General features: G+C 41.0%; 3 protein-coding genes across 3 annotated transcripts in view; 1 reads left to right on the top strand and 2 right to left on the bottom strand.

Moving 5' to 3' along the window:
• Positions 1-3,920, bottom strand: part of LOC103352955 (glypican-6-like) — a 59,758-nt gene extending 55,838 nt beyond the window's left edge. Inside the window, exon 1 of the mRNA XM_008275672.1 lies at positions 3,695-3,920. Coding sequence (XP_008273894.1) covers positions 3,695-3,845 — 151 coding nt within the window. The 5' untranslated portion in view covers positions 3,846-3,920. The remainder of the gene's footprint in view (positions 1-3,694) is intronic.
• Positions 3,921-35,948: 32,028 nt separating this feature from the next.
• fastkd5 (FAST kinase domains 5) lies at positions 35,949-39,447 on the top strand. Its single transcript, XM_008275663.1, has 2 exons — positions 35,949-36,027; positions 36,735-39,447. Exon 2 carries the CDS (start codon positions 36,747-36,749, stop codon positions 39,156-39,158), a length of 2,412 nt encoding a protein of 803 aa, XP_008273885.1. The 5' UTR covers positions 35,949-36,027; positions 36,735-36,746; the 3' UTR covers positions 39,159-39,447.
• Positions 39,448-64,035: 24,588 nt separating this feature from the next.
• On the bottom strand, positions 64,036-66,639 carry slitrk5b (SLIT and NTRK-like family, member 5b). The gene is made up of 2 exons (XM_008275671.1): positions 65,805-66,639; positions 64,036-65,714 (listed from the first exon to the last, which is right to left on the bottom strand). The coding sequence occupies exons 1-2, from the start codon at positions 66,637-66,639 to the stop codon at positions 64,036-64,038; spliced, it is 2,514 nt and encodes an 837-aa protein (XP_008273893.1).
• Positions 66,640-72,089: the final 5,450 nt, after the last annotated feature.

Genomic DNA, 72,089 nt, shown 5'->3' with positions numbered 1-72,089 from the left:
CCGTACGCAAACACAAAATATATAACTCAATCCCCGAAGTCCAATTATCTGCAATTTTATCACAGATATTTTCATGTTGGCTGAGTGGAATGTAAAAGGCGGTAAACACACTGTAAAACCCTACAGAAAGCTTTGATCCCTCTCGGGACTTTGCTCCCAGATCTATTTCCACACGTGTGACTGACAGGAAGGTCACAATAATCTCACAATACATCACAGCAATAGGGAAGTATGCTGCAGGGGCTAACAAAGTCACTTGGCCATTCCTGCTGCAGGCACTCCCATTTTGCCCTTTTTAATCCTCTCCATCCCATTACATGACAGTGGAGAACCTGTGCACATTACACGCTTCAGCAGAGATCATTTGCCTCGTTGTGCTGGCAGCCAAAGATCACATAAAATATCAGCACCGTTATTTGTGTCCCACCTCCATCTCCTGACTGGCAGTAAACAGAGCTGGACGTCAAGTGATAGCACAGAATATGACATGCTAAGAAGTTCCATTGAATCCAGCAGTCTGCTGCATGAGTCACTTTCCATATCTTGTCTCAGACGTTGGGTAATCCACCGAGTGGAAACTGAGACAGCAGGGGCAAGACCGAGTGCAGCTCTGATCCTTAACAAGAGCAATGAGGACGTGGATTTAAGAGGCAAAAAAAATATAATGAATTTGTTTCTCGTCGCATAACTAAAGTCTACTGTGGGGAGGGGAGATTGGCATTTTTAGATGAGGAGACACTCAAGGGACTTTTAGAGCGATCCACAAGTTCATCCTCCTGCGGTTTAAAAATGCCTTCACCATGTAGCTGCTGACAGCTCCCAGCCCGGTCCGGTCAGCAGGCAAGAAGCCTCGCCTAAGTCTTGTGGAATTACTGTTCCACCTGAGCCTTTAGGCTTTGGATCATAACAACATTTCTGTCAATAACACCGACTCCAATGCTGTCATTCCACCTGACCTGATTCCTCTGTTTCTCCAAACACAACAGCAGAAATCTGGGATACTAAGCTTTTCATTTTAAGCTACATATAAAAAAATAAAAACATTTTGTAGCTGTGGTTGAGCATTTTAAGTAGAGCTGAGCACAGTACTGTCACAATAGTAGATGATGAGTTACTCATACTGCGGCTAAAAATCTTGCAAAAAGTTTTCTTTTTATAAACTGCTAAATCACAAAAATGTAAATATCTGAGTTCAATGACGATATAAAGCAGATTGTCTTCTGTGGTAAACTTTACCTTCCAGTCAAAACAACGTGGCGCACATGCAGCTTGATACGTGAAATCAAATGCATTCTGACTAATCTGACGTCTTGCATAGTCTCTAATAGCGTCTTACATCAAAAGCAGCAGGACCACACATTCATCTGTCACCGCAATTTGATGTTCAACGCTCTCTCTATCAGACAATGACAAGACATTTCAAGGGGACTTAACAAGAATTCACAGTATGCAGAAGCAATGAAAGCAGCATTTGTCGAGGTGGACCAGTAACATGAAGGTTGACAGTTCTTCCCAAATCGTGGCTGAGTTAATAGAGTGTGATGGCAGCTGCGAGGCTGACAGAAACACTAAGCTATACGGGAAAGCTTTTGGAGCTACTCAACACCGAGTCCCACAAGGATCCACTAATCTACAAGTGCTGCAATATTAACTCCAAAATGTTGTCGTCACTTAAGACGCTCTCCATCTGCCACTTGGACTCTCCTGTGCCTCCTCCTAAACAGCTTCTAAACATATTAGAAAGCACGACACATGAAAATAATGAACGTGAAATTGACACTAATCTGTGTGCGCGGGGTTCATGTTGTTGGTAGTCTGTCGGTTAAATCCCAAAATCATAAACAAGAATGCCATGTTCCTCATTGACTGAGCAGTAATTCTGCTTCATTTGGGTTTTAGGAAGCAAAAGTTTTCTGTGATGATTCAAAGCAACTGTCAGATTTATCCCCAAATTCAACTATTTAACCAAAGAAACTACTCTATGTATAACTGGTTCAGTGGAAAAAGCACAAAAAAGTAATGCAACCATGAGTCAAACTTCCATGAGTATCTAGTACAGATGGGAAGATTTGTACCTCTGCTTCTGATACTTGACACAACATTCAGCGGATACACTTTTAAGTGCTAAAACAGCTTCAAAAGAGAAGGAGTTCCCCCTTTTCACTCAAAGATTTTTTTTTGCCTTAGTTTAAATGTTGTTTGCTCGAGTGAGAGGCGATAAGTCGCGAGCCTGAAGGGCATGTCCATCACCGTGTGAATTTGCTGAGTTGTTGATAACGCGTCGTCTCTCCGGAGGACACGTAAGGTTATGACTCATCCAAAGACCAGATCAAAAGACGTTTATTTGGGGTGACATCGATCAGAGATGAGAGAGAGATTGAATTTTTTTTCGCTCATTTGGGGGATTAGTCGTGATGTCAGAGACGCCGATCCGAACCGATTTCGTCACTTAGTTATTCAACCTGTCTGCGAACAGGTGTGCCTGTTATCAAATATGCGGCCTTTTACGCGTGCCAGATTTGCTGCTTCATGAATGGAATCGTTGGCTCTGAACAATGGCGACCTGGAGAGAACTCAACAGGGGGTGATTTAAAAAAACAAAAAAACCAAAACAAACACACCGCTTATCCTGAATTACTTTAATAAGCTTGAAAACGACTCCTTTAATTGCTTTTTGTATGTCTAAAACAGTGTTGTGACACTTTAACTTGTGATTTGATGATGATAAATGAGCATCTATCTGCATCCACATACAGAAAACGATGCTTTTTATTTAAATGCAATCCTGCAGTCGAGTTCAACTAAACCTAATTAAATCAGTAGTTTGTATGCATGTGGAGGTGCACTTGGTCTTACCTTACTCTGTGAGGTGTTTAAGATAATTGCTCACTAGGGTTGTGACTGAAAACATGTGTGCCTCCTGGACATGGACTACTGCTGCTGTTGCTGCTGCTGCTGAACTGAAGCATTGCAAAGGAGCCAGCAGCTGCACTTTATCTTATCACCTAATTTTCGCAGGACAGGAGCTAATCTGCAGAGCTGACCACTCATTATCTCTGCTTGGTTAACACAGTCGGAGACCTCTACTGGACACACACACAGCAGCAGCAGCAGCAGCAGCAGATCTCGCCACAGCTGTCTGGGAGACACTGTTCACATTCAGCGTCGATGCCGGCTGATGGGATATCATCACCACAGCATGAATACATATAAAAATATCAAAGGTTTAAACTGATAGGGTGCTTCAGGCTTTTGGAATTTGTGCTCCAGCAGGCCTCAGTGGTGCAAGACTGTGTGGATGCAGGGCTCCAGTTATTGATCACTGTTAATTATGTTTAAAACAAACCCAAAAAATAATGTTAACTTTGGTGAGTCACTGCAACTCCATGAGTGACAGGTGGTTGAGGTTGCCATAACCGGTTAATATGATGGGGTTTTTGGTGTGCAGTTGCAGACTGGTGTCCCTCTGCAGCATTAAAAAAAAAAAAAAACCTACAGTAATGTGAATGACTTTGCATTATAAATGAGTTGCAGAAAAAAAGGACAGATTTGGATTTTTAACTTTTTTTTTTTCTACAACGTTTTATACTGATGCCACAAAAGTGAGTGCATACCCCAACCATCAACCCACCATGTATTCGTGTGTTTGGCAGGTCGTGATCCTGCTGACACTCAGTCCAAAAAAAACCCTTACCTGGGATCTCCTGGTGAGGAACATGTGCGAAGCTGAAGCCTTTCCCGACGCAAGCCTCCCTCACCTCGCTGCAATTCCGAGCCTTGAAATCTGCTCTGGCGGCCACAGACAGCACGGAAAAAGTGCAAAGGATGGTCTCTAGTCTGAGCATTGTTCACTTCTGTAAAGATCCTTATTGTTTCTCTGCAGTATCCCGCTTGCTGGCACCAAAAAAAACGGGAAGGAAAAAAAATAATAATAAAAAAAAAAAAGAAAAGAAGAAAGAAAAAAAAAATAAAGAAAAACTCCCCCCTGCAGCAGATCCGCAGGTACTTAATGACTGCTGCTTTAATGGTTGCAAGTCAACTATTAATGTCAAGCCGATCGGGGTTTATATCGCAGCCGAAAACAGTGGAAAGTCCCCCCGGCGGCGCAGAGAAGAGGGCTGCTGCGCGTATGGAGGTGCCACATGAATCCACCAGGCAGCGCGTTTTTTCTGTTTTTTTCTAAACCGGCGTGCGTTGACTCAACTTCGCTCAGCACACGAAGCCCACGGTGAGCTGTGTTGGAGTGTGGAAATGCTCTGTGGAAGAGGGGAAAGCGCTCCGTGTTTCAGATCAGATGCACCGGCAAGGGGCGAAGCGGGAGACAAAATATGGAGTGGAATCCAAAGCAGCCTCATCCATTCCAAGCAAGACGGGGGGTGCTCGCAGGTCGGGCACCTCCCCCGGAGATGTGGTGCAAATAAATATATAAGAGGATGCATAAGAGGAGGAGGCAGATGCTATAGGATAGAGTAATAAAAAGAGCTGCCAGTGTTGGAAAGGAGCAACTCTACTCGCGGTGCGCAGAACGTTGCTGCTTTACGCGGAGCTCCTCAACTGTTACGATTCATCTCCTTGTAGGAACATTTGGAGAGAATAGTAAGTGTAAAAATGTGTCACACAGCCAACAAGATATATATTTTAAAATTCTAAAATATGCTCTGTTCCACTTTGATTGTATATTTCTATATTTGGATCATTTATTGGTACCCTTCCATTAAGGCTGATGCTTTTAAATGAAGAGAAATCCAACACGCTGACACATTTTCACCACATTCATGCCACAGAAAAAGCAAAATAGCAGTAGTGCAGTGTCAAGCTGTTTAATTCGGGGATGTAAAGGATGTGATGAAGACCAGAAGGCAAGCTTTCACAGCTTTATTGATTTTGGAACAGCTTGATCCCTGGGTAGATCAACAGTGGATTAACATGGCTGCCATCACTGTGCAAAGGATTCCTATTGGTATGGGTTACTACATTTTCAAAGTACTTTATAGTGACATTGTTGCAGCGGCTAACACGCCACTGAAAGATTTTGGATCAAATACCCAAATCTGGGTTTTAGGGGCTGTGGTGGTGCATGTTCTCCTTGTCTGTGTTGCACCTTTTATGTGCTCATATTGCACTGACTGTATTCATTTGTATTCATGCTAGTTGGTTTGATGTTTAGTTGTGTCTCCCTCAGAGGTCACCGTCACATTAAAATCCCTGTTGGTTACAGGATGGGGGGGACTGCAATTTGAGAAAACACATTCCACCGAGCTCTACTGTATATAAGTCAGGTGTGTCAGATGATTGCAGCATGTCTTGTACATGACGTGCTTGCAAACAGCGGTCACTCTCCACTGTTCTCTTCATGAATTCTCCGCTCTTTCTTTTACACGGAGACTTTTTGACCCGGACGTGTCACTTTTAATTAACGTATCCAACTTTGAAACCCAGGGGAGGGTTTCATCCAAATGAAATTTTTCAATACAATGAAAAATTAATTTCACGGGAAATTCTCAGCTAAGACAGCTGTCAGGTTTCCTAACTAGAGTGTAAAAAAAAAAAAAACCTGCACTGAAACGTGCTTTTGTTCTGCAACTTACTCCAGTTTTTTTTTCTTTCTGGGGATCCCAGAGATTCCCAGACATACCAGTGATGCACTACAGTCCTTCCTGTGTGTTCTGTGTATAACGGGGTCTTGTTCCAGTTGATCATTCTGAGCACAACTCCGAAGGAAAACGTTAAAAACAAACTTTAAAAAAAATACTGCAGTTTAAAGACAGGCAGATTGAAGATGCACTAACATTTGAGTTTTATTATCTTGGCAAACCCACAGACATTACTTGTCAAAACAGTAAACACTGAATGCACCAAGGTGGCAAAAATGTGACTTTGGCACGCTGTCACACTCGCAGTACCGAGAGCGGCAAATAGAACTTAATAGAAGAAAAATACTCTGAGCTGTGAAACTGTCAGTACTTAAAATGAAAACATTATTAGGTGAAGGCACCTTAAGAACAGCCACTCATGTCTCTGCAAATAAAAGAAACAGCACGTACAACGACGCAATCCTGGCGATTAAATAGTTCAAACATTCTTTCAGAACTTCATTCTGGCCGGTAACCTTTACGCCTGGCACAAATACGAATGAATTCCTCAGACAGTGACTGTGCAAGCGACAGCTGCCCGAGCAGCACCTTGGAGAGCGCCAAATTCCTTCCCAATGTACCTGGACGGTCGCTTCTGGTTTTCTTTCGACGTGGAAAAGCAATCACACGGCCTTATAGCAGAACTTCTCAGAGAGTGAACAACCACCTGCGCAGACTCCCTCTTTGGCAGTTTGTATTTGAAGACTTGTTCTTTTGGTCGTCAGCCAAAGCTTGAGATTTTTAGGTGGCGCTCATAACCAAAATAAACGACTAAATGAAGCGGGTTTGTGGCTGTTTCAACCTGGTCCAGGGTGCATTAATGCAGCGGGTAAATGCTCACTGTGAGTCAGCTGATGATCGGTTTTCAAGTTAATGTTGGTGGGTACTAAACACAAGTTATACGCTATTGAACAAAATTAGGAAGCAATATTTTTTTGGACACATCATAACGTAAGAGACCCTGGATATTGTCACATCTGGAACAATTAATTGGAAGAGAGGACGAGGTAGACAGAGAATGAAAATGATAGACAGACTGACATCATGGCTACACATGGAACGGGCAACAGTCACAATTCAGAGAGCAAAAGATCGGATGGATTAGGATTAGATGGAGCGAAATGATCACCTACGCTGAATGGCATGGCACTTGATTGATTGATTGAATAAAGGAGAGGTTGGTTTAAGCACTGATGACTGGGTGGGATCATCTGTTCATGTGCATTGGATTTTAGCCTACGCTTTACAGACTTCTGTGTTGTATTTCATCAATTTTATAGTTTTATTTTCAATCAAGGCTTTCTGTGTTGCACCTATTTCCATTTTTACCCCAACACGTACCAGCCAAGATCAGCTACAATAAATATATTTCAATCATGTGTGTATTCGTGGTGTGTAGGTTTGTGAACTGACTTTCTTATTTTTGCTACAGTTGTTAGTCCGTTTTATCCCGTTTCTGTGTTTGTGCCGTTGGTTAGATGAGAAGAGCAACATAAATCATGATCAAGAATGTGGTCAGCTAAGGTAAGACTGGAACAAAACAGCTCTGACTGTGTAATAAGAGTTGAGAAATAGACAAGTGATTTTTCCTCAGAGGGCCTCAGAGGGATTTATGTTTTCAGATGGAAAATGAAAATTGATATGGAGACTGTGGATAAACTGTCAAACTCAGGTGAAATAATTTCTGACTGACCTGACCTGCATCCTAATGGGTTTTGATTTTTCCTCTACACCTACACAAAGTCTGTTCTCGCTCCTCATACGGATGAAAAATAGAAAGTCTGTGTTTATTCCAGGTCAGAACCAAGGTGTCAGAATCAGAGCGATGACGTCATGACCTAATGACACCAGAAGGATGATGTCATCTGCACAAAAACAAACTGGCTAGACGCTGTGTCCGCAAATATCACCGACGGGAAAAGAAGGGTGAAGCACAGCTTGTATGGATTTCGTATCAAATATGCGGCAAGCGTGGGACATGCTTGAATTAATCTCAAAAATATGAATGCAGATATCCCCCAGTGTACGGGACTAAATGGCTCATAGCAACTACCACAACAAACAACGAGTTGTTCTGTACCTGAAGTCGTATCCCCACGATGAAAACACTTTATTCAAACAACACAAACCTTTGCACTTCTTTACATTTGCCAGAAAAGGCAGAAACAACTTACCTGCTACAACCCCCACATTCCTTATTGTCAGTATTTTGTGTCATATATGAGTGTCATGGAACAAATGACACCAGATGAGGCCGCACAACAGCGAGAAGTCTCACGCCAAGAATGTAAACAGGAGTTATTAAAGGCATGCACAGTGCTACAAATCTCCCTGTGAGGACAGTCTCATCATTACACGTTTGAGCATGTCAGATCTGTTTACCGGCCCCCTTTTGCAATATGATTCAGCTCGCCATCGGAGCAGCTGATAGCTCAGTTTCCCCACTACAGAAGGTCTAATAATATGGTCTCAGATCTGATCAAAGAAAAATACACATGTAGATAAATGACAAACTGCCCACGGTGCTCTGCTAACGTGCACGCTTTGGACGGTTTTAACGTTCTGTTTTTATGAGTCACGCAATCACTTCTTTGCAATCCCACCCACCTGGGTGACGCAGTTGTGTGATTATTGCTGATTGTCTGATGTGATTATGGGGTTGGTTGGACTGTAAATAAATATGGAAAAAGCCTTAAGTAGGTGTGTGCAGATATAGTGGCTATGTGAGTGTCGAATAGGGTTTGGCTCAAGCCACTGGCGCACTAATAAACCGGGGAAATTGTGCTGTTTTTTACCATTTTGCATTAGCCAGTAATACAATTATGAACAGCAATCAGGGCCAAGTCAAAATCAAAACATTTACATGGGCTACATACAGGAATGTTCCACTGGTAATCCTGGATACATGCTATGGTTGGTTGACAACCTCTATTTGCATTTTAAATGCTGCCATAGCAGTATATAATCCCGTGGCTATTATTTTGCAAATATTGAGATAAATGACTTCTATCAGCTATTTATTTCAGCCAAAAGAAACAAACATAGATGGTTTCCCAGAGAAATATATGCAGTTTGGTAGCCGAGCCGGAACAGAAAGTTTGCCTGGAGTCTATTGGAGGTGGGACAAAAAAAACATCCGTATCATAATTTTTTTTTTGGTGACATGGTTTTATGCGATAGGTGACACCAGCGCTGTAATATATTCTGCTGCGATGCTAAGGCCGAGGTGTACCTTTCTTCCCTGCTGATATTCAAGCCAGTTTATCACTGTATCACAATGACATTTAAATGAACAAATTGCTTTAAACATTTTTTTTGGATTGATGCATCACAATGACATTCATTCATTCATTCATTCCGCCGTTTCATTTCGGATGTTGAAAATGTGTTAACTAAAATCCCTCAGAGGAGGCTTCTGGGTAAACTTACCGCATACTTCTTGTAATACGTTCTCTCCTATTCCTGCCAGTCGTCACACCAGACCATTATTGTCCACAGTCTATTCTGAACTCAGAAAAAAAACAGCCTTTTCATTCATCGCACCCTAACCTGAGAATATTTTTTTGCATTTGGAAATGCTGCCATCACATCAGGCACTCAAGCAACACATTAAAAAAAAAAAAAGTCACATGTAATTGTTTTAAATAGACGAATTCTTTTATGGCAGGTTTCTGTGGAGATGAACATAAAATGCGTCTCAGGAGCCATTCTGGTAACCTGGAGACAGTTCTTTAGTAATAAAACGAATGCCGAGAAAAAGACAGAGCTAAGCGATAACAACCGTAGCCATGAACAAACCATATGCATTAATAATTCCGTGTGTCACAATGAACGGGCGCACACCTCCTAAACACAACAAACAAACAACAAACAGCAAATCTGAAATGAAAATGCTTTTTGAAAATAAAAATCAATTTGTTTATTTCCACTCTGAAGTGAAAAAAAAAAAAGCTCACTAACTTACTTCAAACTGAGAGTCTCTGAAGAGTCAGATATAAACCACCTTCTTTCAACGATTTTCCGCGGCGAACTTCTCAACCTGCCAAACCACTCCACTTCTCACCGGGAGACCCTTAACTTTAATAAACAGGGGAATAAGTACATATGAAACAGTTTTGGTGTTGGTATTTTTTGTACTTTTCCCCCCCGTCGGCCTCTTAAAAATGCATGCGGCCTATCTGATGTCTGTTTCTTAGTTGTATTTTTTAGCACTTACAATCTTAAAGTGTTTCCCGCAAATAAACAGGACGCATCACTTTATGTCTGCGCAAACTGTGTCTCCATTCAGATATCTCGGCGATGTGAATGCAGACTCTTGCATAAGTTTTTCTGGAGCTGTGGGGAGACATAACATCTCCTGCTGCACCGAACAGATGCTCAGAGGACAGGGACTTTTAATCCACTCTCAGTTAAACAAGCTGCTGTGTTTCGGCAGAGCGGGGAGGCAGGGGACCCACTGGGAGAAGAATAAACAAATACTGGCTTCTCCAATGCTAAATTAGCAATCAAAATAATTAGACCGTTCTTATCTAGTCACCAAAAACCCTCGAGTGCACCCACTCCTCCGATTCAGCACCGGAAGTGGGCACCACTCCAGGTGAGATTAACTCCGTTTTTTTATCAAATCACTTGTACGCCTCTTTCTAAATTGCTTTTGCACGGACCTCCACCTGCGTCCACTTCAGTCGCGACGTTCTTACCGAAACACAAGGCTTGTGGTTTACTGAGACGTCGGAGGCTCCACGGTAATAAGATGACGATTTCAAGTGGAATACACAACTCAAATCAATCTCTTTTACTCACTTTTACAGTTTAAACATTAGAAACAGATGAAATCCTATAACTGGTAAAACCGCAGTCAGTATACAAAAGCTGTTATAAAGGATATGTAGAGATAAGTTTCTGTGTAAGCACTGAATGTCAGGGAAATGTTAATTTAACTCTAAGTGCTAAGTGAATCATTTTCTGGTGTTATTTATGGGATAAGACAGGAAAGCAGAGAAAATGTGAAATGACACTGAAGTGATAAAAGCAGAATAACAACCAGGTTGCAGTTGACATGTAGGAAGCGAGAGCAGCTGAAGTGTAGCAGAGATGTGACTTTAATTTTTTAATTTAATTGTAAGTTATAAAAACTCTTCAAGTGTCACAGAAGATTTGATACGAAACTGATCAAATTAATTGCTCCTTTATAAATTCCCGTGTATTTATAACTCCTCTGGTTTCTACTTAAACACGTGTATATCTTGTCATTCTCAATTTGAAGTTCTTACTGAAATAAAGTAACTTAATGAGACACTATGCAGCATATCACATTATATTATATTATATTATATTATATTATATTAGGGGCTGCAGGGTGGTGCGGTTGGTAGCACTGTTGCCTCGCAGCAAGAAGGTCGCTGGTTCGCGTCCCGGTGGGGACACCAGAATCTTTCTGCGTGGAGTCTCCATGTTCTCCCCGTGCAGCGTGGGTTCTCTCCGGGTTCTCCGGCTTCCTCCCACACAGTCCAAAAACATGTTAAGGTTAATTGGAGATTCTAAATTGTCTGTAGGTGTGAATGTGAGTGTGCTTGGTTGTCTGTCTCTAAGTGTAGCCCTGTGATAGACTGGTGACCTGTCCAGGGTGTCCCCTGCCTTCACCCTAAGTCAGCTGGGATAGACTCCAGCCCCCCACGACCCTAGTGGTAGATATAGATGGATGGATACTTTTCAACACCAGATGCAACACTCATCGCATCACTTGAAATGAAATCAACCAATTCTAATTGAAACAGTACAAATTACATGAAGTTGTCTCTGTTGCTTATTTGGCCGTGCAGGCTCGAGCAAGAGTGATAATTTGCTCTTCTAGTGCATCATGTTTATTTTCTGCTTTCAGAAAAGATTCAGATATCATATACGGGCTTTAATTATATCTGAAAGAATAAACCCAAATTAAATGGAGGGAAATCAGAACAAGATCCCCGATCATTTAAGGCTGGAAGACTGTAAAAGTCATCATCAAGAGTGGTGAAAAAAACAGTCTTAAAAATACTCAGGGATACAGTCCATGTATGATCTTAACTTTGTGGGCTTTGTGGAACCTTTGGTCTTGTCATAATTATGTAAGAAGACAGCCTTCTAAAGTCTTGTTTTTTAAAAGAGGCACGAAGCCAACGCAGCTCAGCTCCAGTAACTACTGTAGGCCATGATTTTATTGTGTAATAGGTCTGTTTCTCCTCGCTGAGTACACACTCTGCTTCTAAAAAAAAAAAAAAAATGAAAGGCAAAAATTAAACGATGGGTGAAAGTGTCGGAGGTCACGCTGTCCTCGTTCGTGATTCAGCCGGTGGTACATGAAAGAGACATCCGAGACGGTTCTAATTAATAACCAAAAGATATATATTTTAATCAAAGTCTATAGAAGTTCATTCATCTCTTTTAACCTTTAACTGCCTTCACGGTTGGAATGAAATGTTGTAAGATCTTCCTCTTGTTCCTTTATATTACTTGGAATGCATAATCCTGTGAAGAATTCGATTAATCCCCACAGAGTCAATTATTTAAATTTCTTTTGACACTAATTAAATGTCATATTTGTACCTTCAACATCTCACAGATACAAACAAAAGTGTGAAAACAGTGTCCTGATGGGCTCCCGCCATGAAGCCTCTGTAAAGTATGGCCAGAGAGGTCCCACACATTCTCCAACAAGCCCAGGGCAAAGAAGACTCTGAATATATTTTCATTACTCATTCTTCATCACCTCAGCAATTGTTCATTGCACTAGAAACAAACATGTCTTTGGGCCATGTCTTGGCCCGGCTATGAGAAATGAATCCATTATATAAAGAAGAATGATCAACAGTAACAATAGAAAGTACAGCAAACAACAAAACAAATTCCCTCTGATAAATCAGCTGTCTGCTGTAACTGACTGGAGCCCATTCGTGCACCTTCTGAACCAAAATGTGCAATAAAAGCAAAAAATAAAAAATGAAAACGCTGTAAATCAACAGATTACAAAATCAGGAACTTTAAATCAATCTTGTTGAAAAGCAGTGACCGAGCTCCTTTCTCTCTGGGGGCCCCGCTGACTTAGAAAATTAATTAGCATTCTTGTAACATTGGATTGCGGTCTAATCTTTATGTGGACCACCGTGAGGGGAAGAATTCCCCCCGACAGAACCTGCAAACACTAGCAGACAGCCTGAGTAAAGCAATAAAGCTGGGTAGTTTAGCACATAAAGATAAGTGTGGTGTCATTAGACCTGACCATTTCAATGATTTATCTTCAGCCTGATCGCCTTGGCTGCCCCAGTCAAGTCTGGGCTCTTTTATGGTTGCGGTGTTTAAGGACTGGTTTTTATTCCAGCAAAAAAAAAAACACTCAGCCGGCCATACTTAAGAGCTTCCCATTTCGCTGCTGTAGATTTGACAAATATCAGAACATTAATTGCCAAAACATGTGCTCATAATTAAATTTAATGATGAGTAAATAACTTAATGATCCTCTAATTGTCTTCACAAGACATTGACTCAGTATCATGGCTTGTATCCTCCTGAGACTGCAGGCAGACAAGGGGAGGCGTTTTAAAATGACAGCACAGAAACAAAAAATCCATCAGTGAGACCCCGCATTCATTTAGCGGGCCGCACTGCATCAACCTGTCTTTCCTTATCTTTTGTATCACTTGCCTGCGATTCTTCCTACACTTCATTCCCCAGGTTTGCATGTGAATTAAAAGTCATTTGATTTTTAGCCGACGATTTGTTATTTTATATCTGCATTTGGAACTTGAGGGGATTTCTTCATTCTACTGATGTTCTGCAAGACATATTTAATATGCTGTGCAATCCTTCAAGCTTTGCCCCTTCCCTCCTCCCAGGGCATCTAATGCAGCATAATGAATCAGTGGCACACTCTTAGATGAAGCCCGCGTCAACGTCAATGGTATGGATCTACGAAAGTTTCATAAATAATCCAAAACATGTCGTGCATTTGTGTAATACCGGCCTTGCTGGCTATTAATGTCAGAGGAATTTCAGAGACATGTGTTGAGCTGACTTATTAGTTAATGTCAATTGCTCAGAGCGAGTGAAATAAATGTGCGTCTCAAAACTGAGGGTTACACAACAAATGCCAGAATAATAAACGAAACGTAAAATCAATAGGCTTCCGGGCAAGATTAGGTTTATCCTTCGTTTCTCATTTACACTCATTCATCTGATCATAATTGCCGTACATAATACAATGAGTCCTCGAGAAGATATAAAGTGCTTCAAAGGGAACAGACTTAAAAGTCCTAGTTTGGGTTATGCTCACAGACGGAGCTGTTTATTATTCCATTCAGGCGTTTGCGGCCTTTTTAAAATACATTGTCTTTTAAAGGTGTATAGAAAAACTCGGCTGGTAAATAATAGTCAGGGTTCAAAATAACACACATTTCCAACAGATGACATCCCCTTTTTGTTTTCGCTATTAAAAATATTACAAAAACTTGTTTGACATGACAAGAAAATTTGTTTACTTATGTCCAATAACTTTGTTTTCCACATCAATACGTGCTCATCAATAAAAAAGATGTGAGACTGATGCGGGGTACAGTTGTCAAGGAAGTTCCTTTGTTAGCTTTAAATGATTTGTAATGTCAAAAAAAAAGGCATCAAAAGACTTTTTTTTTTTTTTTCCCCTCAGTGGGATATTATGATACTGGATCCAGAAGTGTTTTTTAAAAAACTTTGCAACCAGTTTGATGCAAAACTTTAAAGCAGACTGGTAATGATGTCTTCTCTGCCAAGTCTGAGTCTTCTTTAAATGTCTAGAACCTGGCATCGCACATCACTCAGACAACCCGGCTTGAACTCAAGGCAACGTTTGGCTGGTTACTCCAGTTTTTCATTCAGCGCGGCAGACTGACATTCATCATGACTGTGCCATCATGAACAGGAGCTGGATGGATCAATACAACCCAATTAGAAACACAGTATCTCTCAGATCAAAGGCTTACTCTGATCTTAGGAATCTGACTACCAGACAATGCGTTCATATAGAACCCTGTTGTTCTAGTGACAGCAGTATCCCCATCCTTTGACACTCCTCCATAGCCACTGCCAGAATACCAACGGGCTTTCATTGTTACGGCCCTTATGCAATCAATTTCAATCTAAGGGTAGTGGTCAATCACTACAAAGGTGGACACACTGAGCCTGCAGATGAGTTTGAGGGGAAGACAGGCTTAACAAAACTCCTGGAGTCCGACGCCCCTCCGCTGTCTGTGGTCTGTTGTTCTGTCTGTCAGCAGACTATAGCACAGGGGGTTGTAAACAACACAGCTGGGACAAACAAACCAAATCCTGACACTCCTTGGCTCATCTCTGCCTTAATCCTTCGCTAGCTCTGTATCTGCCAGAAACCATAATGATTTGGACTATTCTGGGCGCTTGGAAGATGTTCTGAAAATATACCGAGAGTCAAATTACCTGTGGGACTTGGTAAGACACAACACACCTGATGGCTTATGAGCACAGATAAGACAAAGCGGATGAAACCAAAGAAGAAGGACCCCGATGCACGACTGTGTTGTTATTAAATGTCCAAGTTAGTGCACTGATAAGTGTTGCTTTGTTTGCAATGTTGCAGAAAAAAAGTGGAAAACAGCATGTGAGCACGTAACCTTTGCTGACCTCTGCTGTTTGCATTTCTCTCCTATAACCTAACCTAAGGCACTTTATTTGTTTTCTTCAGGATGGCCAAGAAAACCCCTTAAAGACCTTAGGTTATAATGCAGAAAGTATTGTGGTGCTTTTATTTTGATGTAACGTCAGCCTGCCGGTCGGTCAATTTGATCGAGACTAAGATATTCCAATAACAAATGACTTTTCTTTCAGTTTTGTACATACATTCATTGTCCTGAGAGAGAAAATCCTACTGACTCCCTGCTGATCCCACTTCTTTTCTGGCTCAATAGCAGCAGGTTCAAGCTTTCTTTTGTTATCTCAACATTTACTTGATGCATCGGCACAAAGCTGTGCATAGACGCACACGATGCTCAGATGTTGTCTCCTAATAACTCTGGTGATGCTCTGACATTTTTCACCAGCTTTGCAGTGAGTCAAACTGAGTAGATTGTTTACTAAATTCATGCCCTCACAGAATAAGCTGTAGTAAGGCTTTTTATTACTGCTGTCTTTTAAAACTGTTTCGCTCATATCTAAACACTTGACAGTTTAATTAATTCAGATCAGTCTCATTTGGTTTTCGTGCTAATTAGCAAAACTTTGCATGGTAAGATGCTAAACTCTGATGGCGAAAACCACATCTGGAGCATCGCGGATGTGGTTGGCGCGCTGGCATGAGTGTTCAGCCGCTATGCCAAGAACATGACTGCAGACTACTAGTTTTATTTTATTTCTGTGTTAAATTACAGCATGTGTTTTTCGGTATCAGAGTAGACATCAGTTCCTAAAATATATTTATAATGTCAAATCCTTCTAACCAGGAATATCCTCACAGCATTGTTCCAGATGACAGCATGTCCTTTTTTTTTTTTTGTGCGAGACATGTCAGAGGAAGATATCATTGTTTGCCTTTCTGTGGCTCAACCAGGGCCAGCAGATAAAACTTGATTGTATATTTCACAGATGCACCAGCGAGAGTGCTACCCGAGGCATTGCCCCAAACTGTTTTGGCGTATCTATCATGACACACGCAATTAAAACAAACAGTTTCAGTGCCCAGTATATCCAACCAGAGCTGGATATTTAACGCTATTTTGGTGTTCCCAGTCGATACATGTAAGAAGACATTGTTGTACAAATTGCACACATTTATCGCCATGTCAAATGCTGATCGTCCGCCCTACAGTTATCCATTAAACTAAATTTCCCCCAACGTTTTTGATCTTAGTTTCACGTTTCTGTCATAATGTTGGCAGATGTTGCAACATCAAAGTAACGTCTCCTTTACTCTCGTGCCTGTCAGTCGTTGAGGTCGGGGGGGGTAATAGAGTTAAATAATCACCTTTATGCGAGGCTGCGAGAGATTAATAACAGGTCAAAAATGTCGTATGTGGTATTTAATAGATACATTCCTCAGTTTCAGGTGAAAATGTGCTATCTGACACGCCCTGCAAACAAATCAAAAAGCTGCGAACAAGTCCAGAGGGGCTGTGAATCTCCCTCTGATTAAAGTGAATTTCCATCAAGGAAGTGACACGCTCTGAGAATTCAACACCGCCAGTATGCAAGGGTCCAGGCACCTTGGGGACTCCAAGTCTAATTTGCTTCAAACCTAAAAGGCAGATAATAGTGCTGATCTGACAGCCAGCCAACTCCCAGCTTCCCTCATCAAGAATACATTCAATTTCAAACATCAAACTGCTTGCAACAAAAATGGAAAAAAAAAAACCCCTTTGAATGAATGAAAGTTGTGGTGGGGAGGGGACCTTAAGGAATCCTTGATACACTTGACAAGTTTGAAGCACTATCAGTCTCAATGTTCCGAGCGAATGTATGGTCCTAAATTTTAATTAAATGGCGTCTTATTTGAAAGACAAACTTATTCAAGAAAACGCAGCGACTCATAATAATAACGATATGATTTTCTCATTTGAAGTACAAAAGTCACTCTGTCATCATGTGCTGCTCTTTTGCGAGTGACACTGTGCGTGCCTCGGGCAAAAACACTGTTACATAACATCCCAAGTTTCAGTCGGGCAAACGTACCGAATATGTTGTCAAGCATGACATTTACATTTAAGAGTAAGTGTTATGCATCGTGTTCCTTCTGCCCTACTTTTCAAAAAGTGCCAATAATCGTCACAACATTTCAGTGGAGCTACGTTTCCTTTTCCTTCCACTTCCAGTCATTCACTCATGAAAATAACAACAATAAAGAAAAGCTAAGGGAGCGCAAATTAAATGACGTGTTTGACATCTGATATCTTAATCACACAAATATTTTTTTGCACTTATATATTTTAGATCACCTGAAAAACGCTCACAGGTTTCCTTTTATTTCCAAACTACATTTGTAATATTGACCCCTATATGGAAAATGTCGCCACCGAATCCCTACAGTATGGAGCTTGTTGCAATCAAGGCATGATTTAGTATCAGGCCTATTTCAGTCAGCCGGCTCACAAAGCACAGACTTTATTTGTGTCAACAGAGTAAGTGCAGCTAATGACTGTTCACGCTCTGAAGACCTGTCACTCCCCGCAAACATACACCGAGCCGAGGGCAGCGGTTGATTGGAAAGAGGCAATAATAAACTATTTGTAAGCATTCGCTGCAGAATTGTGATGTTCAAACTAAACACAAGCACATTACAGAAGCAATGCCAAATACAATTGCTGCCATTCACAAGGTTTGCTTAGAGCTAGCTGTGGTGTAGTGTTACTTTTAGGCAACTAGTATTACTGGATTAGTATTAGTGCCACATCGTGGCAGGTGGAGTATCATTAATGTATGGTGAGGGTCAGGCAACTACACCATTTGGTCAAGGTATAACGATGGTCTTATGGCTGGCAGGAGAAAGACTTGGATAATTCTATAGGAGAAATCAATGCAGTCCAAGACAAAAAATAAATAAATTAAAAAATGATGTAACTGAAGGGCAAGAGGACCGCGGAATAAAAAAAAAAAAAGTAGAAAAGTACATTAATCGACTTCTATTTGTAGCTAAGACGTCGCATCAGCAATCGACAGACTTCTGGAAGTTTGCAGTGAACTGTAATTGAAATAAATAATCCAGCCAACCAGCTAATTAAAGAAGCAAATCAATGAGCAGAGATCTACCGAAGAAGTCATGCAATTACAGTTTCATACCATATTGTGCTCGGCCACGTTGGAAAGCGAGGTTTAAAACCACCTTTTACCACCTGTAAAGATCATTTTGTGCTATGAGGCAGGAATAACCTTAACTATCACATCCTTAACTTGAGGCGGAGAACGAAGTTGACGTGTAAAATACAGTCGCGCCTAAAGTTTGGCATAAATATGAGAATGTGTGTCGTTCGGCAGCGTAAAGCCTGTGATAACTTAAAGCTCCTTCTTTCTCCTCTGGGCCTTAATACTACATTTACAAACCTTGAGGATACAACACTGTGGAGTGGCGCTAGTGTTTCAGATAGATCGTTGAGCGCTACTGTGCATGTTGACTTGGTTGTGTTATGTTTATGATCTGTTTTTGTGATAAGCAGCTGTTGACATTTGAATTATGAGGAGTTTAATCTTGTTTGTAAAACCCAACTTCCAATTCCGTCCCTGTAACGCACATCTGCTCGAGTGCAATGAAGCCCGTTCTGCATCAACGACCGCTAATCTTTTCTTTTTGCAATGAGGTAAATTATCAAACGTTCTGTTTGTTTGGCCTCGGTCTAACCTCTTAATTACCTCTGCTCTTATTACAGGACTCCTCCGCGGCAACTTTGCCTGTAGCCTTTTTTCTGACATGAGCTTATTTTAAGTATTGATCTCTGATTTGGGATTTGGTTCCAATTCCCTTGTTTCATTCCTTTACTGTATATAATGGAGTGCGGGCAAATGAATGCTGGCTTTTTATGGGTTTTAATCTCGGTGATAATTGAGTTGTTTGTGTGTTTATTTATTTAGGTGCTGGTGTATGCAGATATGTGGAGGTTTTTTACTAGCTTTCATTTGTAGTAATCACAGAGTATGTGTGGATTTTATAGCATCTATTATGGCGTTTGTGTATTGTATTGCAATTGTTGGTTGGTGAATACTCTGCAGCTTGCAACTGAATGTGTAATTATTTTTTGTATGCAGTGACTAAATAAAATACTTACTGGCTACCCATTTCAAAACAAATGTGCTTTTCCTGTGATTACAGTTATCATAGTACATGCAGACTGTAAAATAAAGCAGCCAGGCTAACCAAAAATCCACATTTCTGTCTAGCAGCTGATTTCTTTTAACTTTTTCCTTAGTTACAGCCAGATAATGTGAGTCTTTTAAGGGCACACTCCATTACCGAGATGACACGGCCATAGAGGTTGAAGCTCATTAATCCAAAGGCTGTATTCCTCGTACTGGGACGACGGAGGTTAAGACAGCGGCTCCTCATTTGCAGAACTATAGATAGGCGTCCCAAGGGATAATACGCCATTAAGGTACGTTCTGTTATTGTGTACGATTGTTGTATATAAATGCACGCTGAAATGATGCTCATCTGTTGAATGAGCAGCTATTACTCACGCTGAAAATCTCCCTTAATTTAATCAAATCTATTTGTTCTGTCGTGAAAAAAAAACAGTCAGCCAAAACAAAACGCTGTAGATGCCCATATGCAAGTTTAGATATGCCTACAATCCGCCCACTAATTCATCAATAAGCTCCTCAAGCCTCCTGTTTTCATGTAATCCCACGCATTTCTTCTTTGATTTCCCTCTGTTCTCTTACAATGAAATGCATGCATAAAGCGAAGCGAATCTCTACAGTGATGTGCCATTACAGGATGAAGGCCATTGCATGAAGAGTGCAATATGCCGCATTTTCTGCTATGTTGTGAAAGTAACACGGTATTGCACCAGTCAGGCATGCCATGAGAAACTTCCTGAAAACTATGCAATGTCTGGACAAATGCAGTGTGATGGGAAAACCCCTTAAGACCTTTCAGTATGCAGTTTTGCAACATTGCCAACTTTTTGTCAGAACTGTCTACAACTGGTAAATCTTGACCACACTTTTTTTTTTTTTGGACCACATTCGCAGACAGACAGATTCTTACATCTAGGACAAAGGGCGTGTCGGCACCAGTTGTGCGCGTACCACGGGAGATCTTTCACGCCTATACATACAGAGTTGCCTCGCAGCCAATGTGAAACGTGGTGGAACAGAGAAGAACGTTTGCTGAAAGGAAATATTAGTTTATTTCTGACAAATGGAACATCTTTAGCAGCAATCAGTGATGTGTGTCATCCGGAGTTAGCCCCAGCTGTCTCGTTTGACATTGCCTGCAGGAGTATGAGTGTCAAGTGTGATTTTCAGACAAGCTGGGTCAAACAGTCAATTCTCCTGACTGAAGATGGTGACAGATAATTGCTCGCAGCTTTACTTTGTAAACTTTCAGAGAATGGAGCGGAAATATTATGCAAATTCAGACAGAGTAATTAGGAGACATAGTAATCTAATAGTAGCTCAGAGGGGAATCACTCTGTGATGACAAATTATATGATTCATTGGCCACAGTGGAACTGTAAATGTATCTTTTCACTGCGAGTGAAGGGGGAGGAATATTGCAAACGCTCAGACCTGTCTTCGCCAATATGCATTCATACGTTGAATTCACAGCGGCAGTGACAGTTTTCAGTTACAGTAAAACGACTGTCAGACGTTTGTATTTACAGCATTGAAGCCGGTATGGATTCAGAAGCAGACCTGATAATTAAGCATGTTGGCATGTTCTGTATAATTTCATCAATTCAATCACTGCACTGAAGACTGAAAATGACCCGACAATTGTCCCATGTTGAAAATGCCGCTTAATGCTCTTCGACAAGCTGACATCTATCTTTTTAATCGCTCAAGTGCTGCATTTCCTACCCGCAGTGTCCGCAACAGTACACGAGATACAGTGTTACCGGACCACTTCTGTTCCACCCCGACACAATTTATTAATTAATGAGACGGTGCCTGGAGGGCTCATGTCTTTCTTCCCTCAGTTGGACTCCTCAGAGAAAATCAATGTGTCATTTGAGCTGTCAATAACATTCTCATACCACACGCTTTTATTTCCTAGAGACCTCTGTATCAAACATTTCATATAGTGCGCAGAAAGACAAAGGGAAATGTCAGGAGATGAGACAATATTCTCAATCCCCACAAAGCTGGTATGAGGACACATGTGTCAAAGAAGTCTCTACCGTTCACTGCTCAAAGGAAGCAGTGTGAGATAACAGTATATTTGAAGTTGTCAGTATAAAACACAAGAATGTGCTGAAATGACTCAGCTGCAATCTTTTTACTCTCTGAAACTGTCTGGGTGCATGTCTTGCAGATGCAGCTGGACCCCGTGGCAGAAGGTGTTTTGCTAAAATATCGATGCTATTGTTTGCCAATAATAGCGCTGTATACAATAGCAAGCTGATAGAAGACACTTAACACCATGTACGAGGATGTGCCAGGCGTGTGTCGTTCCGTAAGCGGGAACATGATTTCGGCTCAATCAGCAAACAGAAAGCAGAACAGATAATGTGATATATTGCGTCGACGCTGATCTGACGGGTTAATCACAAATAAATATGACACATCTGAGATTGCTTTCATCTCATCAGACCAATAAACTACAAGTCGCAAGGCCACGTTTACCATAAAACAATTTTAATTAGGATTATCACATCAACATATTCTTTCCCTATTCCAGAAGGAAATACATTGAACGGATTCCTGTGTTAGGTTTCACTTGATCCACCATCTGCCTTTCAGAAAGCTTCAGAAAACAATTGCTGTATTTGTCCTGGAAATAGCCTGGTTTGTGTTGTACAGTAATCCACCAGATTTCCACCGCAAAACCCAGCCTGGTGGCAAAATACCATAAAAATTAAAGACTAAACTAACTAAGTAACTAAACTATTCTGCTGTGTAGAGGGGCATAATTAAATTTCACTGAAATGGCTGTATTCTGTAACTGTTGGACCATCTGCTTGCTTCCCTTCGGTGCTCCCTCAAATGAGATCAGCTTATAAGACGACTTATATTTAAGCAATTCCGATGGGCGTGAAGGTGATAAATCCTACAAATCGTTTGAAATAAATGATGCAAAGTTTGTTTCTGTCTTTTAAAAATCAAACATATGGTCATTTTCTGATCTAGTGAACCTGCCTTCTAAAGCAAATGATCTCTACAGAAATGAAAACGCTTATTTTCCACATCTGCCACCGCATTAATCTGCCAGGTTTAGCTGGAACAACACGCAGTTAACGTAAAAATGAAAATATAATAAAACACTAATTGGAATGGAGATTTCTCGCCCAGCTCAGCTCTGTGGAGTATTTTAGTTTGGTTTAGCTCATTGTTTTAGCTTCACTGCCCACAGCTTCACTGTTTTTGCTTCATTATCCCGTCTCTTATAAGTCTCCAACACAAAAACGTGTACTAGGCTTCGGTAAATTAGCTCTTATAAGGTAACACAAATAAAATTGAGGTATTCTGCCAATAAACATCGCTGCACATTAGAAAGCTGAGATCGTTCACACCATTTAATATTTAGAGGTTTCACCGCCATTTTTCTTCTCACAACCCAAATCCAGTCAGTTTAATTGCCATCCAGCCTTCACCAAATCCATTTAAAAAAAAAGCCTTTGCAAGAACAAGCTGGCTCACTACAGGTTTATCAAACTGATTATAAAGTACACAATCACAAACAGAGTGAAGAACAATACATACTGCTGTCCCTTCACTAACTACCCTAAAAAAATGGTCTCTCAGACTGCTGAGCCAGAAAACTATGAAGCAGTTGGTACTTGCAGGGCTGGAAACTTCTGCCAGTACATCTTACTGGCTGACCTACTGGAAATTAGTTGGGCAGATGAAAAAAAAAAGATTGGAGAGGCTTTCAAGCCAAAGGGAACTTTGACTCCCTACGGACAGGAAATGAGAGACAGGTGACAGTAAGGGTGAGTGAAAATAGGACACGGACTGGTAGCGGTGAAGCAGTGCTGTTGAAGACGTTTTATGTGATTTAGCAGCCCCGTGTAGACCCACATTAGTGACTCCGGCTCCGGCACACAGTGCCTTTGAGGACCTAACTTGATACTACGGTTTGATTTAGATTTATTCATCAAGCTCCAAATATAACTTGCATCCATTTTGTTCTGCCCAAAGCATAAATTCAACCCAGATGATGGCAGCGATTAAAGTAATGTTATATTTTTGTAAAAAGTGGCAGAAACAAAACATGGTAGAGTAGCAGATTACTTCAACACTATTATATTATAAATAACATTTATTCAAGGTCTGGTTTAGATTTGTCAAAGTGCACCTGCTGTCAAATATTCTGTATATCGGAGATGCGTAAATATGTGTCACTGTCAAGAATTAACAACCAAGCGAGAAAGCAATTGTTTCCTAATCTTAAATGTACATTCTTTGAATTCGGCCCATGTTTCACTTCACCAGCCCCATAGTCAGCGAGTGCTCCGGCACAAAAGATCGAGATAGAACTCCTTGTGAAAACTCCTCATCAACCTGCTCAGAAAATTAATTGTTTTTCATGGCTAATTCAAAAGTGCATTAGCATAAATTGACAGCTGCGGCGTGCCATATGCATACGTAAAACCGGAGTTCATCCTCCGGTCGGGCACGATCCTGGAGAAGGAGCCATGGTTAACTCACAGAGGTCAGCTGAAGGAACAGACCCCCATCAGAGTGATGCCAGCAGTGAACTGCAGCCTCAGCAGCATGGCTGACACAGGCTTTTTTGTGTCTGTTAGCAGAATTAAACAATCCCCCGAGACATAACATCAACACACGCAAGGTCCCTTCTGAATATTCAATTAGCACCTCCAAGTACTAAGAGGAGCTAACCAGGTTTCTCTGAATTCACCGCTGACAACCATGAAAACAGTCCTTGTGCAGACCTCTCCAGGTTTGAGACTCTTTTCCGCTAAAAGCCAAATCAATATCGGCTAAATTGTAGCCATCATGAGTGCCACATATTCCTTGGTAGCTATAAGCGGACACAGTTGGGGTTGGGTAATTACTATCGCGACAAGAGTCTGTGTTGTGGGCTTATGTTGATTAAGTGTTTGAGGCCGTCTGTAGTGAGCTGGGGGCTATTAAATGTTGATGAAACCAGCAACACCCGAGTCTCAGAAATACTCAGGCTCAGGCATCCTCCTCCTCTGTAATCCTTGACAAATTCACAACAATAATTGCACCAGGGAAGCCAAATAATTTAAATGTGCAAAAACAGACTCCCATCAGTCTGATCCTCAAGGAATCCTGGCATATTGATTTTTCTTTTTGTTTTGTGTCTGATTCCATTTGTTACTGAGAGAAAGAGAAAAAAAAAAAAAAAGAAAGCGGATGGTGGGGAGGGTGAGAAAGCACATGCATCCAGATGAAGAATGAATGGATGTCTTGTTAATTTGGCTGTTGTGTTCTAGATCATTTCCAGTAATCCAGGAAACAGTGAGGGCAATGACTGCTCACAGCGAAAGGTCAGTCTTGCATAAGCCTGGGCTGAAAAATACCAGTCATGGGTTAAGGGGGTACTAAAAATTTCTATCATTTCTTTCCATAAGTGAGGAGAGAGAGCGAGGAAGAGAGAGAGAGAGAGAGAGAGAGAGAGAAGAGGCTGAACTCTGAATACAGATTAGCGAGATCCACAAGATGAACAACACAATCAAGCAGAAAGCCAGAAAGCCCAACACATCCAGCAAAGAGCACTTTTGTGCTGGGAGGATTGTGTCTTAATTAGAACTGGAAGGAGACAGGCGTTCATTTCCCATGGCTAGCTGAAGAGATAGCTCACGAACAGATATTTACTTGTCACCGTCTTTCAGCGAATGCAACACAAAGGCATGTCCCGAGCAACACACTTGAAGCATTTATTAACCTGAGCGTGACATCAAGACGTTTTGTATCCATTCAGCACAATTCACCCGTGGTGGAGTGGGCTAATCACTTATGATTCTTACTTTAATATGGATGACAAAAGGCAATCAAAGCAGACTAAAATTAGACCGCTTCACCATTTGTGGTATGTTTAATGAAATGCATAAGGTGGGCTTTTTTTTGTGGTTGTTTTTGCTTTGCACTGGTTGAAAAATAATGCTGCAGAAATAACAGCAGAGCTTGCACTTATACGCCCAAGGCTGCTTTGAGTTATAATGTCAACATGCTAACATGCTGGTAATGGCAACGTGAGATGGTGTTGGTATATAATGTCCACCGCATTCAGCATCATGTGTGCATTTGCATTTCGGCACTGTACACAAAGTAGCAGAGGTTGGCGGCGATGACACATTTTTTTTGTTTTTTTTACAGGTAATTAGTCTAATGGTGTTAGATGTCACGGAGGTCAGCAAAGTGAACTTCATGCCGGTAGATGTACTAGTCTGACATTTCACTCAAACTCACTTCATGATAGCTATAGAGGATGACGCCAGCAAAAAAAAAAAAAAAAAAAGTCATTATGGATTCATCCTGTGAGAACAACATTTTGTGACAATCTACATTATATTTGTTCAGGTTAAACAAACAAATATTGGCTAAAGAAAAAAAAAACTAAACAAAGATGCACGTTCAACACCTGTGTACCTGTCACAAGCCCTTCTTTAAGTGCCTCATTTAAATATTCTCTGTTTGAATACTGCATAAGTTGATGTCTGTCACACAGTCTGGCCACATTAGTGCAACAACTCCAACACGCCAGGTGCCGTCTTGCCCGCTTGACAACCACCAATCAAGCGGCATTTTATGTCTAATAAAGGCATAAGATTTTCCAGACATCAACGTAAATAGAGGTTGCTGGAGCAATCGGCACGAGCTGACAGGCAGAAATGCATCTTTGAGTTCATGTCCTCTCTGGATGCTTCCCATTTATCTTGTCTGTCAAGTAAAGAGGACATGATAATGAAAGGTGAACACTCCAGTGAATGGCTCCCTCTGCCAGTCTACCATACAATGCCGAATAATGGAAACTCTGCTCATTGACCAAGGGGGTTTTGCTGCATGTTGGAGGAGTAGGTGTGTGTGTGTGTGTGTGTGTGTGTGAGTGTGGGATGGGTAGAGCCTTTATCTTGTTTACGTCTGTAACACATACCTGTTTGTAACGGTTAGGTTGCAGGGAAAACCAGCAGAGAACATCCTTCTGGTTCATACATGATGGGACAAATGAAAACACAGAGGCTCCATCTGCAATGAGAGAGAAAGAAAGAAGAATGCTGTCTGGATCTTTTAGGAAATATTAAATGAGACAAGTCAGTCGCACCAGTATTTTTTTTTTCTCTTCTTGTATTGGACTCATCAAAAAAACAAAATTGTTCAAAATGCAAATCTGAAGCAGTCATTATAACATGTCTTAAGTAGAAATGTGTTTAATTTGTAAGCTGTTTTTACATTAAACATTGATTGAATGAAGTCAGAAGGTACTTTATAAAGTGTACAGCTACCTCCCTCTGCTGGTGGATGGTAGAATTGCACTCATCAAAGTGCAAATTCGAGTTTAGGGAACAATCGGAAAGGAGAAAATGAAGAGTTCATTTGCAAAAACAGATACCTCCATTTTTGTAGATCTTCAGAAAACTTGTTTTTTTGTTGTTTGCTTGAGATAATATCAATCAAACTGAAGCTGAGTGGATTTGACACAGTAGAAATGACATGACAACAATAGAGATAAGTTAGATTGGTGTTGTCTCAGGTAGACGATGGAGAAGTGGGTTTTCTGAAGGTTTGTGAAGATGGAGTTATCTGTTTTACAAATGAACTCTTCAAATATATATATGTAGACTGCATCCTAAATACCAAAATGCTAAGATTGAACATCGGGGCCATTCCCACACTAACAGGCTTTCAGGAGAATTAGCAAACAAAAATGACAAAATTGTATTTTGAATAAATGAAAACGTAATCAATCTTTCATCTGTCCTCTAAATCTTTATCATTTTAGTGCTATTCCTATAACATCAACAGTAATAAATGAAAATATTCTACAAATCATCCAAGTTTTACACAAAATAATATGTAACATCACGGATTTCTAGTAAAGTGTTTATGACCATAATCAATCATGTTTCAGTCTCTAGGGATCTATGATGACATCATTCCTGAAAGGTTTTCCTTTTGGACAATGCAAAAAATTATCCCAATTTCTGGACATCAGGTGTAGGACCAAAGATAAAGTAGCAGCTGGTACAACACACTTTTACCTCATAAGTGTCATGTGTTATAGTTTCATTATGCATTCTACAAAAGCCTGTAAGGTACTTAACTCATTATTTAGGGACAATAGGATATTGCATTAACTGTGTTATATATATATATATATATATTTTTTTTTTTAAAGGTTGCCTACATAGCTAGATTATTAAACTTGCTGAAAGGTCGGGGAAATATTTTAAGATGAGATTAGTTCATCCAACTTCATGACGGCAACTTACAGCTGAGATGTACCAAGATATAAAAGCATTATCTTTATGTTGGAAGAAAAAAAAAAGTGAAGTTATTCCCACAAAACAGACAAATCAGACATCTCTAATCTTTACTATAAAGCTCACTTTCCAACCAGGCTATCAGGGTGTTTGACAATGAGAAAGAAAACAAATGACTTAGTGGTAAAATTTAAAAACTTTATTTCCAAAATTAAAGATTTCTCACAAACAGTACAATTTCATCACTGTAAGAAAAACACATTTCTTTAGACATCTACATCATGTCTAGTGTGATGCAGTTAAACTCTGAACCAAATAAGGTCACTTGCATTGAACAGTTTGACAGTTCAGCACATAGTACAAAGTGGAGACGGTGACACGAGGATGACAAGTTCAATGAAGGTGAATCCTGGCAGGAGTTGCAGTTCAATTCCCCGTGTCCTCAACAGGCCGGGACAAGTGCAATACCACACAAGAACAGAGCATTGCCACCTCTCCCAACCTGCACAGAACGGGATCACTTCTGATAGATTCATTTCAGTTCTATGATCAGTTTTGCATGGATTTGCACAGCAGTACATGAAGAAAGCTGAAAGCAAACCAGCAAAACTAACCAGAGACCCACGTGCATGAGCTGCCGCTGCAGTTTTTCCCCACAGATGAAGAAGTCTAGAAGTACTTTAAGTGCTCACACTGCAGTAGAATTCATCAAACTACCTGCACTATAAGCACTTTAATACTACTGAAACCTGTCTTTACATTATTTACAGGCCTGTAGTGGAAACCTTAATGACCGCCATCGAGGAAGAAATTACATTCAGTAGGAATAAGATGGAAACACAGGCCACCGTCAGTTTTGCATAGATTTGCACAACTTATTTCTTCTTGCAGCGCAACTATGCAAAACTAACAGAGAACTGCCTCGATTAAAAATGTGCATATACACGCACACATTTGCGGCACACACAGATGGACAAATACAAAGCAGATGAAAGTCCCAGGCCCTTATGCCAGAAGGAGCACTTAGGGCAGTAGGTGCTAGTCTACTTCACTATCTGCACTAGATGCACCTTAGCACAAGCACTAGTGGAAGACACGCGAGTTCAAGTTAGACATACAACCACGCAACAGTTTGTAAGAACAGTCAACCTGTGCAAAAATTAAAGTTCAGCTTTACGTTGTGCAATCAGGACGTCACGGCACTTAATTGCAAATAAAAAACAACAGAAATAGAACTCAGTAAAACGCACAGATTTCACACACGCCTGAAATGTCATCATTCACAGTGACAGGATGCGTGATGCCTCACAAATGTGGAACATGTTTGCTCCACACACAGTTGCTTTGCTCCAGAACAGCAGGGATCTGAGCCTCACAGCGAGATGACAGCGTCCTGCCAGATGTGCAACAGCGAGTGTATTTGGACTCCGTCTATTCAGGACTGGCATGAACCAGCTGTGTCTGTGAATAAGCCAGCTCCTTGAGTTACCATTATCAGAACAGTGCTGAAAGTGCCTTCACTGCAGTAGATTTTATAAAACTACCTGCACTGTAAGCACTTTGACACTACAGTGACTTGAAACTGTTCATGTGGCATTTTTCTCTCACGTATTGAATCACGACGCCTTTAAATCCACAACGGGAGGGGAGCTGTCCAGGAGATACAGATGTGCACAGGGCCCTGCAAAGATAAATGAGACATTGGCATTAAATTCTGAGCAGAGATCACCGATTTTCATTATCAACTAAATATTATGGTCTATCAATCACTTATATCGTCAACTAAAGGTCAGGCCATTGTGAAAAATGCTGGCTACGAGTTTGCAAAGGTTAGATCCTGAAGGTGTTTGTTTTCTTGGACTAATTTACAATCACTCTGGTGCATATAGAGATAACAGCAGGGAACACACCTGGACATTTGACAGACTGAAAGCATAGAATGAAAGGCATTTGAAAGCAAGCTAAGAATGACTTTACAGTTCAGTTAGTTTAATGTATTAACTCCAACCAGAATGAGTTGTCTGTAAACATTAGCTCCTTGGTACAAGTTGTGTTTGCAGTGATGTTTGTCTTCAGGTTTGCAAAACAGTAAATACAAAAAAAGGGCATTTCATTTCATGGAATATCAAAGAAATCAGAGAAGTGATTAGTTTTTGGTGCAAATGTGTCCACAGTTATGATGCAAATTACATTTTTTTTCAATGACCTGCTTGGTTCATCAATCCAACATGCATTTTGCTGACAATCTTTCTTGCAAAACATTTAATTTCTCAACTAAAAACATCCATTCACAAAACAACTTCGACCCCAAAGTGGCAGTAAAACATGAAAAAAACATCCCTACAGCTGCACCAGTGGATTCATTGAGAAATGTGCGCATTCATCTTTGCATAATGTCCCAACATTCTAAGGAATAATAGGCATGTGCAGCTGTCTGTTTGCAGTTTCTCAGATGGGGGGGCTGTCTAAATTCAGCATCAGAGGTAATCTGATGCAAAGACAACACAGAAACAACCACATGCTGGAATATCGTCATAATCAAAGTTGAATAGGAAACCTGAACAGGACTGCTTGAGGACAGCAACACTTGCGCTCCAGCCACATTGCTGTACCCCTCCCCCACGCGCTAACATGGCGCCCAGGACTCCACAGTTTTTAACGTTTTATAAAAAAACAGCTTTTATCCGCCGGAAAGCACACAACAAAACACTGCTTAAACTGGCTACTCTATTTTAAAAAAATGTGTGTGTGCACACGTGGTGAAATGAAGCGTGTATTTGGTGCCCACGCTTAACGACAGGGCGCACTACGCGTGTGATCCGTGCAAACTTAAGTCAGAATCCAGCACACAACAAGCTAGCAGCACCCGAGGGCTCCATCAAAACAGTCCGACGCGAGCATGTGCTAGCCAAACAGGCTAACGCGTGTAGCCTGCCAGTGCGGTTAGCGTTCAGAAAACAGTTACCCGATAAGGATGTATGCCACAAATAAGTCACACTAAGAGACACAATATGAGCAAATAGCTTAAAACACGACCGACGCGTGCAGGTTAACGTCGGTCAGTTGGCTACCACTTCTCAGCATTGTATTCTCTTGTCTTAGCCAACTTAGCTGCGGTAATGTGGCTAACTCATACGCGCTAAATTCGTGTAATATCAGTACATTTGTCCACGAGTGCTTGCAAACACCGACTGGGCCGCTTTAGCGTACATAAACGCGCCAGTCAAACCGGTGTCAAGAATGGATTTTAAACGCATATACTCGTCGGTGTGTTAGCATTAGCGGCTAGCCAAGGCGGCTCGCGGGATAGCAAAGGCGCGCGGCCTTGCTTTGCAACCCCCATGTGCTGCTGCTTTGTTCTGGAGGCACTTTTAAATGTACACCACTGCGCACAAATCCACGGAAAACTTCAAAAAATCTACCAACACACGGGCGACAGCGTGAGCAGCACGAGTGTACAACTCGCAGCCACCGCCGCACAGTGCAACGCGTGATATTTTCACGAGTGCTGGTTCACTTCCCCAGCCCGACTTGAGATGTAGCAGCAACACATGCTTTTCAAATCTCCCTCATTCTCCGAACCATGGAGGAGAGGTTGCCATGCGCCCCTTTTTTTACAACATTGTTTTGCAAATGCGGAAACTAACCATTAAAACGTTTTTTTCCTCTTTATGTAAAAAGTGCGCTCCGGTGTCGCATTCAGTCCACGAGCATTTCACTTTCTTCACCTGCATCTCCCGAAAAGGCTAACAACAGGTTTCTTGCCAATAACACGCGCGTTATAAGACACTAGCTTCTTAAAAAAAAAAAAAGAAAGGAAAAAAAAAATCCACCATCTTCACTCACTTGTTCAGACTTACCGTTTACTCACTCTGTTTCTGGGATATCTGCAAAAGTGAGAAAAGAAAATGGGACTTCAAAAGGTTGAATAACGGCTAAGACGTGTTATCAAAAAAAAAAAAAAAAAAAAAAAAAAAAGTACACAACCATGTGCTACTATTATGATTTGCTAGGAGTTTGGGAATCGTAGTAAGATTGCGAAAGTGGCGCGAGTGGAGTCTGGGTTTAACCATGTGGTGAATGAAGGGCGGCTCCCAGCCAGCGTAGCCGAACCTCAACTCCTTCATTAGCATAAATCAGCTACTTCCTCTCCAAGAGCTGCTCTGAAGTTTCACCACTTTATTTATGCTGTTGACTAACACACGGGTGGCGGAATACACAAAACACCTCATTAGAAAAAAAATAATTAATATTAGTTAAAAAAAAAAAAAAAAACCGGAAGTAAACAGCTAGCTTTAACAGACGGTAACAATACAAGAGTCGCACAAGTCGACGCCCATAAAGTTTTATAACCTGATTTACGGGATGTTTACATGTGTAGCAACGAACTGTTTTACGAGAATATCCAGATAAATATATCCTGTCATTACAAGACAAATGTCATAAATCTAATTGTTAATATTTATTTATGGCACCTCTGTAGTAAAAGCAGCTTGACATAGCTGCACAGCATTTGAAGTCTTTGTATTCTTAATTGTAAACTTAATACCATTATTTAATTTATTATGCATCCATCATTTTTTAAAATAATATCAACGTTGCCTCACAAATGATGTGGTCCTTACTTAAAACTATTAACTGCAGTTTAAACATAGCCTTTAGATAAATCAAATAATAATAGAAAAAAAACAGACATCATAGTATCTAATTTGCTTGCAGACTAAGTTCATTTTTCATTTGATTTTGTGGGCAAAATGAGGTTAAAATTAATTATAAAATACAAACCAACAATCTTAAAACTGCACAACAATAGTGTAGAACTTAGTTTTAATGCAAGGGAAACAAACAAAAGTAAATGCATTGCTATCAGTCATTAAACATGAAGCCAGATAAATATTAGATATTATTTGCATGTAGTCAAACAAGCTAACATGAGAGGACGTCAGTGCAAAACTGATTAATGACCACATATCGAATAAATAGAATGTGAAACATGTTGCACTTCGTATTAGTTTTTATTCAAACACACAGAAATGTTTCAACTCCTCTTTGTATATTCTTTAATTATTATAGCATCATGTGATTAACATTATTGTAATTTGTTTCCAAATGTTGCAACAAAAAATCTACAATATAATGTTGATAAAATTGTGGCTGCAGCTTTGTGCTAAGTTGAAACCATGAACTCTCCAGCTTGACAGCATGCATGTGCCATTTAGCACATTTGTATGAACCAATATGCAGCCGTGTTAGTGCCTAAACTTTTATTTAAGGTAGTATTTTATTACACATAGTGAGAGAATATTCAGTCGTATCAGCAAAGACTTCAGTAAAGTGAAAATAACGGCCCCCAACATGGTTTACAGTGTCTGCTGCTGAGGTTCTTTCAACTGAAAGGACAAGAGGAGTGTTCCCATTCAGAAATGAGGGGATTGTCTTCCTTATGGCCATAGGTCAGTGGAGTTCACCTTTCACCCCTGGATTCAGTCTAGTGTGAAGTCACACAATAGAGGCACAGAATTTAAAATTGCCTTCCCGCTCACACAGAAGTAAAATGCAAATGATGAATTAAAATGAGGGAAACAGAACTGCAGTTTTAAATATACTGTGCTATGTTTATATATGACATGCAATGCAAATTCAAATTCATTAGTTATGGATATAACATGACATGCCATTTGACGAAAATAAAATTCTTGCATAAATTGTGATTCATTTCTGTGGGTTAGTCACAAAAACATATAAAATAGTGGTGAGGAGGTGGAGATGACTACATCTGAAACACTATTTTGTGATATTGTTAAATGTTTGTTTTTGTAAGCACACAAGTTAAACAGCATTTATTGCAAATGAGTTGGAAAAACACATTTTTTTTCATTAGCTGAAGAGAAGATCTGAATGCCATATGGTCAAAAAATGCTTCTCACTGCAACACTAGTTGGCTTGGGAACATAATTAGTTCACAGGCAAGGAAACAAATTTCTGTCAGGAAGATGTATGTGTTTTCCAGCAACTTAAACAAGTATTTTGCATCTTACCTATCGCAACGATTTATTTAGTTTGAAAGCTATAAATTCAAAATTCTGCACAATAAACAATATATTCAAATCATAACATTAAAAACTAAACTAAATAAACAAAAGAGAAAAACTAAACTAACTACAATTGACTTTCAAATGAATGTTTTTCCAACCCAAACCCAGAGTGAAACAGAAAAAGATAAATATAAGAAACATAAACGATAAAGTTGTTGAATCCCAGTGTCGTTGGGAACAATTTATAGAAGATTTCTAACCACATGCATAAAGGAAAGATTGTGAATTTGTGGTAGACAATCAAAGTATTAGGACATTGAATTTCTTTGTGGAGTTTCTAAGTGATTCCCTTAAGTGCAAAAAAACAGACTTCTAGTACTGAATTTAAAACAAAATGCAGAAAAAGTTTAACCCAATTTTGTTCATTATAATAGGAGATTATGATACTAATAATATAAACAAAGGTTTTGCTTTATTTCAGTGTCCTAAATCACAGTGTGACAATGATCCAGCTTTAGCAGCACCAGAATGCTGAGAGTGAAGAAGCTCAACAGAATTAGTCTTGCAATAACTGATTATTTTACCTGGGAAATTTTATCCAGGTGAAACCTACCCATACTAACAACTAGTGTAATTGTTGCATTACGCTTCTACATTTTTATGCGACTAAAAATGTTGTTAATGTCTTCCTTTAAATGGTTTCTTACATTAATAACTCAGTTTTAGGTTTTAATAATGTTCATACAGAAAGAATCTAGCAGTTTCTTACGAATACAAAATCATAGATGAAAACTATTTATTAAATTATACTTGTTTACAAGAAAGAAAAATCACTTTAAAATTAATATATATCAAAGGAAATCCAATTATTCTGTACATCTGGGTTAACTGAAAGCAAATTCGTTTGTCGATTTCCTTTGCTGAAATAATGTCGCTTAAAAAAAATAAACAAGCATTAATTAATTAATTTTGATTCAAGTCAGGTCAGGTCTGTTTAAATTTTGTTCAATTCAGTTCAACTCTTCACATGGTTTGGTGAGACAAGGAAACTCTTACAACAGTAGACATATATATATAAAAATCCCCTTTGCAGGAAAAGAAAAAAAAAGGAAAAGAAAAAAAAATCCTGGAGTAGAACAAGGTTTAGGGAGGTCACCGACCAGACTGGTTAGGATTAGGGTAAAAGGAAGAGAGAAGAGGATACCAGACAGAAAACAGACAAACAGTGTCTAACAGAACAGTAAATCTTCAGGAGGTCAGTGAGGCCAGGACCTGGTGCTCAGAAACGTGGAGCTCTGCAGCCAGAGATACCTGCAGAGTGGACAAAATACTAAAACTACACAAAAGAAAAGACAAAAAGTTAGTGCCATGCAATGATGGTGTAATAATGTATGAGACGAGAAAGAGGAGAGGATAAGAGAGGTGCTCTGTGCATCATGGGAAACCAGTCCAGGCCTATAACATCCCAATTTAATAATGGTTCAATGTCACTGGAGCCCTAAAAGTAAACGTCATTAGACAAGAGAGAGAGGATGTATTACAAGGTATGTTAAAGCAAAAATACATATATACAACAGACACCGGACTAAACTGCACTTTTATTTTCAAAGATTATATTATTTGGTTTATTTTCAGAACTTAATGAACTGAATTACCACAACCTTATTACAGCAACATTCATGCTCTTGATTAATATGTATGAAAAAAAGTTCTGTTTTCTATTATAATAGTACATTAAACCCTAAATAATACGTAAAGTTTCTAACAAACAGCAGTAGATTTTGTGTTTTAACATATATAATATAGGACAGCACTGTAAAGCTTCTATATATGACATAGCTCTCTCTCTTTTTTTTAAGCAATTGCGTTTCGTTGTTGTGAAGTTTGAACCTTTCCGGCTGCCGTAGGTCAAACAGCTATGGCGGCTTTGCACGGAAGTGAAGTCGCTGTATCACCACAATAAAGTACCTCAAGGCAGACACGATGCTATTACGGCGGTTAAATAGACAACTTCATGGAGATATTTAACACAGTTATGCTTTGCTGTAATTCTAAACATCCGAGCGAGACGTATTAACCTAATTTAATACAACGGTGTTTCCATTGTTTAGCCGATAAAGTCGTATGTTTTTTTATTTTGAAAATCGAATTACCCACGTTCACGTATGATAGCAGCAGCTACACTCCTCTAACGACTTCACGTTTCTTCGGTTTCCTGCTTCATGAGGTTTGAACCAGGCCCGAGCTGGAGGGTAAAAGGTGAGTTAACAGACATACAACTCTGTGCAATGTGGTTTATTGTAAAATCTGCTTTACGTTACGTTGCGACATTAAAAACGGAGCAACTTAGTTTAAATCAACGTTCACTGTCTCAAATTTCAGCTCTAAAATGTACTGGGCCGCTTTTGGTTTACTGACTGACACACTACTAAACCCTTAGAATTAACCAAGGGAAGCTATATTCTAATTTAAACACATTCAAGGGACATGTCGTGTAGTATTTTGACGACAATCATAAACACAGCAACAACTGTAGGCTGCTATAGAGTCATTATGTTACAGTGCTGAGTGTGTGTTCAACCATTTCTAGTAGACAGCGTGAATTTTCTATAAAAAGGACTAATACAAAGATTTGCTCAGAGCCTCCTGCCATAACACATTTCTGCTTTGTTTGTGTTGAACATTTTAAAAGTATTTCTGTCAAATAAAACTACTTTCACCCACTCAAACAGCTGGGACACTGTGTTTCAGCCAAGACTTTTTCTTAACAGTCGTTTATATGTACAATTGTACAAATAATAATAAAAAAAAAGCAGAAAGGATTAAGCTTTCTTAACAACTTTGCACTGTATTTGGTAAATCATACCTAATTCACATCCTTGTGCGGTATACCACTGCTTGGCACAATAGAAATTGCATGTTGGGTTTTCACTAAAATCCTGCCTTTATTTTTTTGATCTTCCCAGTCTGGCACATTGATGGCGGCCTGTGTGTTGTATCGGCGGCTGCCCAGGCTGCGCTACCTCCCAGGCTGGAGAGACGGTTTTGCCCAGGCTCAGCACACGCACGTCAAACTGCAAAATGAGACTGATGATCAGGAGGAAAAGGAGGGCGTCTTGCAACACCAGGAAGCCTCTGTCCTAGGAGGGTACAAGCTGTATTACAACCCGTCCTCATATCATCGCTCTGTGTGGAACTCCTGCAGCCAAGCAGTTGATGATGAAGATGAACAGTGTCTCTCCACTCATGCTCCTTCCTTCTGGCAACAGAGTAATCGCTACAGTGTGAGATGCTCACGGTTTCTCTCTAGCTCAAAACATACGCTTCTTGACTTAGGGCTCAACAAAAGCCCTGAGCCCCAGATCTCGTCAGGGTCACTCCACCACAGACAACCTGCACCGACAGATTTTAAAGTAATCACACGGGCTTTCCTCAAATGCCGGCCAGAGTATGCTTCAATGTCCCTTGACCTCACCCAGAGGCCTCACCCAATCAATTGGACGGAGGGCTTCTCGCTGCTCCGTAAGGTGAATGTTTTAAAGGGCAGCATGAAACCATCGGATGTGTGTCAGTTTCTCGTGGGGCTCAGCCGGTTGCACCCAGACAACATACCAACAGTGAGGGCGGACCAGCGCTTTGTCGTACTCCTCCGATATTCTGTGGAAAACCTTGGCCTTTTTACTCATCCTCAGCTGCTGGAGGTGCTGCAGGCGTTTGTATGGCTGGACATTCCCTCCACTCACACTATACTCGAACTTTATGAGGCTGAGCTCAGCCGACGGGCCAGCCAGATGAGCTTACATCAGTTGCTGTTAGCCGCTGACATGTGGCGCTGTATTGGGAAGCAGGTGCCCCAGTTCTTGCAGCACCTCTATGACTCAGTTTATCTGTCTCTGGGACAGGTGGGGGTCCCTGAGCTGGTCCACCTGCTGTATATAATGGGAGAAGGAAGGCAGTGCCCAAAGAAGTTGATCCATCCTTTACAGCAGCTTGTCTTGCGTCATTTACAACAACTGCACCCTGAGGAGGTTGGCACTGTATGCTTGGGGTTTTTTAAAGCCCAAACTTCAATTTCTGAGAGTGCAGTGACTCGCATTGTGGATAAAGCACTCTCTTTTGTACCGGAGATGAGTGACTTTGCCATTGTGAATGTGCTGAAATTCATGCGTTTCAGTTACTTGTTTCACAGGCCGTGGCTGGAGGCCATGGCACAGGAAATTCCTCAACGGGCCCACAGAATGAAGCTCGAAGGGGTGATGCATGTCGCACTTACCTGTTCAGCGATGCATTACAGAAATGATGACATCCTTAGTGCTATCGCTGAGAGAGTTCCCTCACTTGTGTCACACTGCAGGTCGAAAGACTCAGGCAAACTCCTGTGGGCTTACGGCACAGTAGGTTTTCTCCCAGCGCAGAACCCAAGCTTCTATTCGGGCCTTACAGAAGTCCTGAGGCAACAGAAGAGTGAATTCCTCCGATACCCAGAGCATCTGCTTACTGGTCTCCTCGGCTTGGCCTTTGTCTCTCAGTTCCCAGAGGACCTAATTGCATTCGCCCTGAGCCCTGACTTTGTTAACTTAGCACTGAAAAAGAAAGACCTGGAGCTCAAAAAAGACTTGTTCACTTTAGATGGAACTGTCGCTCTGGAGTTGCCTCACTGGACTGGCCCACGCTTAAGCAACGAACTTAGGGAGGAGGTAACAGACATGTTGTGGAAGTTCGTTCAATCAGATGTGTGCCAGAAACCAGAGGTTCAGGAGGCAGAATCTGCCCTGCAAGATCTGCTTGGAGGAGAAAAATTTGTTTGTAAGAGAATGATCCTGCCCCACAATCGCTCCATCGACCTGGAGGTACATCTAGACTCCACTGGAGAACCTATACCTGTGAACCCAGTATCTTCAGAACAGAGTTTGCCCACATCTCCTCCTCCTCAGGGTTGGGGCAAGTTATACACAGGTGTAACTATAACTGATGAACTTCTTGCTCAACTAATAACTACCAAAAACATCACAGATCCTTCATCTCCATCTTCTAGAGTGAAACCTACAGCTGTTCACAGACTACAGCCCGATGAAGGTGGAAGAGTGTTTGAGTCAGTGCTGGACCTGACCGGTGGCAGAACACAAACTCGTAACAAACCCAGCAGCTTCGGCTCAGCTCGCCAGAAATCCAAAGGCACAGTCAAACTTGCGGTCCAGGTCATGAACAGGAACCACTACTGTTCCCAGTCAGACCAGTTGTTGGGATTTCATGCCATGAAGAGAAGACAGTTGCAGATGGTGGGCTACAGGGTTGTGGAGCTGTGCCATCATGAGTGGATTCCCTTGGTGAGGAAATGCAGGACTCATAAGCTTGCATACCTGCACTGCAAACTCTTTGACAAACTTTAATGATCTGTTGATTCGCAGACATTCAAGAGCTAATAAGAATTACTGAAAGCTTTGACTGCAAAATATGTAGGAACTTTGGCTTCTGGGAATTTTTAGTTTGCAACGAGTTTCTACAAAGCAAAGAAAAAAGACTTTGAGGCAGATATCGTCATCGCCCTTCACCACTGAATATTTGTTCTTGTTTAATTTAAAATATATTTTCTGAAGTTTTTTTTTTTTTAATTGGGTTTTCAAATGTGCATTTCAAGACTGTGGAAATCATGCAAAATAAAAATGATGAAACTCTTTACTGTCCTGGTCAAGACTGTGAGATGTTAACATACACTAGACATTAGAAACGTGTGTTTTTGAAATTACAGGTTAAACTTCCATCCATCCATCCATTTTCTATACACCGCTTAATCCTCATTAGGGTCGCGGGGGAGCTGGAGCCTATCCCAGCTGACTTAGGGCGAAGGCAGGAGACACCCTGGACAGGTCACCAGTCTATCACAGGGCCACACTTAGAGACAGACAACCAAGCACACTCACATTTACACCTATGGACAATTTAGAATCACCAATTAACCTCAACATGTTTTTGGACTGTGTGGGAGGAAGCTGGAGAACCCGGAGAGAACCCACGCTGCACGGGGAGAACATGCAAACTCCACGCAGAAAGATTCCGGTGCCCCCACCGGGACGTGAACCGGCAACCTTCTTGCTGCGAGGCAACAGTGCTACCAACTGCGCCACCTTGCAGCCCCAGGTTAAACTTCTTGCCTGATTTTGCCTTTACTTTGCAGGGTCTGTGAAAGTAAAGATGAATTCCTATCAGGCAGCTTCCCACTTTGCGTGTCACCAAACTTATCAAATTATGTGGTTGTGGAATGATCTCCGTTTTGATTCTGGTATTGTGGCGGCTCCTCAATAATGAAATCTGTTATACAGGAAGATTTATAAGGTATCTCTGATAAAGAAAAGAAAAAGAAAAAAATCACACAACCTGAAACCAAAGGTGAACCAAAATAATTCACAGTGGAATTAAAGGTTACGATTTAAATGAAACATCTGCCTGTGATGCAGACTTTGTCTATTACAAAGCTCAGAGAATCATCCCCCTGTGTTCTCGCTGTCTTGGTTGAAAAATAGAGAGCTGAATTCCTGCCTGAGTTGTGCCGTATAGCTCCACAATGCATTTTTATTTTTAACAATGTTTTGAATTTCAAACAAGACACTGGGGTGTTCTTTTTCATGTTCCAAGAAAACATGGCATTTCTCCTGCTCAGGTTGCTCATACATTTTGAACAGCTTTTTATTTAAGACAGGTATGACAGGGACTCAAAAAAAATAATCACTCCCCAGATAAGGCTCCCATGAGGTTTTGATGATCGGCCTGTTTCTAGGTCCTGTGGGAGCTGTAATTGATGTCTTTTCTGGCCTGCTTTTATATGACTATCACAAAGTTTTTTGGAGGAAAAACAAACACGTCACTGTGTTTAAAGAATGGCACTTGTAGGATCAGGTTATAGGAAAATATATATATGTTTTTTGCCTTTATTAGATAGGACAATTGAAAGACAGACAGGAAAGTGGGGGGAAGGGGTTGCAGCAAAGGGCCATGAGCGGGAATCAAACCCATGGCTTCTGCATCGGAGCGTATAGCCGCTGTACGTGGGTCGCCAGCTTAACCAGGTGAGCTATAGCGACGCCCCAGGAACATATATATTTTTAATAATAATCCTACAAGATGTATTGACAGTTTTAACATGATGGATCTTTAAACCGGTGTTCTTATTAAGTGCTGGTATAGCAACAGTACATTATTTAAACTGTGTGGAAATATTGAACATTAACTTTTATTGGTAGCAGAATGGATTGCTTTCAGCTGTAGAAGTAAGAAACTCCTTCCTATTGTTTAGCATCGTATTCAAAATGTGAATTCATACACAGGATGGACAAAATAACTTCACTTGTCAGTACTATACAATGCAATAGCACTTCACTTGCTGTAATTTCTAGCTGTAGTTTAGTGCAAACGCCGTCCTGATTATTATGTTTCAAAAGCTTTACCAAAGTAGAACAGTATTTACACCATTAAGTACATTTCAGTAGTCAATTCAGAACATGATTTATGTGGCAGACGGAGCAACACTGTAAACACCACTGAAACTGTTTGAGCATACAAAGTGACAGACTGGTCACAGCTCCGCTGACCCTGGGAAACTAATCCTTTCACACTGGAATAAAATTGATGTTCCTAGACGCAGCCATGTTTGACTCCTCCAAGCCGTTGTAAGATGACTTTGCTCTGGAGGTCAATGTGCTCGGCTGTCATTGCTCCACTGCATCAAGATTAAGGTTGTTCAGAGAATCACTGTAAGTAGTTTTGTCTGTTTTTTTTTTACAAGTAGACAGAAATGGTTGCAAATATTTTTTTTTTGCAGGAAACTTTATTGTTAGAATGTTGTCATACCACCATGTGGAAACACAAAGTGGCATAACAAAAGCAGAATAGCAACAATTGGTTGCTGGACGGGTACATTTTTTGAATTGTAAAGAGCTGTCAAATCCACATTATGTTTGCTTATTGCAATTATGTGCGCGTAGGCCTCGCTGCTGACAACACGGCTTGTGAGTACAGTGTAGTTTGATGGCCCAAGGTCTTTGATGCCTCCCACCAAAACACTCTATGAATCAGTTGTTGTTTTTAAAAGAGTCTACCTGTCTGTTACATTGTGAAAAAAGACTAGCCACATTCTACTTTCACATTGGCTCTGATAAATTGCACAGTTCAGGTATATTTCAACATTTTAGCAAGGTTATGTTCACAGCTTAATGACAGAAATGGCAGCTCCAGTGAAGGAAATCATTTATGTTTTGCTCACAATCCTTCCCAGGTTCCGGGAGCATCGGTAGGAAAGCCGAGACGAGACCTTGAAGAGAGGACAGGCTGGGGCGACTACAGGTGTGTTGTTCTCCCCTTAAAACGCTCTCTCCTTTCCGTTCCCTGCCTCCTCCGTTTTGTTGCGTCCCTGAAAAGGATGTCAGTTCTTTAATCTTGCCAGCTGTCCTAATATTGTAGGAAACAACAGCAGCTTCAAGGTCTCCTCGTTGGACACATTGTCCTAAAGAAAAGCGAGAAACATCCTGTAGGGAGAGTTATTTGAACAGCAACAATGATCAGACACAATGGGTTTCATTCTTAAAACCAGAATATCTGATTTTCCTAATTGGAGGAAAATAAAGAGAAAACCCTACTGGGCAAGTGTGCAGCCTATCTATCTCCCATGCACTCCATATCCCTGTAAGAGAATTTGAAGTACTTGATTTCATTATTGGTTATTGGACTGAAGATTTAATTGAGGGCAGCAAATCAGCTTCCCTCATCCACTCCTTTCTCCTCGTCCTCACACTTTAAGTAACTTCCTGGTGAGAGACTGCAGTCTGAAAGAGGGAGGGTGGGACAGAAATGAGCAGCAGAAAAGACAAATTCAATCAACCCTACATGTGTTCTGCATGCTAGGGAGTGCTTGATGATCCCCCAGGAGGAGCTGGAGGAAGCTGCAGGGAGGCTGCTCTGCTGCCATTGCTCCCTGAAGCGAATGAATGAGAGGGAGAGATGCTGTGCTGTGTTTTAAATCTTCCAGCAGAGGGCGCAGTCCACTTAGAGAACTACAGTCTGTCAGCGCCAGGATGATGATGATGATGATGATGAAATAGTTCCATGAAAAATGTTTTAACAACACTCAATATAAATACAAATAAATAAAAAGTTGCTGTATTAAATAAGGAAACTTTAAGGCTAGGTTAAGGAAATTTAGTTTTACGGTTTGTCAATGTTGCGTAATGCATTCAGCAATATAATTCGTTCGCAGGCCCATCAAAGACAGAACAGAAGCATATTTAAAAGCACACTTTCAAAAGGTAGAATAGAGTCAATAAGCACCTCTCCCATTCTTTGCAGATCTGAAAAACTATAAAAGAGTATTCACGTTAGGGTACTTTCAAGTCGGTGCCATCCCTGCAGCTAGAAATTTCACACTGCCGGGCGTGCAAGGAAGCACGCTTTTGAAGTCGAGATGATTCAGTTTCTCATTTAGCGCCGTTTTCTTCGGATTGAAACACAACTCACTGGATAGTCGAATAAAGCTCTTATCCGTGTAGGGCGGAAATGAACACTTTGTTTTCAGGTTGACGCTAACAAGGGCAAACATGTTTAGGGAATAGGGACTCCCCGCCACAGAGCGCCAGTTTATTAGAGTGTGTGGAATGATGGGAATGATTATCGGCTTAGATTGGATCATTATGCATATTGTGCTGCGCGTAATTTACCAGGCAAGGTGCTAAACGTTGTCTTATTTGTTCATGTCACACTGATGACAAGAAATTTATTGAGCTATTAACTTGCTAAACAAAAGTAAGTAAAGTGAGAATAACCATTAGGCTTAGAGACTTTTTTTTCTTCTTCCTTTTCAAATTTGACCAGTATTTCACCAGTTAATGGAGGAAGCTCTGGTAGAGTGAATGCTCTCTCAGTAATCCCCGTCTTATTTGCATTTCAATTCTTTTGCTTTTCTCAGCCTGGAAGCTAATCCAGCGCAGTCTGAATGTGGCCTAAGCTTGCATCAACATTTCTTAAGTTATCTCAACACAGAGATACTACTGTCTGTCTGCTATAATTCTTTAATTTAGCGTATTGTATAAACACACAAATCCCAATGTCACATACTCTTTAAACATTGATGCAACACCTGCACTGTTGCTCGCCCGTAGAAGAATCACAGGCTTCTTCGGGCGAGTCGGCTCCTTGACGTTCACAAGTGAGAGGGGAATAGGTATGGATTAACCAGATATATGCAAACGGATTTGCTTGGGAGAGTTTTTTTTTTTGCCAAACGATCCCCATCACAGTCTCTGCGGCATGTTGACACTAACAACTGCCTGTGTCTTGAGTGTTCCTCTGTCACTCCGCTCTCAGCGCCACTTCCTTTCTGACCTCTTCAGCAGCTTTCAATAGTGAGTGTGGCTCCTTCGCTTTAAGATTCCAAACACACAGACTGCGCTTAACCAAACCGCTCCAGGGACACGACTGATAGGGAGCGTTTGCATTCAGCGCTTGTCTCCGCTTGCTATTGATAGACCTTAAAAAAAACTTCAACAAGTTCAAGGTTTTGCCGCTCGGCTCCTCATTTATTCACGGATAAACCTTTTCACCTCGAGAACACAGTGGATTTGGATTATTACAATATTGTCTTTTTTTTTGTTCTCCTTAAAAAATAAAAAAAGGAAATAAAGAGGATGTTTGTCATGCAGCATTACTCAAGCTTTAGTCGCTCATGCGGAGAGAAATTTGACCATCAAACCAGGGGCGCTAGTGTTCTGACAGCATTTGACGTGACAAGCTCTGGGATGCTAAACACTTCTATTTTGCCAGTCATCTGGTTTCTTGCGCTGGCTATAGTTAGTTCATGCTTTTTCAAGAAACGTTAGCAGTTGGCCCGTGAACAAGATCCATCGCGACTGGAAGGCAGTAAATAAAACGAGAACACAAACAACAGTAATAATGACAATATGTACCATAGCTTGGCTTTTCAGTTCAAAAGTTCAACAGAAACAAACATTTGCAAGTGAGAAATTACATTAATTACAGCATATGCTCGTGCAATTAAAAACACCCTCCGCCATACAACGGGGACTATTTTTAGCGAGCTGGTGAAACAGGAAGGGAAAACAGTGCTGTGTTTTCATGCTAATTATCGTTATGTGTCTACCTCCCTGTGAGAGATAAGTTGAAGATGACACTTGTGCGGCAGCGTTGCGTAACCACGGCGCTGTCCCTCCACACTCATCGTTTGGTCACACAATTCATCACAGCTCAAAGCAGGATTGATGTAAGCACACTAAACACAGTGGAACTGTACAGCCGAGTCACTGTAAGGCAGCTCCAGCATGGCATTTTGCAAAGGGGTCACGCCACTCTAAAACTCCATAACCATGCAAATTCCGGCTGGCATATCAGAAGGCGTTTCAAGGTCAGCTTTAGGTTTCTGCATTGATAGAGCTGCAGCATCCCTTAAAGTTACAATATCCAGATTTTTTATTAAGCTATTTCAAACTCTATTTTTTATTATTATTCATAGTTTTTTTCAGAAAATGTACTAAAGGAGCTTGCCTTTCTACAAGCTTCAAATTATCTACCCACACACAAGGGATTTCAACGAAATGATGCATATAAATGTGAGGAATAAAGCTCACACTTCACGTTCCTTTATAGTTAAACTGCACCTGCTAATTACAGCCACAAACTGCAGGTGCCAACCAGGACTGAAATCTTAAGTATTGCCCCTACATTAATGAACTAAACCTGCAGTCATTGATTTCTTTGGGCAATAAATTAGCGCTCCACTGTGTCCACCAGCTTGTTATTGACTGTTTGGCACAAGGCAGGTAGTGCACAGCTGCCTGCTGCTCCTGGAAACAAGGTTGAAGGGGAGCAGTGAGTGAGCTGGAAGATGCTAGAACTGCAGAGAGAGGAACTGCAGAGTCGGGCAATAATTAACTGTTGGTTTGTCACTACAAGTGACATCTTTCACATGACGTGGCCAATTATTTTCATTGTTAATATAAAGTAAAAGTTAGTGCACATGTGGAAATGAAGCAATTAGTGAAGTAAATTTGGTCAATTCTGAACAGTCATGCGTTTTGACCCTTAAATTCTAATTTCACGATCAAAATGGAAAAAAAGGCACACAACACACTATTAAGTATCTTCATGTGTTGCTTTAAACTGTGAAGGCACAGAGCCTTCCTCAGAAATATACAAGAATAATCTTGCAAACCCATTTTGAAAGCCTTAGATGGATGAATGAATGGATTTATTCTTTACATGAATATTATATGCGCTAAAGTAGTCTCTTTCAATTATTACAGCTTAAAAACTTTCAACACTAGCTGAGTCATTGCAATGAAACTTCAGTCTGACACATATCAGGATTCAAGATGCTTATTCTGCAGGATGGGCGAAGATGAGACACAGTTGCAATGAACAGAACAGGAGCTGCAATTTTGGCACGGATCAATGACAATCCTTATTTTAGGCACATTAAGCAAAAGCTCAGTGCACCAGAGGCACGTATAGAGGGATGCAGAGCACTTGCAGTTTTTTTTTTTTTTTTTTTTAAATAAATTTGTCAGAGCATTGAGTCATCGTCTAAAGAATACAGTGGCATGGTGGTCCTTGAAACATGTTCAGAAACAAACAGAACACTGCTTAGCAGCTTATTAATAATGCCGAATGAGCTGCCAACGATCTGTTTTTCCAGCTTGGGGAATACAACATGAGGGAAAAATCAAAATTATGACAGATGTCGAAACATAGAAAATATTAACATTAGATTAACATATTATGGTAATTTCTAAGAATGAGTAACATGTTTATACCACATGGGACACTGTATTTTATACATTTTAACCTGGAACTCTTCTTAGTTTTGCAAATGTTTGAATGTTAAGCTATGTCAAAGGAGAGCAGTGTTGTTTAGGCGGCTCCAAGTTTAGTTTAGTCAGCTATTTAAAAGCTAGTATAGGTGTTATAGATTTCTGTAGGACAATATGTATGTAAATGCGCATCTGAACATGGCCGTGTTCATTCTGCAAATAGACGCATGTGACAATATTTAATGATAGCGGTTGAAATGACACTTTATGACATGCGGTTCCCCTGTTTGACGAAATGAAAATTGCATTTATGACATGTGTGACTGTAAATTTTTAGCGCTGTCATAAAAAGAACACAAACTGCCACAAAGCGGTGATGCAACGCTGCGAGATGTGGAACTGAAACAAACATCCAACCATGAAAGCTGATGTAAGATCTCTCTGTTCTCGGCTCCAATGGATCAGCCTTTTGGTCGTCAGGTTGTATTTACTGAAAGATAAAATTACACTATACTGCGAGCGGCATAATCAGAATCTGTCTCATGACATGAAGAGGTGCATTATCCTTTAGTGGCGCACCACAGATTAATGCACAGCCAACCTTTGAGCCTAAATTAAACCCATCCACATGCTTTTAAGCGCACGGAAGCCATCCTCTGCTTAATGGGAATTCATATTTTAGTATGTAATTATACGCTAGTAACCCTAGCAGACAAATCTAAAGTGACGTATTAACAATTGCATAACGATTAATTATATTATCTCAAACACTTGGGGATCAGGTATTGAGATGTGCAAAGGGGGTAATTACAGAGACGGAGCAGCACGCTAACAAACACACATGCACGCACGCGTCTGAAAACACCGCAGCCAGCGCTTCTCTGTCCTCTCCACATTATATCATCAAGAAGCATGCTGGGGAAGACAGCTGATGAAAGAGCTGGAGAAATTTAAAATCTTTCCAATGTTCCAACTTCTATTTATAAATAAGTGATGAATTTTACAGTGCATTGCCTTGACATTGCAAAAACATTGTGCACTGCTGCACATTATTGAAGAGCATTTCCATTTCATGACCTTGGCGATGTGAGAGAAAAGGAAAAAAAAAACAACAACAGAAGATGTAAAAGGTGACAGTGTGTTGTCTGTGAGGTTGGTTTACAGAGCAGACTCAGCTAAATCAATCAAGAGCGGCGCCTTCGCGAATCACCTCATGACCGCCTATTAGGTAATGACTAACGGCCACTTTGAGAGAAATAGTGCGCGAGGAGGATGTTTTCTGTGCTACACAAGCCGCCAAAGTGCTGCTATCACACTGAAAATAACATTTAAAATGGGTGCTCAGTTATCAAAAGGTCAAAGGAAGCAAGAAAAAAAGAAGAAGGCAAGAAAGGCAAAGGCTAAAGGTCACGGCGCAGCAACAAAAACATGGCATGGAAGCCTCACGTTCAGACGACGGATTGAAAAATAGGAGCTATTTTAAGTTACCCAGAAATGTCACGCCTTTAAGAAACTGCTATTTCAAATCCGTCTTGTAACGCACACATGTATTCCCTGTGAGAAGGAAGGACATCATTGACTGTTTTGTTCGCACATTCCAGGCCAGTGCAGGTTTCTGCAGCTGCAGTCACATATTTAATGGATCTGACTGTATGGAAATGTAAAGTGGCTGACCTCATTCTAGAGGATTGATGCATTATGGGACCTTCTGATCAGAAATGGGTTTTTAATAATTTCTGTCTTTGTGGCTTAATGCTTATCAACACATCCTGCTGCTGATTAGGCTCCATTCCTGCTTTAATCCGGACAACTTAATTATACAGGAGATGTCAGACTTCCAAGGACGCTCTTATTCCGAGTGTGGTAAATCCAAGAGTGAATATTTGATGTTGCCATCCTCCTGTACGATAAAAATTCAGTCTCCTGAGAGGGGCAGAAGGACATATACGTAGAGTAAATTTGATTTATACATACATGCATGGGAAAAAATCTCATGTTCAGAGACTGGTAAATAAAACATACTATATATATATACAGCCTAATGACAATGTTTCTGACGTAATATAAAATCCGATTATTTAAAAACAAAGGTGTAAATCCTAATATCCTTTATTCTACAGTCTGGCTCCACACTGTAATTTTACTGTATGAGTCAACAACTAATCAAGTGCTGCTACAACTGAAATGCTTCCTATAGATGCCTACATTTAACAAAGAAACCAACGCTGCTAACTGGTTGCTTCAGAGCTTCATATGTTTGGAAATAATGGGCACGTACGCCTGGTTCTCACTGTGTGATTAAAAAGTAAAAAAGGAGGAGAAAAGTCAACACTTGACAATGCAGCCTGCATGCCTTATTCTTAATTTTTAAAAAGAATTACTTTTTTATGGTAGTTTTTTTTATTTATTTATTATCATTTCTTTGAATGACCAGAGTAGCTCTCCGTCGCTATGCATTTCAGAGAGTTTGTTTTCGACCCTGCGTGCCTGTTATGAGCGGCTGCAGTTCTGGACAAACATGCCTGCCAGGTGCACATTTTTAGACTTGTCCTTATTCCAAATCACACAGTGAAGTAGTGGACATTTTAATAAACCCCTGCAACGCCGTCAAAGCCAGCGCGCTGACATTTCTGTAAGATCTGAGCGACTCTCTTCTATGCCGTTTTGTTTGTTGCTTCATAAGGTGAAATTTAGTGGTGTGTTTTGCATTAGACAGGAAAACCAGGTGTATGTAGTGTAATATGAAGTGTGTCTGCTTTCTTTCCCCCTTTATGCTCTTTAATTACACATTAAGCACCAGCTTGTTTTAACTGCAATTTTCCCCCAAATTCAGTTTTCTTTCCTGCACTGTACCCTGTAGCTGCCTCGCATTAACGAAATGCTTAGAACATCATTTATTTCCAATTTTCTGACAAAGTGCTGCTCCCTTATTGCTTTTTTCCATTAGCTGAAGTTGTAGTAGGAACCAGTATTTTGTTGCCATAATTACTCTGTAAACTGTGGGCTGTATGAAACCTGCCGCTGCCATCTGCAGTCATCACAGCAGGTGCCGTATGAACAAGGGATTACTTTGATTAATGTAGTTAATATACCTCTGTCCTAATAACAAAATTGTAGTGTGCAACCATAAAAGAAGTGGCTTAAGTTGCTATAGCAACCAACCTTTTTTTTTTTCCTGCTTAACTGTTTTCCTGTGAGTGGATGTTACTTTGATGTGGTAGCCAGTGGCTAGGTGAGGAGTTTACATCCAGTGGGAGAGATCTCCCTGCAGGGAAAAAGAACCCATCAAGATTGTAATCAACGCTGGGATTAAGAATGTCTTGTAATCTTTTTCCAATTATTTCGTTGCTCAAACTTGACAGAAAACAGGGACAAGAAGGCACTTCAGTTTTCTAGTGTGCTTTTATCCATAGGACTGCTGTGTTACGTTCTGAATTTCTGAAATAAAACATACTATAAATATGCATGTAAAGCTACACAAGAACTCAGGTATTTTCAAGTATGCAGGATACGTGATGAATTATTAACGGACATTGTGAAATCTAAAATAGTGTCTTTGAATTATTCATCTTACATTCTTATGAGTTTCAGATTATAAACCAGTGTGGGAGATTGATTTGTTATCACACATTGTTAAGGATTTTTTCTAATAATCCAATCATCTGGTTACATTTACTGTGTTTCAGTTGCAGGGAAGCTGCATTTAGTATCATCACCAAACAGCTCTGAAGGGATTCTTTTCCTACACACACAGCGAGCTCAGCTGCAGCAGGTGACTCTTGTGTACCAAAGATGCAATTGTCTTTTTCATGTTTTCCAGAAGGGTGATCACTTACTTTACACCTGAATGTGTTTTCACAAAAATGTTCTGTGTTTTCAAGGGTCCTTGTAGAGAAGCACGTCTCCGCTTGCGGTGGTGAGCTCACAGTCTTTTATGACAGTAAACATATCTACAGACCTGCAACCACACTGCCTGGCGGTCATTGCACAAAGGTCTTTCTGGGTGTTATACACACACAGTTAGGTCCCTAGCTTCAGGTTTATGAACAGATAAAATGACTTTATGTTGTCTTTTATTTAAGGTCATCCCAGCACAATGTTTCAACGAGCCAACATATCTTTTTACCGACTATATTCCTCTGAATATTGTGCTGTTTATGTGATCTGTACTGTCGGGCTTGCAGTCGCTGTGGCTGATCTGCAGCAGGAGATCCAGCTGTGTTCCAGATTCATCAGGGATTGGCAGTGTTCTCTTCACATGTGTTCTGAACCGTTATAGTGCTGACCTCAGCTATATGACATTAGCTTTGTGCTTGGTTAGAGCCCACTGCCTTTTTGCTTGTTTGTGTGAATTTGCATGTATGCCAGTAGCCTACTTTATATCCTTTTATTTGCTTTTTTTGAGCATATATTGAAATGGGTTCAAAAGATAAAAGACCACACAGGTTAACCACAGAATTAAAAACCACTCGCCCAATATTGTGCAAGTCCCCCTTGTGCTGCCAACACAACTCTGACCTGTCGGGGCATGGACACAGGACCTCTGGGGGTGTCCTGTGGTGTCTGGCATTGGGATGTTGGCAGTGGATCCTTTGGGTCCTGTGGGTTGTGGGTTGCGGGCTGCGGCCTTTGTGCATCAGGCTTGCTCTGGTGTATGTTGGCGGATGCTTGAATTGAATGAGATCTGGGGAGTTTGGTGTCCAGATTAACATCTTGGAGTCTTTGTTGTGTTCCTCAAGCCATTCCTGAGCAGTTTGTGCAGTGTTGGGAGCCATCGGGGAGTGCTGTTACCGTAGGTTTGCTTGTTTTGCAACAATAGTTAGTCAAAGTAACATTCACATGAATTAGGGTGACCATATTTTGATTAATTGAAGTTTACTCAAAGATGAAACCAGGACATTTTCATAACTTAATAAAAACAACCAGGACGGCCAGGACAGGATCATAGACTGTATAAAAGATGGACGTAGCTACCGTGACGTCACCCGTTGGTTTCTGCTCTGAGAAAATGAAGTCAGGGGCTGTGTCCGAAATCACCCACTCACTCCCTACTCACTATATAGTGATCACTATATAGTGATCACTATATAGTGCACTATATAGTGATCACTATATAGTGCACTATATAGGGAGCACCTCGGCAAAGTAACATTTCCAACACTACTCGAGCTATTAATTACGTTGCTCGCCAGCCGCGATTTGTGCTGCAACAGCGTAGTACAAACACATCAAATTAACAGTTTATTGCGTAGCTAAGAAATCAAATTAAATCAAGTTTATTGTCATTTTGCTGTACATACCAGATGAGAGAGCGTTTCTTCAGGATCCAGTAACTAAAAGCAATTTACATAAAGTGGTGTTGTATGTCCAAATCACAAACCAGCGCCGCAATTTTAGCAACGTTCACTGTCCGGGTAAAATTAAATTTAACAAAACAAACGGGAATTTTTCCGCGCTCTCGTTCATCTCCATTTCCATTTCCTTTCGCGCAGTGCATGACGGTCCATATTGCTCGGTTAGTGACCATCAGCTGTACATTACTTTTTACGGTGCATTGTGGGATATTTTAAGTGCACTATATAGGGTGTAACATTTGTAACTTAACATTCGGACACCCCTACAAAATGGTGTGCACCCTATATAGTGCACTATGTAGGGCATAGGGAGTGATTTCGGACACAGCCAGGGTTTTGCTACTTCCTGGTTGACGTCTTGGATTTTTGGAGCCAGTGACGCAAAAATCGTCGGAGGGGGGGCGGCGCCATGGGAGCAGCGATTGGTCAGACGGATTGAGAGGCAGGCCCTCTCTGCCCGCCCACATTTACCGCCTTCTGCTCGCTTCGTCTGCATCGTCGCTGCTGACTGTCAATCAAGCCAGCCACACCCCTTGCCCCGCAAAATGTTGACGATTTTTTAAAAATTCAGTATTGATTTATTTTCAGATTGGCCACCTGATCTCTGGATTTGACTATAAAAACTAATAAGAAAAAAATCCTGAGCTGTAGGAATGCAGTATTTTGTGATCTGTGATCACTTCTTTTCCAATTCAAGTCCATGGGAGCCAGGGTTTTTTGGAGCCAGCAGCTAGTGGACGTAGTGATATTGCAGGTTTTTGACACTTCCGATTTGGCTTCATTTTTCAGGGCCGGTTGCTACGTCCATCTTTTATACAGTCTATGGACAGGATGTGAAAACAGGACATGTGTTAGGATAACAGGGCATTTGGTCACCCTACATGGATGCCAGAAAGGGTTTTCATCAGAACATTAGATTATAATGAGATGATCAGTGTTACTCACTTCTCTTTTCAGCGGTTTAATGTTGTGTCTGATGGGTGTGTAGCTGTAGCAGCTCTGTAAGTCTGGCAACATGCTAACACATGGCAATGCTAACAGATTTAACATGTACAATATGCATCATATTCACCATCATATCTCATTGTGTTATCATGCTAATATTTGCTAAGTCATCACAATGCATGTTGCCCTCAAATTTAATGGCAGTCCAGTCAACACACATTATGACATTCTGACACTAATGCTACAAGAAAAGTTGCAAATCTTTTGGATCAAACGAACGTCCAAACAATTTTACATAATAATCCATCCACTAGTTGTTGAAATATTTCAGCCTGGATCAAAGCGGTGGACTGATGCACAGATGGAGTGACAGACATTACCTTCATACAGCCGTGCCACTAGAGAAGGTAAAAACACATCTCAGAATTATATTCCTTATCATTTCATTATACACATTTTTGCTCCAGCCTGAAGTGAAATTGGAAACATGACAGTGATGATAAATATTCATGTCTTCACTATGTGCAAGACTGAGAATGTCTCATTTTTATGCAAGGACAGGGATGTGCACAAGGCTGGGCTAAAGTTGCCCGAGCAGCAGCCCATTTGCCCTCTTTTGGCTGAGCTGTCCCTCTGGAGGAAAATCATAATAATGATAATTTGCTGCAACTTTTTGATAGGCATGCCTCTGTGGGATACAGAGATGGGAGGGGGGCAGCCCAGAGCTTGAAATAAATAAATAAATATATAAATAAAATGGTGCCATATGCCCCCCCTCTGCCACGTGACGCCGTAGCAACCAGTCCAAGCTTGGTTCCGTTGGCATTGTCTGAGAGCACTGGGAGAGTCTTTTGTTGTGACTGTGGACATGATTAATGGCAACTAGTATGATTATTGGGGATTCAATGCGAATAACAATCTCCGCGTATGCCTCCAAACAATGCGCAGACGGTCGCATTTGTATCATATCGAACAGTATTGCCTTGTACTATGCTATCACATGAACCAATCTTTGCCAGATAATTGGCAGCTATATGAAAGAAGCCGCCGTCCAAAAGGGAGGCAATTTGAACAGAGAGAAAGAGAGAAAGAGGGGAGAGAGTTGGAGCTTTGCAGAGCTGGATTCAGGCAACCGGCAGGCCAGCAGGTGAAGCATTATGATAGAGTTGTTGAGCAACCACTTCCTGCACAATTAATTGAAGCAGTTTTCTTAGCAGCATTTTTGTAATTCAAAGTAATAACTAAAAATGAATGTGTCCATTAATAGTAAATATTCAGCATTTTGTTTCTAAGAATAGTATTTTGAGTTTCATGTTAAAGAGAAAGCTTTTCTGTTGGAGGCAACCCCCAAAAGCTCCAGTTTAGAGAGCACTAGAGAGCTTTGTAATGAAATACCTCTAATAGGTATGACGATAATAAGACCAGACAATATGATTTTGAAATCTAATAGGACCTTTTGTGATGGCTCTGTATTCTTATTTTTATATAACCTACCCAGTCAAACTTGTGGGTTTCAACAGGAATCACTGAGGCAAGCCACAGTCAGCATTATGTCCATGAAAATTGAGCTTGCTACACTAAAGTGTTCAGTCGTCATAGAGCGCTTTTTTTTTTTTTTGCAGTGAGAGATGAAAGTTGACAATTCTGTCAGCCTCGCTATTTTAAACAGCTCTGCCCCATGCTCTCCCAAGCAATTTTGAATGGGAAATGCTGTGGATGATGGTATTCCTAATTTTGATTTTAATAATTCAATTAGTATGCCCACTGAGCCGTGTTAAAATGGTGCTAAGCTCAGGACACAGAGTCATCTTACAGCTTCAATCAGGACAGTTTACACAAAAATTAATAATGCTGTGTTAAAGCATCAACTTACACTAACAATGTGCAGTTTTTTTTTTTTGCCATGTTTTGCACTTACATGGTGCTTTTCTACCCTAGCGGTACTTACAGTGCTTTGCAGTGTTTCCCATTCACACACTCACACACTAGCGGTTGTGTCGCTGCCACACAAGGTGCTCGCCTGCCATCGGGAGCAACTTAGGGTTCACAGCGTCCTCAGGGACACTTGGGCATGTGGCAGGGCTGGGGACCAAACCCACAACCTCAGACAACCCACTCCGCCACCTGAGCCACAGCGGCCCACCATGTCATTAAAATTTAACACAAATTTCACATTGATGCGTGGTTAGTTCAAGGACCATATTTTACCCCATTCAGAGACACGTTAGCATGTGACAGCTAAAATCGTGTCAGATTAGAGCAACAACCCCCGAAGTCTAATATTAACGTGTTACCGCATCAGTGTGTTTTTTTTTTTTTTAAGTTAATTATCCGCCTGTTATACAGTCCTGTTCATTTTTTTTTCTTCTGCTAGATATTTTTAGTTAACGATGAACATGTTTATATCCGGCAAAACTTAACCAACACATGACTGACAGACTACAAAAAGTACAACTTTGAGGTTAGAGGCACATGCTGCAAGAAGGTTAGACTCTTTAAAAGAACTTGACACATTTTTTAAAGCTGCTATTTGTTGTGTTGTTTATGCTATTATGACATCTTTCAAATTATTCTAAAGGCATACTTTTTTTGTCAAAAAAACGAAACAATCCCTGTCAAAACCGGTGAAGTCTTTTAGTGGTTGGCTGGACAAATTTGACACGTCTCTTGAGAAATGTGGGAAATCTTGGCAGTCAACCAACAATAGCCTGTCAATTATCCAGTCAACAGTAAACAACCGAAGTTGTGTCTTACATAAATTGTTACGCGCTTCATCAGTGTTACCAGAGCTGACACATTCTGGCAGGAGGTCATCTCAGTCTCTTCCCTTGTTAGGAAGCTTGTGGAGCTGCACGATACTTAACACAAGGGAAGAACTTGAAAGAACTGTTTTGATGCACTCGCCACCAGCCTACAGTACACAGCCTTCAGCAAATAATGCTTCTCGGCGTAGTTAATGAGGAAAGATATGAATGGTCAAATGTAGTTAATGCTGAGGCATTGGGTTACCACTCTTTGAAGTGCTGCTTTTTGAATATTAATGTTATTCATGACCTATTTGCTACTTTACTTTATGGAAATTCCTGATGGCCTTGTTGCCCTGCTGCATTCACGGAGGATAGGAAGAGGCTGCTGGCACAACAAAAATATAATTAACAAGGGAGTATATGCGTAAACTTCTTAACAAGAACTAACAATATGGCAAAAAACAACACTGTATTCACAGTGCTTTTGGATGTCTGAACAATTGTAGAAAATGAACATCAAAGTCGGGATCTCATTATATGATAACAAATAAAACTCAGAGTGAAGACATTTGTTTGACAGCTTGTATATGGCGCTACTCCCCGGGGTTCAGAAGATGGTTACCCAACACCCCCACCTTGCCATCTGTCTAGATCCATTGTAGCTTGTTGTAAATCCCACAAGGATACTCACAGGGAAGAGAGACAGAAACACAGAAAAGTGCTTTTAGGAACCACAGCACACCCTCAGCCTGTCACGAGAGTCGAGGATGACATGAGAATCTCGCTATGCCTTGAACTATACGCTGCTTAAAAAAGTTCTCTTCAAGTTTAAATGTAATAGCGTCTGAGTTGCCACCAACTTTCTTTCGGTGTTTTTTTTTAATGTTTGCTTAAATATCCGACTTCCTGAGACGCGCTGAGTCACGCTGTTAAACAGGATGACCGGGAAAAGTGGCCTAATTTCACAGCGGTGCTTGAATTAATTTGTAGCAGGGTGGCTTATGAACGGCAACGTAGGAATAAGAACGGGCAAAAAAAATAAGGAAACAGGAGAATATCTTGAAGGTATTTACATTTTTCTATAAAACATCTCAAAGAGAACAGTGATTAAAGTGGACAATAGCCTGTGCGAGACATGCCAGGGTGTGTGCTGCGGTTTTTTTTTTTTAAAACCATGCCTGCTGTGAAATTACTGAACCAGATGCCAAAAGGACGTGTGGCGATGAGGGCCACAGTAGGTTCTCCTGTCACCTCTAGTGTCTCTTCTACTGCAGTGTCCTTGAGCAAGAGACTGAATCCTTAGCAGCTCAGGAGGTGTTGCATCATTTATCTGACATTGCGCCGGGGCAAGAATATTGCAATTCCAAAAAAGATTAACATGTTTATTGCCCTTGCTTGTATCGCCTGAGCGCTTCTTTGCGGCTTCGTTATAGTCAAACACGACAGGAGTCTGTGAAGAAGAGAGGAAATTATAAGTCCCCCGCTCCTCCACTTTACACCAGATAAAGGCAGTAAAGGGACTTTACTGTCAACAGCAAAGGTGCACCACACAAACCGCTTTTAAAACACATGAACGCACACATCTACAGCTACTGTACCTCTGAGCACAACGCTGAGATAAGAGGCCTTGGAGCCGGCTGGTATTTGCTGGAGTGTGCTCAACCAGAATTTCGAGGGTTACGATCGGCGTTTTGGGAATTCACATCAAATCTCTTCCAGAAAAAAGTGAACACATACAGCAAGAAATACGTACAAATCCAATTGTGATTTGATCCCTCCTATGTCTTGTGTATGTGTGATTCGCTCTCAGGTCTGAGAAGGTGAGAAATCTTTTCCAAAGTTTCCCTTAAGATCCTCGAATAGCGCTTCTTTAAACTGATTTTTTTATGCTTGCTGTAGCCGTTATCACCTCCGCTGATCATTAATCTGATGCAAAACACCACACTGTGAGGTTTACAGTTAGTGTTTCATGTTCGCCTGTTAGAGGGAATACAGATCTGAAGCAGTGTTACATAAACTCATGATTAAGTCCACTTTGTAACTTCTTTTTAACCTGCCCTTGAGGAAATATGCGAGGGGTGTAATTTTCACATTCAGCCTCTCCTCCTGCGGACCCGCTCAATCAGATTTACTGCTTTTCGTCAGAACAATCTCAACATTTGAACATTCGCAGGCGAGCGGTTAGCCACCTTCCCCTCAGCTGTCGCTTTGATTTTACGAGATGCTCGGGAGAGAGATGAAGGAAATATGCAACAGTGAAGCGGCGGCTGCATTTAAATCCGGGCTGCCACGGCACAAGGGCAATCTGTAATAGTCCACTCACACATCACAGCGCTTCATTCAGCAGCTTCACAGCCAAGTCTGATTTATCTGCCTCTGATGTGACTCCTTAAAAGAAAAGGTTTGATGAAGTAATATGTGAAATGTGACTTGAAATAGTTTGCGAATACAGACCCTATAGTTTTGTTCAAACGGTCAGCTGCCTCTTGCTCCGTGCCCTTTTCACAAATGTCGTAGATGTTGAGTTATACCATTATTGCTCAGGCACGGCTGCTTCTTTGTAGTGAGATTTGTGTCTCTCCTCTCTCTCTCTCTCTCTCTCTCTCTCAACTGAATGAGGAAACACAAACAGGGCCCTTTCAGGTCGCATCTTTTTCAAATCAGTGGGAGACACTGCTTTAGTGGTTCACGCTGGTGCTGCTGCATGTATAAACAAATCCGCCACGAAGCAAACAAAAACGACTTAATGCGTCGCAAATGCGGTGTGTGCCGTCCGTCCGGGCCTGCTTGTTGTCACTATAGATTACAGGTCGAACAAGCGCGCCCAGATCTTAATAGCGGTTATAGTGACACTTCAGGCCAGGAGAAAGACGTCGTGATAAAAGCGTGATGAGGAAAAAAAAAAAAGGGACTGATAAAAAAAACGAGGGCGGGAGACAGAGGTTAATGCGAGATGAGTGACTCTGCAGGGCTTCACAGTATGCTCGTGATTGAAGGAGGAAAAACACAATATCCAAAGTGGATCATTTCTGAATATTATTAATTTGTCTCGACGCTGGCAGAGAAATCTGCGAATGATATTACAGCCAACAGTTTGACATTGTTATACAGAGCGCTCGAGAGCTACGAAAGCCTCTTATAAACACCAAATCACTGTAGTCACAACATAGCATTTTATTTTGCCTATTGCCAAAGCTTTTCTCTTTTCTTGATGCGAAATATCATTCTCATGTTTAGCATTAGCGCCGTAAATGGGAGGATGAGGCAGGATTTTGTCACTTTTCTCAGGTTGGCAGTCATAAGCCTGGATAAGCCCTCATACATATTAGTGTGTCGCACGCGCACTGTTTCCAGTTGTAGTAATAAACTGGAAAAACTTAACAGTCACCGAATCTAAATCCCTGTTTTCTGGGTTTGTAAATACCACCCCCGTTCCAGCCATTTCTTTTCAAATTGGTCTAAAACAATAGACTTGACCCTGATGTACATTATTAACAAGCACACTGGACACCGATAAATGTCAGTTTATGCTGAAGATGTAACGCATCAATTATTTCTGAAGACTTTTAGTTAGACTGTGAGTTGTTTGAAGATTTTTTCAGACAAAACTGATAGAAGACTAAAAGAGAGCATAAAGGTATTGCCATGCTGGCTGGCTGAAGTCCTTGAGGCGAGCATGAATACACTCTGAGTCAATAATTTATGCGCCCAGACACACACACATTACACATACACATAGAAAGTGAGAGAGAGAGAGAGAGAAAGGGAACGTGGCTGCACGGGGAAACAGAGGGCTGAAAAATCTTCAGGGACGGAAACACTCTGAGACTAACAACTGGAAACCATACATATGTTGACAGACGAGAGATTCCTTTCTGCCCTCCTCAATGAAAGAAATATCAAGGCGGTTTGAATCAGTCATATTTCTGCTGCGTTCGCTCGCCGGATGGAAGATAGTAAAGGTTTTCCTCCTTTTGGTGACTGCTTACAGTCATATGCTGTCTTCACACAGCCTGACACATCTCTTCAAGCTTACATAATGCAGATCTGCCCTAATTTCCCTCTGCCTAGCAAAACAGGGGTCTTCAAGCTGCTAAGCAACATAACATTATCAATCTGACAAATGAATGAGTGAGTCAAAGGTGATCCATGTTTAGATGTCTTATTAAAATTGACACTTTCCAGACAGATCCTTTTATTTTCTATCGGTTATGCCTAAATATAATACACAGAGAGATTCCTTTTGTCTTTTATGCATAATGTTTGCAGTTTAGGGTTATGCAAAGGACAGCAGTTTCCTATAACTCGAAAATATAAGTTACAGATTCAAACTCAGCGGTGGCGTCGTCCTTCGTGCTCTAGATTGTTTTTCTGTGTCAGGTAATTGGATGTTTCCATGGATACCGGGCTTCCAGAAAGCTATTTCTGCAAAGAGTATAGTTTCTGTGTCTGCTAGCATAAGCATGCAGATGTGCTCATATAAGAGAGTTACAGTAAGGTCACGTCTACTTATTCCAGCATTAAACACTTCAGAGCTTACGCCGCATATGCATCCTTTTGTAGTTACGTTCAATAAGGCTCAATACCAAACATTTTGGAGTCAAACATGTGCAAGACAGCCAGTTTTGTAACACCGCCCGAGGCCTGCGCAGCCACTGCTATTCGTGCAGATGTTTGAGCACTCGGGGCATCAGATAAGCATTTCATTTATACATGACATAACTGACAATTTAAGTTTTTAGTCAAAGCGTAGTTGAGTCAAACCGAGTGAAACTGAAGCATCATCAATCATCATCACACTAACTATGCCATTTTGCCGTCCATTATGTAACGCAGCCCTCCTCATTATTTCCCATTTGTCTAAATAAAACTTTGACAGTGGCTTGATCTGAACATTTGGATTAGGTACTAGAATTTTAGTTGCGTCCCAAAAGAAAAAATGCCAAAGGCTTTTTTTGTGCAGCATTTTAAAATCTGTCCTTCCTGTGCACCATGACATTTACGGCAGCGGTTTCGAGAGGGTGAAGGGAAGACAAATACAACAGTGTGTCAAATGTAGGCATATCTTTTATTCATTAGCTAACAACTAAAGAAACAGCACATTGTAGATATATTTACCCCACATATTCCTAGTTGTACTGTGTTTCTGCAAAAAGAGACCAGGTTTTTTTTTTGTTGTTTTTTTTTTTTGCTTCTGAAAGATGGTGCAGGTTTGCATGAAAATGCTGATGAAGTGTTCTATTTACAAATCAGAGGTTGACACAGAAAAGTACCGTTTCATATGAAAATCCAATGAAACAAACCAAAGCAAGTGTAAGAGCTGATATAAGAATAAGACACTGACTTCACCTCTTCTTCTTTGCAAATTAAACATTTGCACATATACACAGGACAGTCACATTTTCAGCTTCACATGTTTTTGGATTATCAGTACTTGTTGTCTCGTGTGTGACAAAAAAAATAAACCTGCATTTGGCAGTGATTACAAAAATCTGGAAGAGAAAACACATTACAGATTTCTGTTATATACAGTACATACTGTCTTTCCATTACACAGTTGTCTTTGCAAAATTCTAGAAATTGAGAGAAACTTCATAATAAATAAGTTAAAAAAAAACATACAGTGTGGAATCTTCCTCTGAATACTACCTTGACCACATTACTCGCCCTTTTGTAAGTCACTGTTCACTCATCTGTTGCATTAGATTGGATGTACAAAATTTACGACACAGTTAAAAGAAAAGAATGATCAACTTGAGAGATGAAACAATCAACTAAATGCCAGCCACTGTTCACAATAAAAACATTTTTATGTGCATCGGTCTGTCGCAGGTTTACAGTGTTTTCACCACTAACTTCACAGCATCACATTGATTGAAAACAAACCTGTGCAGGTACACGTCATGCTTCACTGTGGAGAGTTTTACTTCATTTGCTCTGATGAGTTTCCAAAAAGCAAAAAACAGGTCAAGTGACAAAATAAGCACAAAAATGACTCTGAACATGTGAAAGGCAACAAACCAGGACTGTATCCTTGGTAAACAGCGTGACTAATGCTGCAGTGTAATACTCGGTGACATGCAGACAGGGTCCAGATACACCATTACCTCTAATTAACTGAGTTAAGATGACAGGTTCAGTGCATAATACTGCATATCATGTGAATTTGCTCTGTGTATTAAACTCTCAGGGAAAGTCACATTTCTTGGCTTACACTATTGACCTAGAAATTGGTTAGACTGCATTATGACTGGATGATGTGCTTATAGTTTCCTTTAGAGCATAGAACTTTTTTTATTTTTTCTGCATAAAGACGACTCCATCCATTCAAATTTTGCATTCGTTTGTTGTGCTTTTCAATCTCACAGCGAAAGCTCTTGCACATCCTTACACACGTGTTACACTACCTATCAATCCCTCTCTGTGAGGAGAGAAAAACGCAGACTGCTAATTGCAGCCGAATTGCCTGATTTCATATGACCCCGAACCAAAAAAAAGACGATACAAACAATGCCAAGTGATGAGACAGTGCTTTATCTCTAATGCAATACACACAAATCCACTCAGTATTCCCCTAAAAACACACGTGATTAAAAATATATGAACTTTAGAATAAATGAATTATCCAAAATGTGGTACAAAAGTACCTCTAAATATTCATGTGTGTTAAATTCCAAATGAGGGCTTATGAGATGTGATAGTATTATTAAATATCATGTTTATGCAAGTCAGGGTGGTGGCTGAGGGGATGAGCAGTGGGCGTTTTGTACAGATTGTCCAAGTATAATTTATGTCTATGCATAGTGCAAGAGTTTTTTTTCTTTCTTTTTACATATGTACCCTTCATGTATGCATGTATCAAACCTGTTTCTATGGCTATATGCACGTTACCACGCTGTGCATTTCAGAAAGTGACATCGTTGTTGACCTGTTGAAGTCAATAGTGCATTTTTCTTTTTGTAAACGGAAAAACAAAAGAATAAATAAAAGAGAGAGAGAAAAAAAAAGCTCAATATCTAGATTTGTTTGTATAAAAATATGCAGTCATTTAAAATATGTTTATACGGGCCTGAGGGCAAGACAGATTCACAACTGTGTTTAAACCGAAGAACAACATGGAGTGGACTCTTATTGTATTTTAACTCCTCAAATGTGTTGTAACAGGAATGCAATTGTAGATTCAGACATATATCATGAAAGAAACAGGTTGCACAGGTGCATTATTTCACAGGATTTTGTTTGATGTACCCTGTGGGTGTCAAAGTTTGCATATTTCTCTCTTCTGTGGATTGCTTTGGTTGTGGTACAAGTAAATAATAATAAAGGTTGATGTAAAAAGCCAGGGACTGCATTTGTGACATATCAAACAAAAAGTTAAAGCTCCTAATTTTCTTTCCGTTACAATACATCTGAATACAGCTGTGATTATATCTTTTAGTTACAACATTTTTGAGTACAGTTACAACACATTGATTTGAACAGAACATAAGTGCAACATGTGTCCATGATCTACAAGTGCTGTTGATTTGGAGATGGGGAGGCTGCCACAAAGTATGCTCTACTCTACTACAATATAGCTTTAGGATATTCATTATTGTCATTACTATTAGTATTCTTTTCCAAATCTGAAAAAAGAGCCAGAGAGAGAGCAGAGATTTTCTGGTCTCATAATCTCTGGTTTGAGATATTACATTAGATTGATTTCATGAGCTAATGCATTTCATATTTTCATCCCAGAGCTGTGCGTCCTGGAGGACAAGCTGTCAAACTGAATGTGTCTCCCGCCATCTTTTCACTGGAGCACAGTTTCCCAACAGAAACACCCTCATACAGGTCAACACCCAGGTCAGTGATGAATCTACTTGGTGGTATAAATCTGATTCAGTCCCACGTGCGACTTTCACTTTGACTACATTTATAAAGACACAACTGGCAGCCCTGCATGTGTCTGTAAAGAGAACCTGGTTTATTTTAGGACAAGAACACATCGTCTGCATGGTTCATTAACACTCGTAAAATGCAGCTAATTTGAGAGTTAAAGCTCAGCCTGGCATTATTGTGAATGATACAGCTGCAGGACGTATTTTATGATAGGATGAGTCATAAGAGCCCTGAATCTGCGCTTGCCTGTTCATATTTACAAATTTAAACCAATGTGTTGAACAGCCCTGGGATAAAGTGTTAAGTGATACTTTTAAAATGAGCAGTGTCCCCCTTTATTACTCACTTCTGTAAAGCGTGATTCCCGGAAACTGTAGCTTACAATGCACTGTACTAAGTTGAGAAAATAATGATGCCTGTTTTTTTTTTTCTTTTTTTTTTACATTTTCTTTTTAAACATGTTGTGATTCCTGATTCAAATGGATACATCACACGAATGCGTCCACTCTGATCACCTGCAGGTCAAGTCTCTCAAAACTGTGTAAATGTAGTTCGTTTTTCAAGAACCTCAAGGTAATCCGGATCAATATGAAGCTTTGCTTTCAGTTCCCAGTACTCGCTCCTGTTGGGTTCCACATAAACAGTACTTGGTGCTGTACAATAGAGTATTGTCTGTTGTATTCTGTCGGGGTGAACGTATTGATGCCTTGCATCAAAGTCTGAGGTATACTGATTCGATGAATGTGCTGTATGCCTGCATGGTAGTGTATTGCTGTAGCGCCTATGCTTGTCAGGCTCGAGTACGTCTCTGTAGTAGCACGGATCATCTTGGTGAGGGGTGGAGGGCTTGTTAAGAGGCTCTGGAGTAGTGGCACTGTATTCTGAGCTTATTACATTACTGGCTGCCTCTTCATCTGAGTTACCCAGAAAAGTGCCGCTCAACTCATCAAAGTCTCTAAATCCATCCACTGATTTGTTGTCCGTCGGCGTGTGTGCAGTATTTCTGCACGTGGATTCGGTGGGAGGTGGGATGTACTCGTACACATGTCCAGAAGATGTTCTCACTTTGGGGATGGATCCCTTTTTGTAAAGGCCATATTCCATGTTGAGAGAGCTGATGCAAGCGTTCATGGAGTTGTTCTGCTCGTTTTGACTCTTTTGACGTCTCTTTTTCATTGCCACAAACAACCCCGCAGCCACAAACACAGACATAATGAACATGAGGAGAAGGGCAAGAATCATCACCGATAAAGGAATAGTGCCGTATTGAGTGTCAGAGTCCAAGGATGTTTCTATGGTGATAGTGCTGCCAGGAAAGGATTCTTCAGAGGGTGGTATCATGGAGGCAAGTATATCAGAGTTATTAGGGCAGAAATTAGTTGTCTTAATGTATCTCATATCCTCTCCAGCGAGTTTCTTGGGGGATCCACATATGACATTGTTTACAACTGTGCCAGTGCTAAGCTGCTCGAGCCACATCTTCAGCTCCAGTATGCTGCAAGAGCAATCCCAGGGATTCTCAAACAAATCAACTTGTACCAGTGCAGTAAGCTGATCTAGTACACCGCTGACTGGCAGATATCGCAGATGGTTGTTGCGGAGATTTAGTCTGGCTAATGTCAGGCCAATAAAAGTTCCCTCTGGTAAGGTTTTCAAGAGGTTGTTGTTCAGAAAAAGAAGCTGAAGTTTGGGTAGATAGTGAAAGGTGTCAGAGGTCACCTCTTTAATGACATTATATTCTAAATACAAGAACTGTAGGCTATCTAATCCATAAAACATATCAGCTGTAAGATGGTCTATCAAATTCCCGTTAAGGTATAGTCTTCGTAGATGTGTCAAATCGCCAAAAGCTCGGTCATGGACACGAGCTATTCGATTGTTACCAAGATGAAGCAAATCTAATCCAGTTGCCTCAATAAAATCTGACCTATGCACCACTGTTATGTAATTCCCTGTGAGATACATCTTTTTGGGATTGTAAGGTTTGGGATTTAGGTCAGAGATCAGCTCAATCTTTCGCTCCTGGCAGTTCACATTCAGGCCAAGGTCGGAAATTTGAAGATTGCAGGTGCAGGCAGTCGGGCAGTCTAAAGGCACAGGCGATTTGGTCTGATATGAAACAATTTGGCCATAATTTTGTGGTTTGTTCGATGGGACTCGAGCGGTGGGTCTCGATTTTAGTTTGGCTGACTGGCGTGGTCCCTTAGTGGGTCTTGATGAGGACCGCGCAATCCCAGATGAGGTGAAGGATGCTGTAACGAGAGCTGGCGTGGTCCTATAGTATGCATCGGTGCTCAAATGTGGCAGGGGCGGCATCTCATATTCAGCGATGGCTCTCCTCGGGCACAACTCTTGTTTTGAAACCTCATCAAGATCTCTCCCGTGAAGCCGAAAGGGGAACTCACACACAACATCGCCGACAAGAGCTGTGTATGATATGCTCTCGAGCCACGTTTTGAGAGCAATCAACTCGCAGGAGCAGTTCCACGGATTCTCCTCCAGCTGTAACTCCACAACGCTGTTCATGTGCTCCAGCAGACCCGAGTAGGGGAGGACTTTGAGCTGATTCCCCCTTAAGTCTAAATGAGTCAATGGTACATACTGGAAAATGTTTACAGGCAGAGCCGATATTAAATTGTCATTTAGAATCAGGACCTCCAGATGTCGAAGTCTGCTGAAGGCATTTGGCACCACATGAGTGATATAGTTGTAATCAATCTGTAGATATTCCAGACTTTCAAGGCCAAAGAAAAACTCTTCCTTCAAGGCATCAATTTTGTTATTGTTGAGATGTAATCGTTTCAATCCCTGTAGTCCGTTAAAAGCTCCCGCTTCGACATCAGATATTTCATTATTTCCCAGATGTAATATTGTTAGTCCTTTGAACTCAATAAAATCATTGGCAGATAGCTTTTTCAAAAGATTCCCAGTGAGCAGCAGATGATATTGGGGGGAGTACACGGGGCTTACGTCTGAGACACTTCCAATCCCTCTGTTTTCACAGCTCACCGTAAGTATCCCTTCTCTCTCCTCACAGGCACACAGTCCTTGACATATTTCTCCATAATGGCCAAACACCTCAACAGTGCATACTGATGTTGCACTTAGCAAAACATACGGAATCCAAAGATGCATTTTTCTTTCCTCTCTCCCTCTTTCTCTCTGCAAAAAATGATGGCCAAAGCTCACAGTCCTGCTAAGGTATCCTCAATGTCATCTAGAAATAAAACAAAAAAAAGACATACATGGTGATGTGGGAGAAAAAATAAAAAAATAAAAAATAGGCAGGCTGCAATGAAAAGCAACTTTCCACACAAGGAGCTCTGGTCAGCATGAGTCAAAGCTGTTAACCCAGAGGTAACTTCTGTCTGTGTGACTGCAGATTTTTAAAAGCAGGATAGAAAGCAACTCCTTCAAGCTATGTAAATAACAACAACAACAACAACAAAAAAAGCAAGGTCAAAGCCAGACATAAGCACAAAACAATGGCCTGATTCCGCTGTGAGGGGAGGTAGGGGAGGGAAAAGCCATCCTCCTGTTTAAATTAAACACAGGTTGCAATGTAAAGCTATGTAAATTTGCAGTAAGGGTTAGCGTCACAGCTTTGTCAGAGACTAGACAGCCTGCATAATTTGGCGTTGCAACTCTTGGGTGGAAAATACATACCTCAAGCGCATTGATGGAGATGTAGGGCTCGGTTTGGGTAGCGCATTTCAAATCCGTCAAACAATATAATAAAATAACAGTAAAAAAGAGGGGGGAAAAAACAAAAAAAAAACCCCAACCAGGATCTTATATTTGCGTCGTCAGTTGCGCGCAGGAGAGGATGAAGGAAAAACGCTGATCAACCATAACTGCCAAACGCTTCTCTTTTAGCGCGCGGTGCCGGAGGAGACGCAGCTATGCCTGGTAACAAAGTTGCTTATTCTCTCTCTCTCTCTCTCCCCTTTCCTCTCTCTCTCTTCCTCTCTCTCTCTCTGGATCTGGATCTGTCTCTCCGTGGACGCGCACGCACGCACACGCACGCAGACTCACTCGGTGGTCGGGAGGATGTCAAATCATTTCATGCACAAAGAATCAGCTCACTGGAGCATCATTCCGGAGATACCACCACCACCATCACCACCACCTCCTCCTCCCCCCCTCCAGTCCCCTGTCCCCTCCACCGACAACCCCCTCATCCTCCTTCCTGACCCAGCTACTGAAAATATGTCCCCACCTTCCCCCCCTAAAATAATAATAAAAAAAAACATATCAATAATTTACCGGACCAGGCGCGCTCCCACGGTTTTGTTAAACCGCTTATCATGTTATTCATCCCGAAGACAAAACCCTGGATGGCAAATTATATTAGCTTCTCTTAATCTGTCAGTCCTGCAGAGTTGAGGTGGTGAAGTGAACCACTAATTTCAATTTTTAGCAGTTTTAATTCAATGTTTGATTATTGGGTTGACAAAAAGCATCCAGGATGGTGCGACTGAAAGCAAAATCAATCAATCAGACTTTAATTACATAGCACCTGTCACAGAAATGAAATGAAACACAAAGTGCATTACGGATAAAGTGGATAGAAATGAATTAAAACGATATAAACAACAGGAACTGAGGAAACACTGTGATAAATAATGCAATGCAATGAGGGAACACCGGATGAATTAAAATAGAACATGAAATATATCTATGAATAAAAGAAAGATAGATAAAGGACAGTTTAGTGAGGGGAATAAAGAAAATGAATCAGGTGATTGATAGGGAAAAAGAGAGGAAGAAAAACGGTAGATGTGTGTTGTGTGTGCCATATGTGTAACAGGCTATGTCAGGATAATTGTCATATTCAGTGATGTTTTAATTATGTGTCCCTCAGCTTGTGATGTGACGTGATGTACAGTAAGGTCTGCTCAGGATTCATATCTTCATTTGCATCATGTTCATACAGTAGAGGCAGTGAGTGCATTGTAGGGGATGAAACTGGAATAAAAATTTAAAAAAAAAAAATCTTTCATTGTGCGAAGAAACATCCGAGTTAGTCGCCTTTGCAGACAAACCTAATTTGTTTATATGCACATAGGTTTCTATATTATTGGCAACCTCTCCCTCCTGGTTCCAGCGTCCTCCCCCCCTCAGGCTCTTGCTGCCAATTAGAATCCTCCATCTGTGATTATTGATAGGTTTGGCTGTCCAATAGATGATGGAGTGTCGGGTACCATTGGCCTGGTTTGGCCCCTTTGGAGGGTTTAGGGACTTTCTGTTCTTTTGGAAACCACATCCTGTTTACAGCTCACTCTGGCCTGAAAGAGGATGATGTGTCTTCGATCAAGGTCAGCCTGACGGAGAGAACGGTGGAAAGGCTTTTCCGGGAAACGGTTGTTTTTGAACGTTCTGACCATTGCAGTCCTGCAAATGAGAGTCTGTGAGGACGCATATTGGACGAACAGTAATCAGAAATTAATATGACAATTATGAATGATTAAACAAAGGATAAAAACCGAACGCATGTGCTTCACCTTTTTTTCCACGACAGCATCATTGTATTTATTACACTGTAAGTGAAGGTGCATCTGTGTCTCTGCCTCACCTGTTGTGCAGTGACCTCAGACTCTTTCTCCCGCTGGTGGCCACGACCTTCTTTCTCTGTTGCTGCGGACTCAGAATGTCACCGCGTCTGTGTTTGCAGTCGGCAGAAATCGATCTTTCCAAACACCACTGTGGTAGTTTTCCTTCTTTAAACCCCAGCTGCTATGTGGACATCTCAGCTAAATAACACTGTAGAACCAGACACAGTTTATTAGGTCCCCTGCAAGAGCTCAGCTAATCAGACCTGCTGTTGGTACCGCTCCGTTCAGTCAGAGGTCAGGGGTTGCCGTGTTTTAATGAGAGTTAGGGTCTAGCGATTTTTACGGTTCAGTTGGAATATGTTGTCAAAATAGCAACCGCAGAGTGAACTGTGACACCGATCCCATTTCAGCTCTTCTAAAGCACCACTAAAGTGCTTATATGGCCTGTGCAGAACAGCCTTAATAATCATGTCATCCACCGCCGAATGCACAAACGCACCGGGATCAGGATCTCTCATGTATCGATCAGGCCTCCCTGTGCCAGCAGAAAGATGGAAAATGAAAAGCAACACTCTTGAAAGGGTGCAATGTTTATTTGTTTGTTTTGAATTGAGTGATAAACCATGAGTCACAGAGTATGACTCATTGTGCTCGCTGAGTGTGTGTTCACCTGGTGTTAATGAAAACCAAACAGTTATGGAGTGAGTTCTCACCGAGGTATAATTAGAGCGAATTATTCACTTGTCTCATTTTAATTTATCAGATGTAGCATCTGAACCGGTGCCACGTGTTGCATTCGAAATGTCGTGTTGGTTTAGCGACGGAGTGAAAGGTAAGGGAGAAAGACCTGTCATGCCTTTCTCAATCTGATGCGGCGGCACTCATGCGGAAACATGTCAAGTATCGTTGCATACTGCTGTGTCCTCATGGAGCTATATCCATCATCCTCTCCACTTGGCTCTTGCTCACATGGGAGGAGAGCGGGCACATCGGGGACACTGCCTGTGGCTCATATTAAAGAGTATGAAGGCTGCATTCAGAGTGCATGCGATTCATTTGTGCTTCTGTTTCCTCTGCCTTCAGAGGCTTCCTCCTCACACTGGGCTATACCCTCAGCATTAGCTAGACCGCATCATTATACCACTATCTCTGCATAAATTAGCATTTATGTTTGTTGCAGTATGTTAAGCAAATTGTGCAGCTGGCTCATATTGTATTGCACTGAAATAGCTTTCACCCACCACAAACACCTTCCTTTGAGTATTAACGCAACATTCTTTTGAATTTGGGCGTGATCTTGCCGACTTGCATTTTGTTTATGTTCACACATATGTTTGCGTCTCTTGCAGCGTGCTAATTAATTTTTATCTGTGGTCACAAAGTGCAGAAGGAGCATGAGGCGCACACAGGCGATGCATGATATGAGCCTCATTTAATATCTCTCCAAGTCTTCCATGACACTGAACATAATCTTCACCAACTGGGAGCAGAAAGCACCATCCTCCACACACACACACACGCACACACACACAACGGGCCCACACACGTACAGACACACAAACATGCATGCCCCCACACACACACACACACACGAGAAATCAGCATAACAAATGACTGGAAGAAAATGATGATGACTAACAATTCTTTGCTCCAAGGTCAGAAATAAACACAACACAAATGGAGCTGGAGCCATGCCACAGAGGATGATGGGTAGTGCTTCTGATATATGTTCCTTACAGATGGTGCATCGCACTTTGTCATCTGTGTCCAGCTGGAGCAAACAAGAACATCCGGCATTCCAGTAAACTGTTCTGCCGTTGTCTGCCAGGAGCCTTACTATCAGGGCTTTTACAGGACTTTGTTGCATCAGAAGTGATGTTACACAGCAAACTAGACAGCACAGGTTTAAGATCATTATGTCAAGCGCATTATGCAAGGTTGTTGGTTTTTTATTTATTATCTCAATATTAGTCTATGCAGAAAGCATGCTAAAGCTATTCATTTGGGTAATACACAATAATACAGCCCACAATTCTTTGTGTGATTTTAATTGGATTATTCAGGTACCAATAATTATTCAGCATTGTCAGGTCTTGTTGGTATTTTTGGAAATTTTAGAGGAAAAGAGAAATTAAGTCGCATCTCTGCAAATGCTGGCCATCTGCAGGATACAATGCTGGGAAACAAAACTGAGCAGAAAAAAAACAGTCAACGGAAAAAGGTAAAATGGTCTGCACTTGGAGAAAATCTATATGTATATATACAAGCACACGCACATCAACATGTATATTCCCTGAGGACATTTGGACACATGGTGGAGCTGGAAGTCAAACCGCAAACCCGCTGTACTGCCTAACCCATGGCTGCTCAAGTGTTAACAACACTGCTACTCTGTAGAACATGTAAAGTAATTATAGTGTAACATACTGTACTTCACCATTATGATATGCTGCCAAGACTGCAAGGCTAAAGACAGGCAATAAAAGGGGATTTTGGAAAATCTTTCAGAAATTATATGTTATTAAAGTACCAATGCTGGGTTACAGCAATGCAGTTTTAGGGTCAAGAACTCAAATCTATGCATAATGAGGGACTTGTCAGTCATTTAAGGAGTATTGCAATGCGCTTAGAAAAGACTTGACGGGTTAAACACTGTTCCACTGCACAGGCAATTTATTCAAAGTAGGGACAAATTGCTGTATTGGTGATCAGGTTGGAGAACTTGGTGAGGAGATGGTCACGTGAGACCCACAGAGACTAATGCAAGTGACAAGAAACTGTGGGCTGTAAGGGAAAGACAATGCAGACAAGCTGACACACTGCATTACTGACCAGATAATGAACCGAGAGGACAAAGAGGAACTACAGTAGAGGACACATGAGCGCGAGAATGCTGTTAAAGGAGGAGGACTGAGGGCAGACTGCAGCAGAAGAATGTAAGTGAGTTTGTAGGGGCATGAAAAACATCTTTGGATACACGAACTACTAACAACAGGCGGTCCGAGTACATGCCTCCAAGGGTATCTCTGG

The sequence above is a fragment of the Stegastes partitus genome, unplaced genomic scaffold (genome assembly GCF_000690725.1).
Source record: "Stegastes partitus isolate 25-593 unplaced genomic scaffold, Stegastes_partitus-1.0.2 Scaffold56, whole genome shotgun sequence".
Classification (NCBI taxonomy): domain Eukaryota; kingdom Metazoa; phylum Chordata; class Actinopteri; family Pomacentridae; genus Stegastes; species Stegastes partitus.
The sequence above is the reverse complement of the archived record's forward strand: the minus strand, read 5'-3'. Positions and strand labels throughout refer to the sequence as shown.

Coding starts and splice junctions, on each gene's coding strand:
- fastkd5 (XM_008275663.1), top strand. CDS start 36,747: ATGGCGGCCTGTGTGTTGTATCGGCGGCTGCCCAGGCTGCGCTACCTC.
- slitrk5b (XM_008275671.1), bottom strand. CDS start 66,639: ATGCATCTTTGGATTCCGTATGTTTTGCTAAGTGCAACATCAGTATGC. Junction 65,715..65,804: donor TGAGATGCCGCCCCTGCCAC/ATTTGAGCACCG, acceptor CCTCATCAAGAC/CCACTAAGGGACCACGCCAG.